This window comes from Ictidomys tridecemlineatus, chromosome 10 (genome assembly GCF_052094955.1).
Source record: "Ictidomys tridecemlineatus isolate mIctTri1 chromosome 10, mIctTri1.hap1, whole genome shotgun sequence".
NCBI lineage: Eukaryota > Metazoa > Chordata > Mammalia > Rodentia > Sciuridae > Ictidomys > Ictidomys tridecemlineatus.
In genome coordinates, this window is record NC_135486.1 from 95093085 (window position 1) to 95165173 (window position 72089).

The 72089-nt window shown below is 37.8% G+C and overlaps 1 long non-coding RNA gene across 1 annotated transcript; it reads left to right on the forward strand.

Moving 5' to 3' along the window:
* Positions 1–12349: 12349 nt before the first annotated feature.
* Positions 12350–33473, forward strand: LOC120887608 (uncharacterized). Its single transcript, XR_013426251.1, has 3 exons — positions 12350–12706; positions 16000–16630; positions 33038–33473. It is a non-coding gene; the product is annotated as an uncharacterized LOC120887608 (long non-coding RNA).
* The last annotated feature ends 38616 nt before the right edge of the window (positions 33474–72089 follow it).

The following is a 72089-nucleotide window of genomic DNA, read 5'->3' on the forward strand; positions in this document are numbered from 1 at the left end:
TATCACTGAGGCACATACTCAGCCCTAGATCTGTATATATTTATTTCATCAATTTCAAGAGAACCTGCCCAGAAAGGCAATTATACTTTTCTCAAAGATGCAAATGTTTGGGGTTACTTTAAAAAAAATATTTCAAAAGTTAGGTATTTCCTTCCTTTCCTTTCGTTTTAGACATATTATGAAGGCATAAAAACATTCAGATCATTAGATTTTTTTATCCAACATTGGATATTTATATTCAATTTAAGAAAATTACCTAGATTCTGCCACTGATTTTTGGAGAAGCACCTTTGTTGAGATACAATGGGCATATCATACAGTCCACTCATTTACAGTGTAAAATTTAGTGTCTTAATTATTCAGTTGCATAAGCACAACTTTAACTGATTTTAGAACATTTCGTGACCTTGAAAAAAACCCCAGAATCTCTTAGCTGTAAACATCTTAGTTCCTCCTTTATCCTCAGTCCTAGGAAATCAACAATCTTTTTTTTTTTTTGTCTCTGTAATGTCCCTTTTTTGGACATTTCATATATATACAGTAAAAAATGTTTAGTCTTTTTTGGCTGGCTTCTTTCTCTTAGCATGTTTTCAGAGTTCATCTGTGTTGTAGCAAGGGCTCGTGCTTCACTTCTGTTCACAACAATATTCTATCACAGGGCTCTTCCGCTTACCCTTTGGCCATTTAATGGACCTCAGTTTACTTCCACTTTTCTACTCTTATGGTGCTGCTGTGAACACTGATTTACAAATTATTGCATGAACGTGTTTTTATTGCCCTGCCACTGGATTTTATCCTGAGTGAATCCTCAATTCCCCCTGGGCTGATTTCATCACCTTTGTGTCTTCCTCATGCTGTTCTATCTCCAGTTTTTATTCATTTGACCTCATTTATAAAGAATTGGTTGAAAGTTTGCTCTTTTTCATGACTATTCCTTTGTTCCCTCATTGACTTTACTCTTTAAAACTAGTCTTTACAGAAAAACTTAGCCTTAAATTTTACATTGCTTTTTTTTTGTTGTTTTGGCAGGTTTTTTTGTTGTTGTTTGTTTTTTGCGTGAGAGATTATCCTTTTGCATGAGAGATTACCCTATCTGTTTAAATTTACCTAAGGGGCATAATATCTGATATGCATCTGATATGCATGTCACCTACTGAGAATAAATTGAAAATATTTTGCTTAACAGTTTCTAGAGTAAAATTATACCATATCAATAATTTGTACTTTGAGACATTGGTATTATAAGGCTTTTATTCTAAATATATTTAAAGCAGTTAAATATAAAATTGAAAGCACTCAATCTAATAGGTAGAAATGTTCTATCAAATACTTATATTTTTCTCATGAAGGGAAAAACATAAAACTAGATTTGCCTTCCTTCATTATATAGCCAAAAGAGGGATTTATGGATTTAAAACACTTGACCAGCTGAAAACCTCTGGCTACAGTGTTACCTTAATCTGCTCATCAGAGTGCTTGCAAAGAAGCCCAGCACAAACAGGTGCCAGGAATAAATTGATTTGGGAAACTTCATTTAAGAGAGCCCAGTATTTTTAGGACAGTGACTTTATCATGCTTCTGATGGTCATGTCAATAGCATACTACTTCCTCTAGGAGGTGCTGTTTGCATTGTATTCCATGATTATTGCCCACCGTTGTACTGAGACGAAGTAAACTAGAATTTATTATAAGTGGGTTGGCTAGTGGAATTGGTGAAAGCTTTATGAAGTACTGAGATGTATTCTAGGCCTCTTGCTTCCCATTTTTGTTGCCACTTTCAATAGTGTGAAATTCAGTGCAATTTGTGTAGAAGATCTCTTAGCACGGAAAATACAATATTACTAATGCTAATTACAAATATATGTCAGGTATGCTTATAAATACTTTTATGTGTTTTCCCTAATTTAATTGTCCTAATAATCCAGTAAGGTACTGTCTCCATTTAACAGATGAAGAAACCCAGAACAAAGTTAACTTGCTTAACAACATGACAATTAGTTAGCTGGGCCCAGGCAATTTTGGCTTCGCTTGGAATGCAAAAGTAGAAAATGAGAGAGTAGTGCCTTTCCCCCTATTTAACCAATTTTGTCATTTTGAGAATCTGATAATATAATTTAAAAACAAGAATAATGTGTTTTCAGCTGGGTGCTGTGGCGCACACCTGTAATCCCAGTGGCTTAGAAAGCTGAGGCAGGAAGATAACAACTTCAAATCCAGTCTCAGCAATTTATTTAGGCCCTAAGGAACTCGGTGAGATCCTATCCCTAAATAAATACAAATAGGGCTGGGGATGTGGCTCAGTGGTGGAGTGCCTCTGAGTTCAATCCCCACACCCTCCGCCCCTGAAAAAAAAAAAAAAAAGAATGTGGTTTCATTTATACCTGTGACTGGAGAAGGGTGTCAATAAACTTTTCTGAAAGAGGCCTGATAGTATTATTTTAGGCTTTTGTGGACCATAAGATCCTGTTGCAAAAACTCAGTTAACTCGGCGGTTACAGAGTTTTAAAGTTGGAGGCAAAGTTTAGAACAGCTTCTTCATATTATATACACAGGCCTTCCACAAATGGCCATAAATCTTCTCAAAAGATGGAGGACATTTCCAATTGGCCAAATGTAGTGTGTTACTTGGGTTTCTGTCTTTGGAAGAATGAAGTGCAGCCCCCACCCCTATCCCTACCCCATGACCCGCTAAGGATTCCACCTGCCAATCAGCTAACCTCTCCATCTGCATTCAGCTAACGGGCCCACCCGTCATTCAGTTAACCGTTCCACCTGTCATTCCAGATTGCCTTCCAGGACAGTTAAATTCTTTGTTCCTTGTGGTGGTGGGGACAAGGCTCCTAGAGACTGCGGCCTGCAGCAGGTCATTGCAGAGTTGCGGGGAGAGGAGCAAGGTCCTTCCGGGCCTGGGCCCCGCCCCTGGGGCCAGAACCCAGGCTCAATTTTTACCTCCTTCTTCCAGAGCTAACATTTATACACCTTAATGATTTCAAAATCAATAACGACAATGTCTTCTGCATATAATGTTTTCAAACCTATCTTGAATTTATTAAGGTATTTTTTGTTCACTTCTCTCTTTTAGGTAATGTCCTTCAACATTGCAACATTTGAATATCTAAAAGCTTACCTTCTTAGGGCACTTCTATTTTGATTTTTTAATGAACTTCCATACTTCTTTGCACTATGGCTCTACTAATTTCTGATGCTTTGAGCAGTGAAATGAGGGTTTTAAAAAAATTTGTAAATTTGATATTTGAAAATTCTATCATTTTTCTAGTAAAAGGGCATTACGTTGATTCTCTTACCTCTTGAATCCTGGCTGATGATCTAAAACCAGGCAATACACCATTATATGACCCCACATTATGAATATCAAATCAGTTTTGGGGGGTTATAGTCTTATGAGGTAGAATTAATGTACCATGTATTTCAGTCATTTAAAGCACACAAATAGGTAGCTTTTACTACATTAAAGTTATGCAATCAATCACACCACAAGTTTAGAACATTTTTATCATCCTAAACAGAAACCCCATACCCTTTAGTCTTTCCCTTCCTGCTCAGCCTTAGAAAACTACTTGATCTTTATAGATTTGCCTATTCTGGGCATTTCATACCAGTGGAATTTCACAACATGTGGTCTGGCTTCTTAGCATCATGATTTCAAGTTTCTGTCATAGCAGGTATCTGTGCTTAATTTCTTATTGCTGAGTAATATTCTATTATATGGATGTTTGATACTTTTTTCATCCATCTATATTAATGAACCTTTGGGTTATTTCCATGGAGCTATTATTAATAATGCCTCTATGGCTTATGCATGTATAAGTTTGTATATTTGCATATGTTTTTATTTCATTTGGCTGGATACTAATGATAGATTGGCTGAGTCCTCTGGTAACTCTGCCAGTGTCAGTCTATTTCAAGTAACCACACCATTGTAGATTTCATCAGCGCTGTGCAAAGGTTATAATTTTTCTAACTCCTTGCCAATACCTATTTCTCATCTTTTTGATTGAAGAGGGTTCCAAATTGGTGATGCGGAGTGGTACCTCATGGTGGTTTTCATTTGCGTTTCCCTAATGACAAAGGGGATGGTGTTGAGCACATGTCTTTTATGTGCTTATTAGCCATTTTTATGTCTTCTTGAGAAAAATATCTACTTAAATCCTTTATCCATTTTAAAATTGGGATATCATTTTATTTTTTAATTTAAGAGTTCTAAATATGCTCTAGATATAAATATCTTTATCAGATACATGATTTTCAAATATTTTCTGCTTCTCAGGCTTGCCTTTTCACTTTGCTTTTTTGGGGGGGTGAGGGTGGGGGTAGGGGTGGTGAGCGGTTACCCAGGATTGAACTCAGGAGCACTCAGCCCACTAAGCTACATCCACCAGCCCTATTTTGTATTTTATTTAGAAACAGCGTGTCAAAGAGTTGCTTAGGACCTCGCTTTTGCTGATGCTGCCTTTGAACTCTCTATCCTCCTGCCTCAACCTCCTGAGCCATTGGAATTACAGGCATGTGCCACCATGCCAGCTGCCTCTTCACTTTCTTAATGCTCTCTTTCAAGCTCAGTTGTATTTATTTTTGATGTTATCTGGGTTTTTTTTTTCATTTTATTTTGTTTTGGGGGGTGTTGTTTCAAAGAAACAATGGCCAAATCCAGTCATGAAGGTTTGTGTCTACATTTTTCTTCTAGGAGTTGTATAGTTTTTACATGTAGCTGTTACAATTTGAGTTAATTTTTATATGTGGTATTTGATGGGAGTTCAACTTTATTCTATTTTTTCATATTGATAAAAAAGTTGTCCCAGCACCATTTTTTGTTGAAAAGTCTATTTTTCCCCCACTTAACTCTTTTGTCACACTTGTTGTGCAGTTTTTGTTTTGGGACTTTGCTCTCTAATATGACAATCTGCATGTCCATCCCTATGCCAGTGCCAAATGAAATTGAGTTCTTTTTTCCAGTGGTATTGCTCATCGCCAGTTGTCTTATGTGATAATAAAAAGTCAGTGTAGTGGGATGGTTAACTTCAGTCCTGTGGACAATTTTGCTGATTGAAGGAGCCTGTGATGGAGTTTCTGGCTGTTTTCAAAACATGGTCGGAAGTCAGGCTTGTAAAGACAGTCATTCCCTTTTATCTTTCAAATCTTTAATCTCTCACCCAGTGCTTCCCTCCTCACTTCCATTTCCACAAATCATGGAAATTGTTTACTGCATTATGGTGGTTAACTCATAATAATTCATAGAACCTTCTGTAAATTTTTACCAACTAGAAAGGAGAAAATCATGTCTGAACTGTCACCATTCCTCTTTGGAAATCAAGCTAATTTTTTCATCTTAGCTTGCAGTAAGACCTGGGATCTGGTACTTGTGCATAATCCTGGAGTTGGTCTTTTTCTTGGCACTGATTGTACCTTCCCAGAAGTCCTGGTTTCCTTGTATTCACCTCCTTTTCCTTCAACACATAGAGATGCATAGTTGTGCTTTACAGATCAATTACAGGATTCATTGGGCAAATATTTCAGCCCATCCAGACAAAAATATTTCAAGAGTACAGCCCTTAAAAATCAGGCATTTTTTGGAAAGCAGTATGGAGATTCCTTGGAAAGGTGGGAATGGAACTACCACTTGACCCAGCTATTCCCTTTTTTGGACTATTCCCTAAAGACCTTAAAAGAGCATACTATAGGGATACTGCTACAACGATTGCAGCACAATTCACAATAGCTAGACTGTGGAACCAACCTAGATGCCCTTCAATAGATGAATGTATAAAAAAAAAATGTGGCATCTATACACAATGGAGTGTACTACTCAGCACTAAAAAATGACAAAATCATGGCATTTGCAGGGAAATGGATGGCACTAGAACAAATCATGCTAAGTGAAGCTAGCCAATCCCTAAAAAACAAATGCCAAATGTCTTTGATATAAGGAGAGAGCAACTAAAAACAGAACAGGGAGGAAGAGCATGAGAAGAAGATCACCATTAAACAGGGACGAGACAGGGGAGGGAAAGAGAGAGAGAAGGGAAATTGCATGGAAATGGAGGGAGACCCTCATTGTTATACAAAATTACATATAAGAGGAAGTGAGGGGAAAGGGGAAAAAAACAAGAGAGAGAAATAAATTACAGTAGATGGGGTAGAGAGAGAAGATGGGAGGAGAGGGGAGGGGGGATAGTAGAGGATGGGAAAGGCAGCAGAATACAATATGTAAAAAAGTGGATGTGTAACCGATGTGAATCTGCAATATGTATACGGAGTAAAAATGGGAGTTCATAATCCGCTTGAATCAAATGTATGAAATATGATTTGTCAAGAGCTTTGTAATGTTTTGAACAACTAATAATAAATATTTTTTTTAAAAAAATCAGGCATTGTTCAGGCAATTTATCAAAGACAAATAATAGAGTAGTCATTTAAATTTCAAATGTGAAAGCCATTTGCATGATATGGAGAGGCTTTGTGGAGAAGCTTAAAACTGAGGACCAGCATGAAGAAATTGTTTTCAGTTTCTTCACTTTTTTTGAAGGTCACTACCTTTCTTTTACTACTGAGAAGTTTAGATAGAGATCATTCCATAGTGTTCCCCTCACTGAGGAAAGTGAACATTTAATACTTGGTTGTTGAACAGATACTCAAAAGTTGCCTCCCATCTTTAGCTTCAGCTAGTTGAAATCAGGTAAAACATCCAATTAGACGTCAAATTGTATATTTCCTTGCTTCTCGTTTTTTTTTCCATATTCCCTAACTTGAGGGAATAGTGACACAGTGTAGAACCAGCACAGTTTGTCCCCTTCCCTCTGGGAAAAAAAAAAAAAACCCAAACTCATTCCCATTCACCTGCCTCAAGTGGCAGTTATTAGGGCGTGATGCTCGGGCCTGAAGTGCAATGTCCTACTACCTTTATCAGATCCAGATGGGGATGAGGTACCTGGAATGTGGCTTTCTCTCAATATAGACTTCAAACTCAAGAGGCAAGGCATCTCCAACTCACACACCCAGCATTCTGCTAAACTGCTGAAACCCCTCCCCTTCAACAGAGGGGAAGGCAGCTCTGGTGCACGGCTGCCTCTTCTAGGATTAGAATTTGGGCTAAGAAGGGGATGCCTCTCCCATATGTTATCTGGGTTCTGTGTCCTATTCTTGTCACAAGCAACAGCTTGTATTTGCATCTGAGTAGTTTTCTCAGCTGGCAGGATTCCTCCCTGTAGAACTTCCCAAGATTCAAAAGCTCCTTTCATTTTTATCTCTTGGATTTTTTTTTTAATCCAACCAAGTAGTGTTTTTGCTACTATGTTTCTCTTTAAGAAGTCTGAGTCTTTTGTGAATTTTATTGGGGTTCATGCAAAAAAAAAATCACTTTCACAAAACTTTTTTGAGATCAGATCTTTAACTCATTCTTGCAAAGCTCTACTAGGACAATGATTTTAAGATTTTTGTACTCTTAAAATCCTTAAGGAAATTTAAGGCCCCACTGTAGATCTTTCTAAAGTCTTAGCAAAGGGTTTTATAGTTAGGATCTTGACTTCTTTAGAGTGTTCCCAGCAGCAACCTGAATTTGATTTTATCCTAGAAGTCATGTATTTTAGCATTGTCAATTTTGCATGTGGGACCTCTAAAGAAGGGAAACAGATATTTGAACCCAGTTAAGTCCTGGGTTTTTTTGTTTTTGTTTTTGTGAGCTTCTTCTGTGTGTTTAGTAGTCTTTGTTTAGCTTAGCTCTCATGTCAGTTTTACTTTTAGTTACTGTATGCCAAAAGGCCCCTTTCCTCTGGGGCCTTTCATGTGTGCCTTGAAGGTCCTTTCTGTAAAATCTCTTTAAGGGTCACATGGCTTCCTCTTACAGCCCCTTTGAAATCTTTTTGGCTTTCCTTGTTCTTAAGTCCTTCCTGCTTCCTCTTACTTCTGGGTCCAAAGGCATTCTACATTTTTTTTAATGACAACTAATATTTAGTATCAGTATCAGTGTTCGTAATTGATGTCTAATAAACCACCTCAAACAATGAACATTTCAAGGCAACATGTATTCTGTTCATATCAGTAGTTTTGGCAAGACTCGGTGAGACCAGCTCAGTTCTCCCCATTGGCATCAGCTGGGGTGACTAGAACTGGGAACCAGAATCACCTGAAGTCTCATTTATTCACATGTCAGATAGTTGAAACTGACTTTGGACTGAGCCGTTAGCAGAACCCGCAAGTAGACTATTGAGCAGGAAGACTCATCATGTGGCTTGGGCTTCCACACCAAAAGGTGACTGAATTCTAAGGGCAAGCTTCCCTAGAGAAAGTTGGGTGGCAGCTATATCCCATTTGCTAGTTAACCTTCAAATCACACAGCAGTTGCATGACCTTCTATTCACTAGAAAACATCCACTAAAGCCAGAATACAGGAGAGAGGGGAAAAAGTCAATGTGTAGACAGGTCTTCAAACCACCAGTCTACATAATCATTATATCTAGAGGACAGTAGTTCTTCCCAACTCAGTACCAGTGAAATCCCACCATATTTTTAATGGTATTATTGTTGTTTAGCATGTTTCTTTATTTTGTGGAAAGAATAAGAATAAGAAGACAATGCTCTTGAACTCTTTTGTTCAAAAAGATGTATTCATCACACCACTAAATTTTTATACTGGGAGATGTCATCAGTCCTTATGAAGAATCATTACTTCTTGGATTGCAATTCCAATTAACACAAAACATTTGCAGTTCAGAAAAGGGTTTAGGATATTGAATTTCTTAACTAGAATCTTATTTTCAAAGTCTCATTCTGGGAGCCATTTTTGACACAGGCCTAAATAACTCAATATGACATCCCTAAAACATCTTTAAAAATTAAGGAGAGAAAATATGACAGGAAGGGCAAAAAGACCTTCTACTACTAAGAGGTGACTCTTTTTAAGAGGAAAGTCATGAGGCAGTCATAGAAAAATAAAAGTCTAAGATCAAGTAAAAATGTTTTGTGACAAAGATGATAAATGTAAGGAATATGTTTTGCTGACTAATGGATGTTTTAACTTCTGTTGATTTTCTGAGAAATTCAAGGGAACACATTCTCAGAATCTACTAAAGATATTTTATTGCAACTGAATTTAACTCAGATTTGTTACTGGTTTTGTGTTAGTCTATTCTTAGTCTCCTTCCTTCATTACCAAACTATATTATGCTTATTCAGACAGACTGATGACATTACAGCAAAACTGGAAACTATCTTCAAAATGTCTACATTTGGAGGGGGGAAAAACCTGTTTATTCAGCAGGAGTTATAATCTACATTTGGAGGGGAAAAAAAACCATGTTTATTCAGCAGGAGTTATCTGTATAACCTTTACAAAAGAATGAGATGGGAAGGATATAGCATCATTAAAACAACATTAAAACAACTCTATTTTAACAGGTTAATTTATCTGCAATATACTTTAATACTACACTGCTAATACACACTACACTGCTAAATATATTTTGGATGTATACATTGTCTTTTCTCTACCTTCCAATTTGTTTTGTAGATATCTAGAAGATGACATCTGATTCTCCCTTGAAATAATTTCAGTGTTCACCATCATTATAACTAATTGATGTTTCATGGAAACAATTTCCATTCAAGAACCAATTGAGTTTTCAGACTAGTTGGCATAAAATAAGACTTAGGAGGAAAAGGAAAAAAAAATGTGATGTAGAAATATAACAACTCTTGAATAGTTTGAATTGATTCTATTATTTTTTTAATCAACTGAACCATTCATAGCTGAGGAATGGAGCTCAGTGGTAAAGCACTTGCCTAACATGAACAAGGACCCGAGGTTGATCCCAAGCATCGCACAATAACTAAAACAAAAAGACAACACAAGAATGATTTAAAACATTTTATTGCACACATTTAATGCATTTGATATGAATGACAAATGTTTTAAACTTCAGCATCTTTTTCCCATATTTAAAATTGCAGTCTGAATGATGGACTCAAAACTAAAGAAGACCAACAGCATAACAATTGTGTTACGATTATTTTTAACATATATCATTTAAATTTGCTTGACACAAGTTGGAGCTAAGGAAAGTTTAGAGAAGTTAACAGAGAATCACAATCCTTCAATAAAAAGTCAGACAGAACTCAGAATTTAAGATCTGGAATCTGAACTCTGTAAAACAAACACTCAAGAAAATGATAAACAGAACTGAAAAAATACAAGCAAATCTACTATCTAGGAGAATTCAGAATTAGAAAATCATTGTCAGATGTACTAAAACAAGTAATGGAAAGATAAGATCAGAAGATAAATTAAGGTCTGTGGGGTTTATTCCATCTCCACAAATTAGAAGAGTTATCATTGGCCATAAAGGAAAGGAATGGTGACTCTTCTTTTTTATTGAAATCTCTCATAACTTCAGGTTAACAGAATTGATCGGATCATAATCTGTGTTTCTAAAGAATAATATTTAGTGAGATAAGTCCATGGTATCACTGGGAAACAAAAGGTAACTGTTAGGTCAGTGGTGGTGACTTGGTGGTGGTGATGGTGGGGAGGGAGGAAGGAACATCAATCAGATGCCGGCGGAAACCCCTGTCAATCAGTGAGATCTCCTGACTAACGCCTGTCAATCAGCAGGACCCCCTGGCCAATCCTGGAGTTCAGTCAACTCCCCTGACCAACTCCAAAAAGGGACAAGGGACCCTAAAATCACCTTTTTCTGTCCCAAGTCCTTCCCTTCCTGCTATAAGCCCCATAAAAGTCCAATCCGGTTGAGCTTCCACATGGTTTTCCCTCAGACCCTGCTCCTGACCCCTTTGTGGGTCTGATCAAGTTCTGCCCGGGAGTGATATCTCAATAAAGCCTGTTCAGCGGCCCTTTTAAATCTGCCTCCTTTAGTCGCTGCCCGCCTTGCCCGATCTCACAGTAACTAGATAAGAAAATTTTGGAAAACAATGTAAATGAATAAACTTGACTTCAAAATATTAATACTTCTTACCTTGTTTTATGGTTTTATGAGTTCCCCTCTCTTAATATTCTTATTTAGCTTAACTGATCTATTAGGGTTACAGCTAAGTACTTCAGCTTTATAATTAAGACAGTGATATTGTTACCCAATTGCTCATCAACATTCCCTCAAATAAATGTATCAACAAGTGTGACCACTTGTGAAAGATTATAACTGAAACCCGAGTTGGGTTCTAATAACCTCCTCTGGGTGCATTCGGGCACGTGGTCAGTTAATTTTCCTTGTTGGCCATCTTTCGTGTTCTCCCTAGAGGGTCCCTGGAGACACTCTGTCCTTTAGAGCTGTTGGAGTCTACATAAAGGCATACCTGTGACGTAGGGGATGGTTAACACAGGACAAAGGGGAGAAAAATTCACAAATGTGGTTTAAACATATCCCTTGGCCAGTGCGAGGGTCCGAGTGGAAGAAACAAAGGGGCGGTCCCACTTTTGATGCCTTGCTAAGGATGTTAGAGCTAATTGCCTTCCAGGCTGCTTCAATTGTTCAGTTCTTCTGGTCACCAGCTCAGTTACCTGGTTCTCCCTTAGAGGGCGCTGCTCTGAAGTATCCTGAGGACCAAATGCTGGCTCAATTTCCCCCAGCTAAAGTGTGGCATGTGCAGATGGTGAGAGCACATGCTTGTCAATGCCTTTGAGGGATGTTTCATAAAATCCTTGTTTTTATAAGTACAAATATTCCTAGATTTTTTTCAGTTTTATTTTAATTGCATATTGTGGGAGGCCATCATCGCAGGTGATTTGAGTTACCTCCCTGGCTGGATGAGAGGCACTTAGGCACATCTTTTTTGTCCAGAGCTTTCCCCAACCTTCTCAGGTCTGAGGGCTTGTCTGCATGGAAGCCTGTCTTGGCCACTACCCGGAAGACCCAACTGTCGCACCTGACCTTGGGACCCTGCCCCCCTTCATCTTCATTGGAGGGGATTTTCTTCAGAATTTTTTGTTCCCCAATAAAAGTCCACTCCCTGGTGTGTTCTCTCTTTCGATGATCTCTTCAGTAAACCTCACTACTCTAATAGGTGGCTGAAGGCTGGAGCTAGGAGAAGCCGTCCTGGAGCTGGTTTAAAGGTAATTAGAGTCTTGTCTCTTTAATTCAAAACTCCCTAGAGATTTCTCAGGTACTGAACCTTCATTAATGAAGCCTGTGCTGGCCACCGGGCTAAAGCATATATTAAAAAAGTACATTTTAATATATTTATACAAAGTGACATGGCCACTGTAGTGACACTAACAAACCTTTCATCTCATAGTTACCCTTTCTAATGGCATCAATATCTCTTACTTTGAGTGACTAGGAATTAACCTAGAAAAGAATGGACTTATTTAGAACAATTTTAAACATATAATTGTGTCTAGTAGGTATGTTCTGACATTTTCAGTGTGAAGGCACTGCTTGATGGGAATTTCCATCTTCTCTTTGGAGAAGTTTTGTTTTGTTTAATGCAAATCATTTAGATGTAATTGAAGGGAAAATGAGAAACTTTCTCTTTTCCAATCTTCACAGGTCTAAGTAGAAACTAAAGGACTTCGATACCAATGTTGCATAGAGAAATTGCAGAATAAATCTTTAGGACAGACCTAGAGTGCCCTTGTGTTGGAAATCTTAATAATGGTTTGGACTCAACAAGAGTTTTATTCCACAAGAAAACATACTCATAGCCTTGAAATGACAGTGTGCAGAACTATCTAACCAAGGTAGGCTTTTTCCTTTGATTTTCACATTTATGATATAATTCTTTTTTTTGATTTGGTGATATAATGAACTGTTTAGTTGATTTATGTATGTTAAACAAAGGTCACAATAATCTGTATTCAGAAGAAAAACAAATCTTAACAATTTTTTTTAAAGTCCAGGAAGTTCTCATTCTCAAGAGATATTCATCAGTTAACTTGATTCAATAAATGTAACTATAAACTGATACACTTTTTTAAAAAGCTGAATTTAAATTAGATTTTAGAAAATGGTTATCCACTGTATCTAAAGGTATACTTTGAGATGCTTTGGCTTACTTTATAATTGATGTTAGTTGGGTGGTGTTCATAACATTTTTTAACAAGTTTGCCATCACTAATGATAAGAGAAAGATCCAAACACTGAATAACATGTGGATGTTTTTACTTTAAAGGAATTTCAGATAAATACCATTTTTATTATTATTATTATTTTTTTTTTGGCAATACTTGGGATTGAACTTAGGGGCACTTAACTGCTGAGCTACATCTCCAGCCCTTTTTATCTTTTATTTTGAGAGAGGGTCTCACTAAGTTGCTGAGGCTGGCCTTGAACTTGTGATCCTCCTGTCTCAGTTTTCTGAGTCACTAGAATTATGGGAATGCACCACTATGACCAGATGAGATAAATACTATTATGAATGAAATAAATTCATAACACTAAAAATATTAATTTAAAAAACTGCCATTTTCTTAAATAAGATTATATCCTTAATTGCTATTTCACTTACAAAATCTTTTGTCTCAATTATTGTAAAATGCTTATTGCTATTATAATTGTTTTAAGTAGTTATTTAAGATATATTTAAATTTTAGATCTTCTTGTGAAGATCTAAGATTTAGAAAATTTTAGAATGAAATTCACTCATGTCTACTCTGCTTCACTAGAATGACTGAAGGCTAAGATCGTAGTGATTTCAACAGTCTTTTAAAGCAACTACCATCAAACAGTCAATTAATTCTTCCTATCCAGAATCTCATGTAAAATTGCACAGTGTCCTTGCCTCCTCTGGAGATGTAACCAGAACCTTCCAATCCAACCTTGTGATCTCATTCATAGTAAAAATCCATTTTGGGGAATCTAAATATGGTTCCAAAAATGAAAAGCTGTATCAATTTCAAAATCGGAAAAAAAGTGTCAATTATATTTGACCTACTTTAATACATAAGCCTAAATTTAAGCACTTATTGACCAGGGGGAAATTATAATCTTTTGAATCAAATATAAATAAATAGCAGTTTTCATTTTGTATCATTGTTATTAAAATATTCATTTTCAGTGAGGCTGCATTGGTTTACTTTGATGGAGTTTTCGTGAGGTAGCATCAGCCTGTCACATAAGGCCTTAACCTCCTGTCTTCACTTGGCTTCATGTCCTAGCCAAATTATAGAAGACTGTGTCTGATATTTCTTAGATAGCATTGCAGTCAACTAACTGAAAAGGAAACTATGACTGTTTTAATATTGAAAATTTTAAGATCTTACCTAGCTGAAATTTTGTCATCTTTTGTTAGCCGTTTAATCTTTTTCTGAAAACATGAGAGGCTCAGTGTCATAAAATTGGACAACTGTGTACAAAATGAGATGGAATGTCAAGCAGTAGCTGTGAATTGTTAGGAATAGTACAGGTACAAAATGTTCTCCTTGGTGCTTACCAGAAAAATCAGGCAATATGTCAGTTCACAAAAGAATGAGGGATGAGTGTGTGAATACAGATACCATGCAAGGAAGATTTGGGGAAAAATATTTGCCCTATTTTTTTTCCAGGAGGAAGTAATGAGTATTTTTAGTATTTCTAGATTAAAGAATGTTTTGCTTATTTTTAACTTGATCTTGTTGTTCGTAGGTGTCCACGGTTTCCTTGTGGGCATTAGTTTGCCAAATGATGCTAGACTTAATAAGAAAGATCAGAAAGTGCTTTTCCTATGAAAATACAAATGCTTGTCTCGATAATCACAGCTGAACACCTTGAAAGAGTTTTTTTGCAATTGTGATTCACAAAGTTCTCAAGAGTTAAAGAAAGTGCTTTATAGAGTTGGTAGGAATTTGATTATTTCTGCTAGGAAAACAATAACTTAAGATGTGATAATATACTGTCTAAAATAATAGGAAAGGGTGAGATTGGAGATGAGGTGTTACAAAATGCCATAATTGTAAAGATTTTTAGCCATGATTCCAGAGAGTGAAGTGTTCAAACTAGCATTAATAGTGAATTTGTTAACCATCTCTTTTTTATTTGTGAGGTTTTAACATTTGGGGGGCTGTTTCTGTTGTAAACTTCTATCTTACTGTCATTTTTTTCTAACTTTAAGGATGATAATTATAATAAATTATTGCTCTAGTCTGTGATTCAGTTCTCCCAGTGGTTGAAGCAAATTTTCTCCATTTTCATAGCATTAAACATTTATGGCATCTCTCACCATTACATGACATTCAGCCTTTCCCTGCAGCACACTGTAGTGATAATAGACTACTCTATACATATGTTTTGACCACTTCTACTCTCATATTCTAGTTTAAATCTTGGATGCTTTGTTGTTCTAAATACCAGAAGTGATTACATAGTTTTATTGGTTCCTTTTTTTATTTTTTCTTTTAAAATACAAAAGCTAAAATTATCCTGGATGGTTACATCAGTACTTTGATTTTTTCAAAGTAAATTTTTTCATATAAAATTCTTTTGATATCTGAAATCTTTTTTGGGAGTTGGGAATTGAACTGAAAGCGTCTGGCTTGCTAAGCATATGCTTTACCTTTGAGCTTCAGCCCCTCTCCTGATAATTGAAATCTTAAAAATGTGTGTGAATTTTATAAAAGATAAAACTTAACTGGTTTGAATTTTAGGTTTAATTGTTGCTTAATGCTTGTATGTCTAACACAATGTGTGACAAACCAAGAGTCACTCTACAAATGTCATAAATACTTTTTCCTTTTCTTGCCATGCTGGGGATAGAACCCAGGCCTCCTGCATGCTAGTCCACGGTGGCTCATGTCTGTCATCTCAGCTACTTGGGAAGTTGATGCAGAAGGATCACAAGTTCGAATTCAGCATTGGCAATTTAGAAAGATCCTTTCTCCAAGAAATAAACCAGACTAGGCATGTTGCTCAGTGGCCGAAAGCCCCTGGGTTCATTCTCCCATATGGGGGGAAAAAAAGCATTTCAAACTATACTTAGGGAAGCACTGGTCCTAATAATCTAGTTTACCATTTCCAGAAAAGGATTTACTGAGTTTATCTCATTCTGTTGCCTTTTTAGATCTTCTGAACCCCAAGTGTTGTTGCAAAACATCGTGTTTGTACAGTACTGGAATCTAGCGTCTGAGTAAATAAAAGAATCCTGGTGATTAAGAAGTCTCTCCACCCCTCTGTATTTCAGAAAATGGCATATGCATGATATCACCTCTACTTAAATGAAAGTCTGTTCCTTGTGGCTCTCAGAAGACTCAGTTTTAGGCTCCTGACACCTGACAGGCCAGGGCTACTTTTTCAGTTTTCATTCTCAGCATGAGGAAACTCTGGACGCAGAAAAGCAGTTATCAGGAAGTTGCTTTTAATTCTAATGGGGCTCCGTTTCTGTAGCAGAAACTTACCAGGTAGCAGAATGGTTTTTCATTATTATCTTTCAAGAATGCATGTCTTTAGGAAGAGACTGAAGTGAGAAGTTAAAAACATGAGAACTGCAAAAGTACTCAAGAACATAGAAATTTTATTAGGATAATAAATCAACATGTGAAGAGCCAGATCAAAAAAGGAACTTTGTATTTTTCAACACAATGGATTACAAGATAAGAATATTTAACTGCAGATGTGCCTTAAAACAAGAATATGAGAAGAAATGTCGTATGGCTTTATGAAAAATTAAGGGACAGGTAACAAAGAAGAGCAAGGTAAGGAATTTGAAGTAAAATGATGACTTAAAATCTGTTTTAAGACATTGTAAATGGATTTAAGCCAGACATTATTTAATCATGGGTTAAAAAATTTCACATATCTAAATTTGTCATCAATATTATAATAACCCTTTGATTTGATATATAATTAATGTGTGATTATGGTGATGTGATCTGAGAAACGTGTTGACAGTCTCATCCTTGTGTAAACATTATGTGTACTTACACAAACTACACTTAATATCACATCAGGAGGCAATATAATCTCATACGACCGCCATTATATATACAGTTCATTGTTGACCAAACATTGCTAAGTGGTACATGATTGTATTATTTTGATTGAAATAAAATGTTATTTCAACAGGGCATGGTGGCACATGCCTGTAAACCCAGACGCTGGAGAGGCTGAGACAGGAGGATTTCAGGTTCAAATCTAGGCAACTTGGTGAGAACCCTGTCTCAAATATAAAATTAAAAGGTACTTCATGGAAGAGTGCCCCTGGGTTCAATCCCCAGTGTCTGTCAGTCTGTCTGTCTGTCTCTGTCTGTTTCTCTCTCTCTCTCTCTCTCTCTCTCTCTCTCTCTCTCTCTCTCTCTCTCTCTCACACACACACACACACACACACACACACACACACACACACACACGTTATCTCACCCTAAAAATAAATTACACTATCTATAGCTAAAATTATTTATTGTAAGTCTTGGCATCTAATTGATGGTCAGTATATGTTTTCTGGAATAAGGGAATGGAAGGTAAGTTGAATTGAATCACTAATGTTTTAATTTAGGCATATTTATGTTAAAATATAGGTAACTAGCTTTGAAACTATATGGCTTGTTTTCTTTTATTAGTGCATTGCAGTAATACATAAGAGTTGGGTTCATTTTGACATAATCATACATGCATGGAATTTTTTTATTGGTTGTTCACAACATTGAAAAGCTCTTGACATATCATATTTCATACATTAGATTGAAGTGATTATGAACTCCCAATTTTACTCCAAATGCAGATTGCAGAATCACGTCGGTTACACATCCACAATTTTACATAATGCCCTATTAGTAACTGTTGTATTCTGCTACCTTTCCTATCCCCTACTATCCCCCCTCCCCTTCCCTCACATCTTCTCTCTCTACCCCATCTACTGTAATTCATTTCTCTCCTTGTTTATTTTCCCATTCACCTCACAACCTCTTATATGTAATTTTGTATAGCAATGAGGGTCTCCCTTCATTTCCATCATGCATGGAATTTAATTGGCTCCATTTCAGTCCCTGTTTTCCCCCCCACACACTGGACTTTCCTTCCTCCTTCCTTCCCCCTTTTCCTCCACTCTACTAGTCTTCCTTCCAACTCACTTATTTAAATGGTGGTTTATAGATATACTTAAAGGTGAAATTCATTGTGGTGTATTTAAACATGCACGTAGCATATTTTTGTCCAATTCATTCTGTATTTCCTCCCCTTTCCTGACCCATCAATCTCCTACTTCACTAATCTTCCCTCTGTCTTTATAATATCCACTCCCATTTTTCCCCCTTACTTTACTCCTCCTTCCTCATCTGAGAGAAAACATTCTACCTTTAATTTTCTGAGCCTGGCTTATTTCACTTAGCATGATGTTCTCCAGTTTTATATATTTATTGCAAATGCCATAATTTTATTCATTGATGGCTGAGTAAAATTCCATTGCGTATAAAGATCACATTTTCTTTTTTTTTTTTTTGTGGAGGTGGGGGAGAGGTTACTGGGGATTGAACTCAGGGGGCACTCAACCACTGAGCCACGTCCCCACCCCTATTTTGTATTTTCTTTAGAAACAGGGTTTCACTGAGTTGCTTAGCACCTCGCAGTTGCTGAGACTGGTTTTGAACTTGCGATCCTCCTATCTCAGCCTCCTGAGCCTCTGGGATTACAGATGTATGCCATCACATTTGGTGGTGCACCACATTTTCTTTATCCATTCATTTGTTAACAGGCACCTGGGCTGGTTCCATAATTTGGCTATTGTGATTTGAGCTGCTATAAATATTGACATACTTATATCACTATAGTATGCTGACTTTAGTTCTTTTGGATAAATACCAAGAAGAGGGATAGCTGGGTCATATGGTAGTTCAATTCTTAGATATTTAAGGAATCCCCATTCATTTTTTTTAGGTTGAAAGAGTCATCTTTATTACAAAATATGTATTTAACACATTTTGCCACATTAAAAGATTTGAAAAGGGACTCAGGGGGTACATCTCATAAAGTAAACAAGGGTATTATTTTAAACATTTTCATCAACTGCAATCAGTTGGCTTCAGGTAGTAACATTTCTGAACCCTTCCATGTCCCTCCTACCCACCACCTCAGGTCCATGCTACTGTCTACACCCACCTCTCTCTTAAGGAATCTCCATTCTGCTTTCCAGAGTGGTTGTACAACTTTTCAGCCCCATCAACAATGATGGAGTATATTTCCCACACATCCTCAGAAGCAATTTGTTATTTTATTCTTCTTTTTATCTTTTTAATTTTAATTATATATGACAGCAGAATTCATTATAATTTGTGTTACACATAGATCACAATTTTTCATATTTCTGGTTGTACACAAACTAGAGTCACACCATTCATGTCTTCAAACATGTACTTAGAGTAATGATGTCCATCTCATTCCACCACCTTTCCTACCCCTACGTCCCTTCCCTTTCCCTCCTTCCCCTTTTCCCCTTTGCCCTATCTAGAATTCATCTAATTCTCCCATGCCACCCATTATGAATCAGCAGCCTTAAATCAGAGAAAACATTGGGCATTTGTTTTTTTGGGATTGGCTAACCACCCTTTAGCCAATGAAGTTACAACTCCACCCATTGACCTGCAAATGCCATGATTTTATTCTCTTTTAATGCTGAGTAGTATTCCATTGTGTATATAACCACATTTTCTTTATCCATTCATCTACTGAAGGACATCCACAGTTTAGCTTATTTTTATTCTTGATAATTACTATTCTGACTGGAGAGAGGTGAAATCTTAGTGTAGTTTTAATTCTCATTTTCCCGAATACTAGGGATGTTGAACAGTTTTTCATATTTTTGCTTAGTCCTTTTGCCAATTTATTGATTGGGTTATTTGGATTTTGTTTTTGGTGTTAAGCTCTTTGAGTTCCTTTTATATTCTGGACATAATTCTCTCTCAGAGGAGTAGCTGGTAAAGATTTTCTCCTATTCTATAGGCTGTATGTTCATACTCTTAATCATTTCCTTTTCTGTGTAGAAGCTTTTAAATTAGGATCCATCCCACTTATTTCTTTCTTGGTTTTATTTCTTGAGTTCCCCAGTGTGTTAACTCTAATGATCCACTTTGTCTTTGAGTTTGGTACAGGTTGAGATAAAGAAACAGTTTCATTGTTCTACATATGGTTATCCAGTTTCCCAGCACCATTTGTTTAAAAGGCTATCTTTTCTCCAACATATATTTTTGTCACCCTTGTCAAGTATCAGATGATTGTAAGTATGCAGGTTTCTCTTTTGTCTTCTATTTCATTGGTTTTCATGTCTGTTTTGATTCCAATACCCTGCTGTTTTTGTTACTATAGCTCTGCAGTATAATTTGAGATCAGGTATTGTGATACCTCCAGTCTCACTCTTCTTGCTCAGGATTTCTTTGCTATTCTGTGTCTTTTGTTGTTCCAAATCAATTTTGGGACAGTTGTTTCTAGTTCTGTGGATATTGTCATTGGTATTTTGATGAGGATTGCAGTGAATCTGTATATTGGTTTTGGTAGTATGGGTATTTTGACAATATTAATTCTGCCTGTGCAAGAGAACGAAGAGGTCTTTCCATCTCTTGAAGACTTCTTTAGTTTCTTTAGTGTTGTGTGACATTCATTGTAGATGTCTTTCTCCTCCTTGGTTAGATTAATGTCCAATTTTTTTTTAAATTATTGTGAATGGGATGGTTTTCCTAATTTCTTTCTCAGAATAATCACTGTTGGAGTATAGGAAAGCTATTGATTTATGATGCTGATATTGTATCCTGCTATTTTGCTGAATTTATCAAATTAACTCTGAATTTATCAGTTTTCTGGTGGTGTTTGGAGTCTTCTAGATACAGGATCTTGTTATCAGCAAACAGAAAATTTGATGTCTTTTTTCATGTTTGTATTTCTTTAATTTTCTTCTCTTGCCTGATTACTCTGGCAGAGTTCAAGAGCTTTATTGAATAGGAGTGGTAAGAGACATTTTCCTTGTCTTGTTCTTGATTTTAGAGGAAATGCTTTCAGTTTTTCTCTATTCAGTATGATATTGACTTTGGATTTGTCTTATATAGCCTTTATGATGCTGAGGTAAGTTCCTTCTATCTATATTTTCTCCAGCATTTTTAACATGAATGTATGCTGGATTTTATCCAAGGCCATTTCTGCTTCTTCAAAATTATCCTGGATCCTTATCCTTAATTATATTTATGTGGTGAATTATATGCATGGATTTGTATATGTTGAAGCAACCTGCATCCCTGGGATGAAAACCACTTGATCATGGTGTATTATCACCTTGATATTTTTTTGAATGTGGTTTGCTAATATTAAGGATTTTTGTATCTATGTTCATCAGGGATGTTGGTCTGTAGTTTTCTTTGTCTGATGTGTCTTTGGTTTTGGTATCTGTTGTAGTCAGTTTGTGTGTTTTGGGTTTAGGTTTGTTGTTGTTGTTTTGCTGCTTTGACCAAGATTTGACAAAAACAATCTTAGAGGGGGAAATCTCATGGTTTCAGAGGTCTCAGTTGCCAGCTCCATTGCTCTGGGCCCAAGATGAGACACAAAATCACAGCAGATTGGTGCAGCAGAGGAAAAAAATTCAGAGCATGGGACCAGGAAGCGCGAACGCACGCGAACACACACACACACACACACACACACACACACACACACACACACACACAGAGGGGGAGAGAGAGAGACAGAGAGACAGAGAGACAGACATAGACTTCTTCACCAAGGACAAAATATACTCCAAAGGTACACCCCCCAATGACCCAACTCCTCTTGTCACACCCTACCTGCCTACAGTTACCACCCAGTTAATCTTTATCAGGGGATTAATTCATTAATTAGATTAAGGCTCTCATAACCCAATCATTTCACCTCTAAACTTTCTTGTATTATCTTGCATGTGAGCTTTTGAGAGATACCTCATATCTAAACTATAACAGTTATCAGAGTTATACTGACTTCATAGAATATAGATATTTTTGAATGTCCCCTCCCTTTCAATTTCATTGAATAATTTGAGAAAGACTGGTGCTAGTTCTTCTTCAAAGGTTTGAGAGAACTCAGCCAAGAATCCATTTTGTTCTGGTTCTTCTTTGTTGGAAGTTTTGCAATTGCTGTTTCAATTTTATTGTTTGATTGGTATGTTTAGATTTTATATATATTCCTACTTCAATCTGGGTAGGTCATATTTGTTTAGAAATTTGTCAATGTCTTCTAGATTTTCCAAGTTATTGAAGTATAAATTTTCAAAATAGTTTCTCTAGACTTCAGAAATATGTGGTGATATTTCCTTTTTGACCTCTATTTTGGTTAATTTGGCTCTTCTCTGTCTTTTGGCTAGTTGGCTAAGAGTTTATCAATCTTGTTTATCTTTTCAAAGAATCAACTCTTTGTTGTTTTGATCCTTTGTATTTTTTTATCCTCAATTTTGTTAATTTTTGTTGTGATCTTAATTATTTTCTCTATTCTACTGATGTTGGCATTAGTGTGTTCTTCCCTTTTTAAGGCCTTGAAGTATAGCATTAATTATTTACTTGGAATCTTCTTTCTTTTAATATAGGCACTCAATGCTATAAACTTACCTCTTAAAACTTCCTTTAAACTGATGGAGATTTTGATATGTTATGTTTCTCTGTTCCTGCTTGTTTCTAAGAATTTTTTTCCGTCATTTCTTCTATGATTCTTTCCTCATTTAAAAGAGTATTGTTCAGGGACTGGAGTTGTGGCCAGTGGCAGAGCACTTGCCTGAAATGTATGAGGCCCTGGGTTCAATCCTCAGCACTGCATTTAAATAAATAAAATATACATTTACAACCAAAAATATTTTTAAAAAGAGCATTGTTCAATCTCTATGTGTTTATATCATTTCTATTATTTTTCTTTCTGTTGATTTCTAGTTTAATTCCATTATGATCTGATAGGATGCATAGGATTATATCCATATTTTTTTTGTACTTGCTAAGACTTACATTGTGACCTAGAATATGTTGGAAAAGATTCTATCAGCTCCTGAAAAGAAAGTGAACTCAGCTGTTTTGGGGGTACAATCTTCTGTAAATGTCTGTTAAGTCAATTTGTTTTATAGTGTTGTTTAGATCAGAAATATCTTTATGGGTTTTATGTATAGGTAACTTGTATATAGGTGACAGGGGTGTATTAATCACCCAATATTATATTGGGGTCTTTCTGGGACTTAATGTCTTCAAGTTGTTATTTTTTAATGTAGGTAGGTGCACTGACAATTTTGGGGGGGCATATTTATTATTGGTATGTCATTTTGCTGAATTGTTTCCTTTGTCAGTATGTAGTGGACTTCTTTCTCTCTTCTGATTAATTTTGCTTGAAATCTGCTTTTTAAGATAAGGGGATAGCTACTCCTGCTTGTTTTCCAGACTCCATTTGCATGAAATATTTTTTTCTGTCCTTTCACTTTCATGCTGTGAATGTCTTTGCCTAAGAGATAAATCTCTTGCAAATGTCATTTATTTGAATCTTATTTTTAAGTCTATTCTGCCAATCTGTCTTTTAATTGGGGAGTTGAGACCATTTGCATTTATTGTTATTATGGAGAAATGTTTGTTATTTCCAGCCATTTTGGATTGTCTATATATTTAATTCAGTCTTGATTTTCATTTAGTTATTTGCTAGTAAGTTTCATATATTTGGGAGCTTTAGAGTTTGTTTTTGAGTTCTTTTGTGTGCTGTATATCTTTAAGTGTTCTTTGGAGTACTGGCTTAGTGGGTCATGGATTTTAGTAGTCATGGATTCTTTTATTTTGTACTTATCATGGAAAGTTTTCATTTCTGCCTCAATTCTGAAAGATAGCTTTCTGGGATATGTCAATTTTGTTTGGCAATTGTTTTCTTTTAGAGCTTGGAATTTCTCATTTCAGGCCTTGTTGATTTTAGCTTCTAAGATGAAAAGTGAGCCTCATTAATTTGCCTGTAAATGTGGCTTGATATTTTTCTCTTGTAGTTTTTAAAGATTTTTTTCCATATTTTCTGTTAGGCATTTTGATTATGATACGTCTTGGAGAGGGGTTTTTTTTTGTTGTTTTTTGGGTTTTTTGTTTTGTTTTGTTTTTTAAAATCTTGTTTATTTGGGATTCTGCATGCATCCTGAATTGTTAGAGTCTGTAAACAAGTCAGGATGGCCCCTGGTATTTTGCCAGGGGGAGTGGTTTGTGAGGTGGCACCAGCGAGCCATTAAGTGTGGAGATTTCTTATTGGTTGACTGATGTATCTAGTTTATGTTAATTAAGATAAGCTGTGTGGAATGTATAAATACCTCTGTTGTCATACAATAAATGGCTCCCACTCCTGCTGTATCAATCTACACAAGTTGTTCGTCACCCCCCTGGTTATTTTGCCCAGCCAGCCTGGCTGCAGCACTGAATGTGGATGTTTATTTCATGTCCAAGATTAGGAAAAGTCACTGTATTTCCATGTTCTTTTTCTATCCCAAGGACTCTCAGGTTTGGATTCTTGATTTTTGTCTCAGAGTTCTTGTATATTTTGATCATGGTCTTCCCCCCCTCCATTGCATATTGAGTATTCAATGTCAATATACCCTGTCTTCAAGGCCTGAAGTTCTGTCTTCAAGCTATAATATTCAATTTTCTGTGAAATTCAATCAATTGGTCTTAATTTCAGGTGAGTTTTTAATTGAGTTCATGTGTCTTTTATTTTTAGAAGTTTTTGAGTGGTTTATTTTCAATCTCTATTTTTTTTTACCATCTTTCACCTCCTATATTTTGTCTCTTAATTCATTCATTAGATCTTCTTTTAGTTCACTGAATATTTTAATAGTCAAGTTTTAAAGCCTTTCTCTAGAATTTTATCCACCTTCATATTTGAGAGTTCTTTGTTGAGGGATTGTTAATTTGGAGAGGAAACTTGTTTGTCTGTTTCCTCATATTTTCAGAGGTCTTGATTATGTTCATCTGTTGAGATGGATTCCTATTCCTTTTTTAATGCATGTTTCCTTTGGTGTTATCTTTTTTGTTCTATGGGCTTCTCTCTGTTTTTTTATTTATTTGGGTTTTTTGTTTATTTGTTTGATGTTGGGGATTGAACCCAGGGCTTTGTGCATGTGAGGCAAGCTCTCTGTTTTTGATGTATAAGTAGAAGTCCATGAGTGGGGGCCTGATGTCCCCCTCTAGTTGTTTCTACATGGAGCCTAGTCATTGGTGTGAAGTTTTTTCTTTCCCCATTATATGTGTTGAAGTATTATAGAGGTTCAAGTAGGCTGGTTCATGTATGGAGTGAGGTTCACTGTTACTTGGCTGAGTTGTGAGTGTTGCTCAGCATCAGAATCTCTACTCTGTGAACTTAAATTGTCCCAATCACTTCCCACCCTCTCTTAAAGAAAACCGGAAACAGCAATAATGTTAGCAATTAATGTATCCTTCAAATAATGTCTGGAGTCTACTTTGATATCCATAACACTAATTATTGTCCCCTGTAGAGGATGATAGAGGTCAGAATTTAACATTACCACCAACAATAAACAACCATTAACAAGATAAGATGTCAAATAGCAGGTGTCTATTATATTGTCCACTATATTAATAATCAGAACATGGAGTAGGCATTACATAAACTATATAATTCTATCAGATAGTGGACTTAGTTTCTTAAGTGATGAGAAAATGAGGTAGGAAGGTTAAAAGTGAACAGAGGATAGGAGGCAGGAGATAGGTAGCAGATGACAGCTGTAAAGAAGGTGGAATAAAAAAGAGGCAAAGGAAACAGGAAAATTTGGCTATGAATGGGGAAAGAGTGAAAAAGGGTTAATGAGAGGAACAGAAACCAAGATATGAATAAATAAAAGATCAAAACAATTCAAACCCACATAAAATGTTATGCCAGCAAAGTCAAACCAAGGCTAAATAATTAACAGGTGGAGCTGGGCATAGAGGTGCACGCCTGTAAACAGGTGGAAAAGAAGCAATTGAAAGAAAAAAAATTATATTACTATACATATATACTTATATTATATATATATATATATGCATATGCACACCACAGAGAATCATGCAGAATGGACAAATGTAAATAGAATCTTAAATTCAAAATACAAGAAAAAGGGGAAAATAGGAAAAAAATTCTTTTTTGTATGTATGGGTGGTGCTAGGAATTGAACCCAGGGCCTTGTGCATAAGAGGCAAACACTCTACCAATTGAGTTATATCCCAACCTGGAAAAAATTCTTAATGAGAAATAAAGGTGTGTTTCTTCTAAGTTGGTCAAAATTTTGGGCAATGATGGATTTTCATTTCTTATGTTGTTGTTCCATTCTTTGTATTTGTCTTTGGGCTCTGGAACCCTTGGATCAAGAGATGGGGGTTATTAAATACTAAGAGTGTGTTTCTCACTTAGCTGCCCGCCCTAGTGGCCAGGATCAAAGCTGGTTGTAGTAAGCACTCAGCTTCCTGTCTCCCAGTATCATGTGGGATGGCCTAGGGAGTACTGGTCTGGTGCAGTTCTATACTGGAATTGGTATTTAGTCTTGGCTGGCCTTTGGAACTCTGTGTTTGGGGATTTGTGATTTGATCCACACCCCTTATTGCTGGGGAGATGCCAATTTCTGCTAGATGCCTGGACCTCAGGGGATTTCTGGAAATTTCACTTTCAGGGTGAGGGTCTAAATCTCCACATGCTTCACATATTCCACCATCATGGATGTGATCAGAACTAGAGGGCAGATGTACCTGTCTGATGGAGTTACTGGCATCCTCCCAATAGCATGGAGGGGAAGGCCAGCAACAAAAGGTGCTCTCTCTCTTGGTTTCCCCAGAGCATATCACCCTAGGCACAGTCCTCTTTGTGCCCGTTACAATCACGCTGGGCTAAGCATACACTGGACCTCATAATAGGCAACTACTGGGTCAGTCTGGCAGCTTCCTTTATGAGTTCCCAATCTCATACCTCTGTTTACTGCCATGTGGCCATTTAAAATTGGTTCCTACCACCATCACTCTGGATCCTGCCACTCTCCAAACAGTGGCTAAGCAATTTTAATACTTTTAACCCAACAACTTCCTCCACCGTCTCTGGATCAGTTAAGATTAGCCTCCCTCTCTATTCCACTCCACAGGCTCCCCAAACCCAACAGTATTCACTGTGCTTTCTTCTTTTTCTGCCTGTGCTCCCCCTTCCCTCAGCAGTGGGCTAGTCATGCTAACACTGTTAATGTCACCATCACCAGCCAAGCTGGTGTGTCACTCACATTATTTCTTATGTTCAAAGTTTCCAACTTTGTGTCTCCATGATTTATTTTTATTTTTATTTTATTTTTGCTGCCAAGTGTTGAATTTCAGTGATCTTCCTTAGTTGCCCACCTCACTGAGAACCAGGTTTTTAAATATCGAGCCGAAGAACTGATGGGGAGAGCACCCTTCCTCTAATGTGCCATATTCCCTCCCTGAAAATGACACTCTGTAAGGAAATTTTATTTCACAATACTTTCTTTGTATTTCAGAACAGTTCATGCCTCTTTGATAAATTTGGCAATTAAACTTTGAGTAATTCACATAGGATAAAGGTTTTTGTGCTTTAATAGTTTTTTGTTTTGTTTTGTTTGCTTTTGAAGGTTCTGCTCTTGATTAAGCTTTTAGACGTGTTTTCCACTCAATAGCATGAGACCAAAACTTAATAATATTTATCTCTTAGGTTTTGGAGGAAAGAAATGATGTTCAGAGACAATTTTCTTTTTAAAATTTTTTTATTTGTTCTTTTTAGTTATACATGACAGTAAAATGTATTTTGACATTATACAGACATGGAGTATAACTTCCCAGTCTTGTGGTTGTAAATGATGTGGTCATGTATTCATATGTGAACACAGGAAAGTAATGTCCAATTCTTCCTACTATCTTTCCTATTTACATTCCCCCACTTCCCTTCATTCCCCTTTGTCTAATCCAAAGTGCTTCTATTCTTTCCTCCCTCTTATTGTTTGTTAGCATCCACTTATCAAAAAGAACATTTGACCTTTGGTTTGGGGGGATTGGCTTATTTCACATGATAGCCTCCAGTTCCATCTATTTACTGGCAAATATCATAATTTTCTTCATTTTATGACTCAGTAAAATTCCATTATGGATATATACAACATTTTCTTTACCCACTCATCTGTTGAAGGGTACCTAGGTTGGTTTCATAGTTTAGCTATTGTAAATTGAGCTGCTGTAGATATTGATGTGGCAGCATCACTATAGTATGCTGATTTTAAGTCCTTTGGTATATACCAAGGAGTTGAATAACTGGGTAAAATGGTGGTTCCATTCCAAGTTTTTGGAGGAATCTCCATACTGCTTTTCTGAGTGGTTGCACCAATTTGCAGTCTGTCCCACCAACAATGTATAAGTGTACATTTTTCCCCACATCCTCACCAACATTTATTGTTACTTATAATCTTGATAATTGCTATTTTGACTAGAATTAGATGAGATATGTGTAGTTTTAATTTGCATTTCACAATTGGTAGAGATGTTGAACATTTTTTTATATATTTGTTGATCAATTGTGTTTCTTCTGTGAATTGTCTGTTCAGTTCCTTTGCCCATTTATTGATTGGGTTATTTGTTTTTCTGGTGTTAAGTTTTTTGAGTTCTTTATATATCCTAGAGATTAATGCTCTCACAAGAGTGAGAGTTAGGGGTTAAATTTCATTTTGCTATATATGGATTTCCCTCCCAGAGCCATTTGTTGAAGAGGCTCTCTTTTCTCCAATGTTTGATTTTGGTGCCTTTGTCTAGTATGAGATAACTGTATTTATGTGGGTTTGTCTCTGTGTCTTTCATTCTGTACTATCAGTTTACTTATCTTTTTTGGTGCGATTACCATGCCATTTTTATTACTATGGCTCTATAGTATAATTTAAGGTCTGTTATTCGGATGCCTCCTACTTCACTTTTCTCACTGAGGATTGTTTTGGCTATTCTGGGCCTCCTATTTTTCCAAATGAATTTTATCACTGCTTTTTCTATTTCTATGAAGAACATCACTGTAATTTTACTAGGAATTGCATTAAATCTGTGTGATGCTTTTGGTAGTATGGCCATTTTTACAATATTAATTTCTGCCTATCCAAGAACATGGGAGATCTTTCCATTTTCTAAGGTCTTTAATTTTTTATTTGGTGTTCTGTACTTCTCAATGCAGAGGTTTTTCACCTCTTTTGTTAGATTTAATCCCAAATATTTTGTTTTTTTCAAGGTTATTATGGATGAGGTAGTTTTCCTAATTTCTTTTTCAGTTGATTCATCACTGATGTATAAGAACACAATTGCTTTATGGGTGCTAATTTTATATCCTGCTACTTTGCTGAATTTGAGTTCTAGAAATTTTCTGTGAATTTTTTGGGTTTTCTAAATATAGAAACATGTCATCAGTAATTAGAAATAGTTTGAGTTCTTCTTTTCCTATCCTTATAACTTTAATTTTTTTGTCTAATTTTGCTCTGGCTCAAGTTTCAAGAACTATATTGAATAGAAGTGGTGAAAGAGGGCATCCTTGTCTTGTTCCAGTTTTTAGAGAGAATGCTTTCAATTTTTCTCCATTTAGAAAGGAGTTTGTACAATGTTGAGGTTTATTCCTACTATCCCTAGTTTTTCTAGTGTTTTGAACATAAATGGATTTTTGTCTTTACTTTCTTGAGAACAGAATGCCAGATTATTACAAGATGAAATTCTGGCAAATCAACATTTGCAAACAAAGGGAGATAGAATTGTGAGAGAGAAAGTGAGTTTTGAAGTATTTAGTCATTTTCAAATGCATGCATTTATACAAATATTTTAAAAATGAAGTATATGCATCATTAAAAGTATAGAAGATTTTAAAATTATCTTAGCATATACATAATATACATATTTGGGGGTTGGCAGTGGCATTTTTGACCCTTTGGTTCTTAATTTGACTACATTTGTCTCCAACAATCAAATAATGACATTCACAATGGCTTCATCCAAAGAAAGGGTTTTTAACATGTTCTACTAAGAGGTGACTGTCTTCAAGAGTAAATATATGAAATAACCATAGGAAGATAAAAGTCTAAGATCAAGTGAAGATATTTATGACAAAGATGATGAATGTAAAGAATATGTTTTGGTGATTCCTGATCAGTTTTACTTTGTTGATTTTCTGAGTAATTTGAATGAACACATTCTCAGAATCTAGTGTGTATGATATTTTATTGCAACTGAATTTATCTCAAAATATTTTAGTGGTTTGTGTTAGACTTCCCATCTTACTTTCTTATTTGTCAAACTGTTTATTCATGCAGATTAATGACATTATAGCAAAACTGGAAACTGCATCTTCAAAATGTCTATATCTGAAGGAAAAATAACCTGTTTCTTCAGTGGGAGTTAGTTGCTACAAGAAGTAATAAACCTCAAAGATCATACAGAAAAGAATATGGTAGGATGTGGTTAAGAAAGAATGAGGTGGGAAGGATACAGCAGAAGCACTAAAACAACTCAATCTATTTTTGCAGGTTAATTTACTTATGTAAAATGTGTTTTAATTAACCTCACTGAAAAATATATTTTGTATGTACACATTGTATGTCTTTCTTCTGCCTTCCTTATAGCAATTTGTGGATTTCTAGAAGAAAAATAACATCTATTCTTCCTTCAAGTATTTCAGTGTCCATTTTAATTATAACTAAATTGATCTGACCTAGTAATAATTTTCATTCAGGAAAGATTAATTTTTCAGACTAGTTGTAATAAGACTAGGTGAATAGATTTAAAAAATGTGGTATATAGACAACAATGGAATCTTACTCAACCATAAGGAATAAAATTATGGCATTTGCTGGCACAAGGCAAAAACTGGAGAGCATTATGCTAAGTGAAATAAGCCAGACTCAGAAAGTCAAGTCACATGTTTTCTCTCATATGTGGAAGCTAGAACAAAATAAGGAAAAAAGAAAAGCAGTAGCAAGGGAAATCATATGAAAATAGAGGAAAAAGATATCAGTAGAGTAGAAGAATAAAATTGAGGGTAGAGGGAGGAAGGATGGAAAAAAGGAGACATAGTAGAATAAACTGACTAAACTCCTGTATGTATATATATATGACTATACCATAGAGATTTCATCTTTATGTATCTCTATAATGCACTAATTTAAAAAATTATAAATGAAGATACAAAATTAAAAATAATAAAAAATTTTCCCTGAATAAAACACTGTTAGAAGGAAAGAAAAAATTGTGACGTAGAAATCTTAAAAGACATAGTTGTTATTTTTGATTCATCTGATTACATGAGTCCTAAGAATCATGCACAGCTGAGAACAGACCTCAGTGGTACAGCATTTGCCTAGCATTAGCAAGGACCTGAGTTTGGTCCCAGGCAACACAAAGCAAAACAACCAAAAGACAACAGAAGAATCATTTAAAACATTTTATTACACATATTTAATGCAGTTGATATGGATGATAAGTGTTTGAATTCCACCATATTTTTTCACATATTTAAAATTGCTGTGTGAGTCACTGACTCAAAACTAGAGGGGATAACTATACAATAATTATGCTATAATTATTTTAATATATCATTTTATTTTGCTTTAGAAACAAGCAGCATAGAGCAATTAAGAGTGAATCATATTCCTTCAATAAGAAGTCAGGGGGAACTCAGAATTGGGATCTGGAATATGAACTCTCTAAAATGAAAACTAAAAGTCCCAATAAAATAGACCTTTAAAAATACATAAGTAACTATCTTGGAGAATTAAGAATTAAAAAAAATTATTGTCAGATGAATAAAACAAAACATAAAATCAGAACATACAGTAAGATCATTAACTGTCTCTAAAAGAATTTTTAGTGAGACAGGTGCATGCCATTCATGGGAAGTAGAGGGTAACTAATTTTGGAAAATAATGTTAATAATGTTAATAAACAAACTTGACTTCAAAATATGAATGTTTATATGACTTCCCCCATTAACATTTTTATTTAATTTAACTGATCTTATTTAGTTTAACTGATTAGGGTTACAGCTAAGTACTTTTGAAGCTTTATTGTTACCAAATGGCTCATGAACATTCCCTCAAATAGATGTTATCAACAAGTGTGACCACTTGTGAAAGATTATAACTGAAACCCGAGTTGGATTCTAATAATCCTCCTCCTCTGGGTGCATTTGGGCACGTGGTCAGTTAATTTTCCTTGTTGGCCACCTTTCGTGTTCTCCCTAGAGGGTCCCTGGAGACACTCTGTCCTTTAGAGCTGTTGGAGTCTACATAAAGGCATACCTGTGATGTAGGGAACGGTTAACACAGGACAAAGGGGAGAAAAATTCACAAATGTGGTTTAAACAAATCCCTTGGCCAGCGCGAGGGTCCAAGTGGAACAAACAAAGGGGGCGGTCCCACTTTTGATGCCTTGCTAAGGATGTTAGAGCTAATTGCCTTCCAGGCTGCTTCAGTTGGTCAGTTCTTCTGGTCACCAACTCAGTTACCTGGTTCTCCCCTAGAGGGCGCTGCTCTGAAGTATCCTGAGGACCAAATGCTGGCTCAATTTCCCCCAGCTAAAGTGTGGCATGTTCAGATGGTGAGAGCAAATGCTTGACAAAGCCTTTGAGGATTGCTTTTTGAAATACCTAAACAGTTTCACTAAAGACAAGTATCACTGCCTTGACTTTTTGAGTCTTATTTTTCATTGTGTATATGTAGGAAGAGTTAAGTAAGGCTCTAATGTATTTATATAGAACAACATTGCCACAACAGCCAAGCAAATTAGCACATCCATCATCTCTCATGGTTGCCCTTAAAATACAAGTCTCTCTATTGGCATCCTCCAGAACCTTATATACAAGGAGAGCCCTTCCAGGGGGCAGAGCCTGTTAAGTCACTCATCACTGGTACCATTTCTCTCTCTTACTTTGTTGGAATGATTAGTTTATTTGGGAATTAAACTAAAAATCAATGTACTTCTTCAGAACAATTTAAACCTATAATTACTCCAGTAGTTATGTTCGGACACATTTTCAGTGTGAAGACACTGCTTAATGGGAAATTTCATTTACTCTTATGGTAGTTATTTTAAAAATTTAAATCATTCAGAAGTCATTTAGATAAAAATGAGAAACTTTTTCTTTTCTAATCTTCACAGGATTGAGAGGCTAGAAGACATCATTATCAACATCACAAAGAGAAATCTGCAGAATAAATCTTTATTTAGCACTCATTACACGGCCATTCCTAGATGCCCTTGTGTCGGAAATCTTAATAATGGAACTCAACAGGTGTTTTTTTGGTTCTTTTCCCTCCAGTATTTCCTCTTTCCTTCCCCTCCTCCTCCTAGCTACTCCTCTTCCTCTGCTTACTGGTCTTCCTCCTATGTATTTATAATATTTTAAAATTATTCTTTATAAACATAAAGTTGAAATTCATTGTGGTATATTCATATATATGCAGATAGCATAATTCAGCCAATTTCTGCTCTTTTCCTGTCCCTCCTGTCTTCCTCCTCAATGCTCTTCCTCTGTTCCACTGATCTCCCTTCTATTTTCATGGGATTCTCGCCACCCTACCCCCCCCACCCCCCACCCCCCCCCCCACCCCCCACCCCCCCCACCCCCGCCCACCCAGACACACTTCCCCCTCTTTGTTTTTTCTAGTTTCTGCATCTAAGAGGAAGCATTCCAACTTTGATTTTCTGAGCCAGGTGTATTTCACTCAGCATGATAATCTCCAGTTCCATTCATTTACCGGCAATTGACATAATTTCATTCTTCTTTATGGTCGAGTAAAACTCCATTGTGTATATAGAAGATCTTTATCCATTCATCTGTTGATGGATGGGTATCTGGGCTGGTTCCATAAGGTGGCTACTCTGAATTGTGCTACTATAAACATAGATGTATCTATCACTATAGTCTGCCAATTTTATGGGGGGGGGTTGTTTTTGTTTTTTTGTTTTTGATAAATTACATCAAGTGGGATAGCTGGGTCATATGGTGGTTCCATTTCTAGTCTTTTAAGGAACCTCCATACTGCTTTCCAGAGTGGTTGTTAATTTACCTTCCCACCAACAATGTATAAGTGTACCTTTTCATACATTTTCAACAGATTTATTCGACAAAAGAAAACTTTGTGGTTCCTCCCTCACACCCACAGCCTTCAAATGAGAGCACACAGAACTACCTAACCAAACAATTTCAGATATAATTATTTTGTAATTTGGTAAATGATTGAGTTGCTTAGTTCATTTATATGTGTTAAGCAAAAGTCACAATAATCTGTGTTAATACAGAAGGAATACAAATTCTACAATTTTTTTAGAAGTCCAGGAAGAAGCTCTCATTTTCAAAGGATATTTCTTAGTTGACTCAATAAATGGAACTACTGCATTTTAAAATTTCTTTAAAAGCTGCATTTAAATTAGATTTTAGAAAATTAGTGTTACTGTCTATAACTAAAGGTATACTTTGAGATGCTTTGGCTAACATTCTAAGTGATGTTATCTGGGCTGTGCTTCATAACACTTTTAAGAATTTTCCGGCAACAACTCAAAAGTTTGCTTACTAATTGTAAGTGAATGATTGACATTCAAACACTGAATCACATGTGGATGTTTATATTTTAAAGGAATTTGAGTCAAAATTGTTATTGTTTTGAGGTTGATGTGTTAGGGATTGAACCCATGGCCACTTTACCACTGAGCTACATTCCAACAATTTTTATTTTTTATTTCAAGACAGGGTCTTGGTGAGTTGTTGAGGCTGGTCTCGAATTTATGATTTTCCTGCCTCAGCCTCCCAAGTAGCTGGGATTACAGACATGTGTCACTATGCCCAATTGAGATAAATACTTTTATTATTAAATAAATCCATAAAACTAAAAAAATTTTTTGCCATTTTCTTATCCTTAATTGCTATTTGACATATAGCATCTTTATCTCAATTTTTGTAAAAATGTTTATTGCTATTGTAATAGTGTTTAAATAGTTAAATTTAGCAAATATTTGAAAATTTTAAAATGAAATTTTGTCTATCTTGCTTCATTTGAATGATTGAAGGCTAAGATGGCAGTGATACCAACAGTCTTTAAATAACAAATACCATCAAACACAATCATATTTTTCTATCCAGGATCTCACATAAAACTGCTTTTTGATCACATCTTTTCTGGAGATGTAACCGGAACCTTCCCATCCAACAATGTGATCTCATTCATAGTAAAAATTCATTTCTCGGGATCTAAATATAGTTCCAATAAGGAGAAGCTTAATCAGTTTCAAAATTCAAAATTAAAAAAAATATTCAATTGTACTTGACCCATTTTGAGATGTGTCCAAATCTGACCATTTATTGACTATAACAACAAAGTATCTGTTTGAACCAAATACAAAGAGCATCTCATTTTTGTTGTATATCATTATTATTAAAATATCCATTTCAGTCAAGCTGTGTTGGTTTACAGCTTTGATGGAGTTCTCACAATGTCAGGATATGCCTGTCACATGAGGCCTCCACCTCCCATCTCCACTGGGCTTCGTGTTGTAGCTAAATCATAGAAGAGCATATCTAAGGTTTCTTAGACAACATCACAGTCAAATAACTGACCAGAAAACAAATTGTGAATTGTAAGGTTCTAGCTAGTTGAAACTTTGTCATCTTTTGTTAGCTAAGTTTCATTCTTTTTCTGAAAAGATGAGAGGGTCAGTGTCTGACCCAGTCGTGAAATTGGACTATCGCGTACAAAAAGAGATGGAATGTCAAATAGTGCTGTGAGTTGTCAAGAATGGTTCAGGTACCTTCTCCTTGGTGCTCACCAGAAAAATCAAGCAAAGTATCATTTCACAAGAGAATGAGGGATGAGTGTGTAAATGCAAAAACTATGTAAAAGAAAATTTGGGGGCGGGGAATATTTGCCCTGTTTGTTTGTTTTTAGGAAGAAGAGACAAGTAGTTTTTGTGTTTCTAGACTGAAGAATGATTTCCTTATTTTAAAGTTGATCTGGTAATTCTGGGTATCCATGCCAAATGATGTTAGACTTGATAAGAGAGATGGGAAAGTGCTCCTCCTATGAAGATGCAAATACGTCTCTATGATCATAACTGAATGCCTTGAAAGAGTTTTTGTGCAATTGTGATTCACAAAAGAGTTAAAGGAAGTACTTTGTAGAGTTGCTAGAAATTTCATAATTTCTAACTAGAAAACAGTACTACAAGATGTGGTGACATACTGTCCACAAAAGATAGAAAAAGATGGGTTTTAAGAGAGGTGTTACAAAACGACAGGTTTGTAAAGATTTTTAGCCATGATTCTAGAGAGTCAAGTGTTCAAACTAACATTAATAGTGAATTTGTTGATCATCTCTTTTATTTACAACATTTTAACATTTGGACCATTTCTATTGTAAAGTTCTGTCTTACCATAATTTTTTCTAACTTTAAGGAAAATGATTATAATAAATTATTGCTCTAGTCTGTGATTCAGTTCTTCTGGTAGTTGAAGCAAGTTTTCTCCATTTTCATAGCATTAAGCATTTATGGCATCTCTTATTATATAACATTCTGCCTTGCCCTTCAGCATACTGTGGTGATGATAGACTACTATATACATATGTTTTGCTAACTTTTACTTACTAGAAGTGATTACATAGTTTCACTGGTTCCTTTTTTTATTTTTATTCTTTTAAAATAAAAAAGCTAAAATTAATTCTGAATAGTTACATCAGTACTTTGATTTTCTTTTTTGCACATAAAATTCTTTTGATATCTGAAATTGTTTTTTGGAGCTGGGAATTGAAGTGAGCTTCTGGCATGCTGAGCACAAGCTTTACCATTGAGCCCTTCTTCTAATAACTAAAATCTCAAAAATGTCAATTTTATAAAGGAAAACTTAATTGGTTTGAATTTTAGGTTTAATTGTTGCTTAGTGCTTGTGTGTCTAACAGAATGTGTGACAAACAAGAGTCACTCTACAAATGTCATAAATCTTTTTTCCTTTTCTTGCCATGCTGAGGATAGAACCCAGGGCCTCCTGCATGCTAGTCCACAGTGGCTCATGCCTGTCATCCCAGCTACTTGGGAAGTTGAGGCAGGAGGATCACAAGTTCAAAGGCAGCATTGGCAATTTAGCAAGACCCTTTCTCTAAGAAATAAACCAGACTAGGCATGTTGCTCAGTGGTCAAAAGCCTCTGGTTCATCCTCCCATATTAAAAAAAAAAAAAAAAAAAGTACCATTGAGCTATATCCCCAGCATCTCCCAATGGGATTTTGCCGCAGTCTGGCTGGGCACAAATCACGAGCCACTGAAGCAGGAACACACTTTATTTCTGAACTCCACCAGCACACTCCACACATGCTCCCCGGGAATTCTCCCGAACCCACGCGGCTCCTCCAGGAATCAGCAACTGGAAATCCCGCCTCCGGCACTTCCCCAACCAATGGGAACTCTCCGGGGAACTCCAAAGTAGCAGGCTGAGTCAGACAGCAGGGGTCTAATATACACAGCTTAACATAACCATTATCATCTCAATGGCTTGCTGGCCACCTCTCAACCACTCCATTCTGGCAAAAATGCCATGCTTCATTGCGACTGGGCTATGGCTCTCAGCAGGATTTTTATTGGCAACTTATCAGCTCTTGTTAGTATGCTATATAATTTAGCATTTCAAACTATATTTAGGGAAGCACTGTCCTAATAATCTAATTTACCATTTCTAGAAAAGCACTTCCTGAGTGTCTCATTCTGTTGCATTTGAGATCTTCTGAACCCTAAGTGTCGTAAAATATTGTATTTGTTACACTAGTTGTAATCCAGTATCTGAGTAAATAATAGAATCATGTCTTTTGAAAAAGCCTCCCTTCTTTCCATGACAGTGTTGGACCTTGCCAGAGCCCTATGCTCCTGGCAAACAGTGATAGTTAAAACTTGTTCCACCCTTTTATTTCAGAAAATGACATTTATATTAAACACTTCTACTTATATGAAAGTCTGTTCCTTGTAGCTTCCAGAAGACTCAAAGATGACTTCCTGTGACAAGGCCAAACCCAGGCCTTTCCCCTTTGACCTTCTGACAAGGTCAGATACAGACCCACCAACTCGTGTTATTTTTTTGTCCCATGAATGGTTAGCTGAACTATTGTCCCCTGAAATTGGCTAGGCACAGAGATAAACGTGCATTGCTCAGTTGACTGAGGCTTTGACTGCAAAAACACAATCTAAGCTATAAATCACCCTATGTTTACTCCTTCCTGTGAAAAATAAGGCAAAACCATATTCCCAGATACTCTGATCTTCAGATCTGGGTCATTGTCCTATAGCCCAAATAAAATAAATATCCTAATGTTTGAGTTTTATCTTGGACACCCACCACAACCAGTAAGGCTGTCAACTAGAGTAATTTTCGAGATGTACTAGCTCTATATAAAACAAAATATAACAAAGAAATACATAAGTCATTGCAGATAATATGAAAATGAAGACCTAACCATGGGAAATTTTATATGTAAACAACCAGTAGTTAACATTTTCAAATAATCTTCCTAGTCTCCATTGAAAGTAGGAGATCTTAGTAAGAACCTAATGATTACTTTGTATAAAAAGTATTTTCTATGTTTCCAGAGTTGGGGGCTGTCTAGTATGTCTTTATCACTTTCAGAATGAATGTCTCTCACCTCTTGTCTGACTTGAAACTAGACTTGAGACCTCTGCTTGTATTCGGCTCCCCTGCACCCACTGGAGTCAAGTGAGTAGTGCATAACTTGGGAATGAGCACTATTAGCAAGAAAGCACGGTGAACCTTGTCTGCAAGCTTTAATGCTCCACTGGTATTTTACATGGAGGAAGACCAGGAGCAGAATGTATTTGGCCATGGAGATACATACCTTTGCTGTATTGAGGTGCATAGCCACACCTTCATTCAGCTGGAGCCATGGTTCCCAGTTATAGGCTGGACTCGAGTTACTGTTGTTGGACCACTTAGAAGAAGGCAGTGATCCAGAGCGTGGGGAGCCAGAGCTCTTGCAGTCAGACCCAAGGCCTGGAGATGTTGCAGTGTGTCAGGAGCCAGGCTCGGACCAAGCACAACCTGGCTGTCCCTATCAATGTGCTACCAGACACCTGGGACCTATCCCTGGCTACCAGGACCAATGGGGACCATCACTCTTGGGGTTCCTTAGGCTTCCTCTTACTGATTGCTTGGTTGTTTTGGATTCCACTGGAGTTCTCCAGATCAATAATAAAGGACTAACCTCCCTTGGGAAGATGAGAAGTCTTGGCTTAACCTTGGGAGAAAGACATGAAAGATACTGATGGAAGTTTGAATTTGTGGCCCATCTCATCTCAGTTCTTCTAGTCATGTATCTGAAGCAAGTCTAAGTGTAAGAAAGCCTTCCACTGGCAAGCTACTTAATATGTTAAAAAAATAATGATGACACCATTTCCCCCAGAGCCCTAACAAACAGAAGAAATTTATTTTCTCACAGTTGGAGGTGATTGGGTCTAGAGGAAGTCCTCATGTTCTGGTTGACTATTGCCTTCAATTTCATCATTGTCCTATTAGACTTTAGGAGCTACAATTATTTCTTACTGGCATCCTATCTGCCCATTTCTGTACTTTCAGTGTATGTGCTTGGCTAAGCTCCAACTATATAGACAGACTTAGTGTCCTTTTTCCCTTTATCTTCTTTCAAGCATCTAAGTGCTGCTACAAAAGCTCAACAATGCCTGGAGACTCTACTACCTCTCCTGAGTTGATCTGAATCCCTTTGTTCACAGGAATGATTTCAAATCTCCTTCTTCAAAACGAACTTCACCCTATTTATTCTCTCATACCAGGTAGTCTTAGCAAATGAAAGATTTGCTATCTCCTTGCTGGCAATTTATCTCCACCCACTTCCCAAGACTCTGAAAGCCACTTATGGCTTCTGTGCTGCTGAATCAAAGTGATGCTTCTTGCTCCTTGTCTAACTTCTTATTTCTTGGTGGCATATGATAGTTAACCTCCTTTTGGGGACACTTTCTCCTTTGCACTGTGTTGGGCTTTGAATATTATTAATTGCATCCTGAATGTACACACAAGGTGTTCTTATCAGAGACAAATTATCTTATTAAATACTTCACGGTAAAGAAGGGTGAGTCTCCCACCCCCATCATCAGTGTTACCCGTAGTTTGACACACTGAGAACAGGCCAGTTGTCCTACATGGGTGTGCAAGAAAAGACAAAAATTATTTTTCTTTGGTGCATATGAAGGGGCAGGAGGCAGCCAATCTCACCCCTGGAAGTCTCCTCATCACTCTAGCCCTCTGGTGTGGAAATAAAATCTTTCTAGATGCTAGCCTCTCCCAAGTTTTCAGGACTCTTTTTTTTCTAGGGAGATAAATTACTTTGGGGGGGCCTCATCTATACACCCACTCTGGGCTGTAACTCTTTGATCTTCTTGCAGATAAAATCTTTTCAAGAAATCAGAGCAATTAACTGAATAAATGGTCATAGACTCAATCTCACATTGCACAGTTCCCATCCCTTAATCCAAAAATAGTGTGAGCCCCCAGAGAATTCTCCCAAGTCTGTTATACAATCAGCCACTCTAATGAACTGAGCTGAAATTGGCACTGCTGTGAACCTACTTTTTGATTTGCTTAGGCAACATTTAATTTGAGCTATGATTAGCAGGACCTGAACAATAGGATGAGATGAACCTGTATTGTGTGAGAGGAGGAGCTAGAAACATGATAGACAGACATGGCTGTAATGAGTTCCTACATGAAGTATCTGATGGGGTCAGAGGGTAGGAACATATGAACAGCACATGATTAACATACTGATTGGAGTGGGGGCATCATCACTGTCTCACTTTTATTGGATTGAAAAACTCCCCTTAAATTCTTCAGCCAATAACTTTAAAAGTCACCTTCAGCAACACCATATAAACCCCTAGACAGCACTGCTTCCCGGCTACCCATTCCAGACCCCACCCTTGTGGGAACTGCACTTCCTCTGTTTAAAGAAATGCTGTCACTTTACTCTACCTTCCATAGAGAACCTACATCTCACTGCTATGCATCTCAGCTGGTCTTCCCCATATACTACAAGGTATCAGTCTCGGTTAAATAAATCCCATAAGCTATTAGGTCCTCTGATGATGTGAGGGCAAAAAGCATGTTTTGCAGGCTGGGTCTGTGGCTCAGTGGTAGAGTGCTTGCCTCACATGCATGAGGCACTGGGTTCGATCCTCAGCACCACATAAATAAAGGTATTGTGTTCATCTACAACTAAAAATTTAAAAATATTTAATCTCCAATGGAACAGTGTTGAGAGCCACAGCCGAAGGGGCCCCAGCAAACTTCCAGCTGCCGGCTGATGATTGGCTCACAGCGGCCCCAGCAACATCTAGCTGATTGGCTCCTCTGCAGTGATGCTCACTGGGCTGTTTCCCTGCCCTTTCAAACCACGGAGCTGCTCACTGGGGGACTTTTTTGGCTCTGCCCACGTGACTCAGCCAATCGGCCTCAAGAGCAGGAGGATTGTGGGAGGTGGAGAGAGGCTGGTGTTGGGGTGAGAGGCTTGTGGGAAGCCGGTGGTGGCAGTTGGGCTCTGAGGGTTTTTCCTGAGGAGCTGTTTTGTTTGGCCTGTGTGGTTCTAAAAATAAAGTTAGTTTCTTTTGACAAGTGGCTCCTGAATTGTGCCCAGCCAGACTGCGGCAGAACAGTTTGGGGTGGGGACTAATGGAAGGTGTTCAGGTCATGGGGGCTCTACCTTCGGGAAGATATTAATACTGATTATCAAAGGGCTAGAGAATGAGTGTTCCACCCCTTCTCCTCTTATATAATGCTTGTCATTATGTTCTGATGCAGAGAAAAGGCCCTCACCAGATATGGGAGCCTTGGTCTCTGACTTCCTAGCCTCCAGGACTGTGAGCCAAAAAAAAATTTTTAACCTTTTTTTTTTTTCAAAAATTCTGTTTTTTATAAATTACTCAATCTCAAGTTTAGTGTTATGGTAGCATAAAACTAAGAAATGGCTTATCTTGGAAAGCTAGGTAACTCAAGTTTCTGTATTGACATTTTCTGCACGGCCTAAACTATATACCCAGATACAGCAGGATAAGTTAATTTGCACAGACACTGTCTTGGCCTGCATGGAAGGAACACGGGAAACTGATTCATACTCCACGAGCTGGTGAGTTGAATCTCACCTAATGTCCATATGGGGACATTTCAGCAGAAATCAGGGCAGTTTAAATAATATCTTTCTAATGGGATAACTTTCATTGTAGACAAAATTGCTGCACAGTGAATGTGTAGAGAATATATGCAGATAAAGACATCTTCCCTTCAACACTGAAATATTTGTGTAACTGCCCATAGGTATAAATCACAGCACTTTCATTAGACAAGTTTTTGCCTTCCTTTCCCATAAACAACCCAGAGGGCCACACAACACCCTGGAAAAGAGCGTTTTGGTTGTTAGGGACTTCAGGCTAGACCTAGGTTAGTCACAGCACAGTGGACAGTGGACCTCAGCTTGGGTTCCCTGCCTCATCCCCTACCGGTTAAGTCCAAATACTTGAGGTCAGTTCAGCCCTTGTTTTCAGAGAAAGTTTCCAGCATCCCTGCTGGCTTTTGGACCCGCCACCCCAGTTCATCTGTTCCCCGTGGTAGGATGACATCTGCAGATGTCTAGTGTGGCAAAGGCAAGAGCTGGGCCATCCCCTCCTCTCTGTAAGAATTTCAACTGGAATTCATAGCTCTTTCAGCAGCTTAGAAAAGCAATTTGGGGCAGGTGGAGTGAACAGAGTAGGGTGTTGTCTTTGGGGGAACAGTGCTCCCTGAGTGGTTTCTCCCATCCCTGGGAGTCCAAAGTGCTCCCTCCCCAGGCAACTGTGATTTCTGCCATTTCTCCATTGCAGCAGAACATATGTCCCATTTCAGCAACGATAACTTGACATTTTCCCTAGTCATTCTTGACTCTCACCCAGACCTTTCATCCTGAAGGCTAGTGCTATGGCTTTAATATCCCCACCGAGGAGCACGCTGAAACTTAACCCCCACTGAAAGGTTTTAAGAGTGTAGAAGCTTCATCCAAATAAGGTACTTGAAGGTGGGTCCTTTGAGAAGCAATCTAGGGTATATAAGGCCATAAAGGTGGGGCCTTAATCCAATGGGACTGTGGCATAAGAAGGAGAGCCCTTGGGATAGGATGTTCCATCTTGCCATATGATGTCCTGCTCACCTTTTTCCCAACAGTGGGAAAGACCCTACCACATGTAACCACCAGATCTTAAACTTTTCAAACTCATTAGCCAAATTAGCCTTTGGGCTGTGGTATTCAGTTATAACGAAATGGACTTAAGAAAGATAAATGAACAGAAGTCTTTTTCATAAAAGAATATTCATATTCAGCCAGGCTGACCTGGGATTATTGTCAGTGAAACACCAGCCTCTACCTCAGAGCAAAGCCTGTCCAAGGAAGGGAGATGACCTTTGTCCTTGGAAAGACCCACAGAGCACTCCTAGGCACATTCCCACCCTGCTAAGTTGTTATCTACAAATAACAGGAGAGATCTGCTGCCCCAGGTGTCCCTGACTCAGTCAGGCTAGGTGGGGATCCATAGCAACCCCCTAGCAGCCATCAATCAGCATGAGACAGGGAAATACCTGGGATGCCAGATGACCCTCCCAGTAGTTTAGGGTGGTTGATAACGTGTTGGGAAACTATGTAGTTCAGCATGTACACCTTTCTTGGCTTAAACCAATCAGTTCAAACGAAACCCCCTCTTGTAGTAACCAATCACCCCTACCCAACTTGTTCCCGCCAGTGAATGTGCTAATCATGTTTTAGAGTTGTTGTTTGATTTTCCCACGTTGTGTGATGATTTTCTAAGAGATGCTATGATGTATGTGAAGTCCCTGCCTTCTCCAAAGAATGTATAAAACTGCTGCAAACCCTGGGCTTGGGGCCTCTCAGCGTCACCAGTTGTTGTGTGCGCAGAGGACTGAGCTAGCTCGCAATAAACACCTCTTTGCTGCTTACATCAATCTTGGTCTCTGGTGGTCTTTTGGGGGTCCCGAATTCGAGCATAACATCAGAAGAGACACATCAGCCCAGGGAAATGGTTAGGGTGAAGTCCTGCACTTTCAAAAACTTTCAAAATAGATAATACATCTCCTACTCATGATTTATTAAAAAGCCAACAGATCAGCCCTTTTTGAGACAGCCACATTGAATGGTCAGATTTCCCTGCTAAAGTATGTGTACTAGGAAGAGGGAGGGAGGTAGAGTCAAGGGATCAGCTTGCTGTTGATGTTTCTAACATAAAGGGCCCAAAATGTCTGAATGTAAAGGCTAATCACAAAAGGGCAACCATAGTGAGGTAGATACTACCCATCAGGGAGCTGAAAGTCTGATCTGATTCAGTGTCCTGAGCATGTGCTCTGAGCATGGGCACCTGCTCCATACAAACTTCTTTCCTCCAGGCCCATGAAGACAGAGGCCCCTTTCTCTTGCAAAGTGGCAGTACTGCTGGGTCACGCAAGCAGTGTTCCAGATCCGAGTTGATCTACCAAAAATGGTACACCTATTTCCACAAGAACTCATTTGCAAGTTTAAAAGCTGCCTTTAAAAAGATGCAACTGGTCACCATCTCAGTACCTCCCAAAGATACTTCAATCTGGAGTTTGTCTTCCAGTAGGCAAAAATCTTAGAATTCATTATGAAGACTCATTTTGTCTCCTATACTCAAGAGTCTAATCCTCTCTTCTCTCCCTCCTCTTTTTCTGTTATTCTCTCCCTTACTTTCTCTCTTTAAAAAACAAATTACTACCATGGCTAGAACTTCCAGGACAACTGGGAATAGAAGTGGTAAGAGCTGACATCCATATCTTGTTCCTGATCTGAAGGGGAAGCTGCCAATCGTTCACCATTACATAGGATGTTAGCTGTAGAGTTTTGTTTTATTGTTGTTTTCTTTCTTTTTTGTCATTTGTAAGTTTATTTTTAAAATAAAGACAAGTTATTAGAAGGAAAACTGGGCTTGGAGATGAGGGGTAAAAAAGGAAACAAAGTTTTATTCTCTTAACAAAAGGCTGAGAAAATTTTACAGAGCTTGAAGAGATTGCCTTGTGAAAAAAAAATTATATAGACCCCAATACTCATTACCTTCCCTTATCAAGGTAGAATGCATAACCTGCACAAATAAAATCACAAAATAGTGTTGCCACTATTTTCAAGAAAATGGAACAAAAATTAGTGTTTTTTTCCCTTTATTTAAAAAGTCACACAAACATGGTCAGAATGCTACTGCTTCATGCAAATGGCAAGGGCACTAACTTTCAAACAATGGAACAATTTTGCAAAGAATTATTTCAACAAAATAAATTTTATCCTTTAAATAAATCAGCATCAATTTCTTGGAGGGAACATTTTTCACTTGTAGGACAGGCACAAAGTTCATTTTATGACAAAAATCAAATCCTCAGTTCAACCTTTCCTGCTGTTAACCTGCAAAGGATTGCTGGAAGCTGATGGGCAGGAAACTGCTGTTATCTGGAAGCTCTATCCTCTCAGGCTGAAGTCAATTGTAAATGTCTTCCCCAGGAGCCAGAAAATCCAGTTCATGCTTGAATGGGCTTCTGATCCACCTTGGGCTGTAGTCACTCCACCCATCACCACCACCATTAAATAACACCAACTTACCTTTGAAAATAAAATTCTATATTTATACAACACTCGCAAGCTCCCCATCCCTCCCCTTCTTGGAATTTCGAGAGTCTACATTTACAAGGGATGGCAAGCATTGGCTGGTGATGGGCAAACATTTTGTGGGGTACAGGCCACACTACAGTCGGTAGAGTGCCCCTGGGGACCGGAGGCGAGGATAGGGTGAAAATAGAGCTGAGGAGTCAAACACACATAGAGCCACACCTTGCTGCAGTGGATGGATGGTTCTTGGGGTCCTAGGGCTTCTGCAGCGCTGTGCACACACCGGCCTCCCAAAACCTTGCATACAATTTCCTTGATCTTGGCCCAGCATTCCAGGTAGTCGTGGGCCTGGGATGCGCAGGGACAGGGTATGGCCCTCATCCGTGTGCACATTGCAGGGCACTTTGGGGGCAAAAGTGCTTCACCTCCCCCACCCACTCTTGCGGATGTTCTTCAATGAGTCCTTCCACTGAAAAGCGCAGGAACATGATGTAGGTGTCCCGGTAGGAGAGTGGCAGTTCCACCTGCTTGCCATCCACTTTTGGATGTTGGCCGCATAGTTCTGGAAGATGTTGGTCAAGTACACCTAAGGGAACTTGTGTATGCTGTCGACTCCACCAGTTACTTGTCGATGATCACTATGAACCCACCCGGCTGGGCAGCAGGAGGGACCCCCGAGTGCTTCGCTGGAGTCCCGCCAGCCCCTCACTGCTTACTTCCTGCTGAGTGCTAGGGGCAAGTGTCGCAAGCTGCACCTTAGTCTGCTGGTGGCGTGCTCTCTCAGTGTACGGTGGCGGTGGAAACTGTGCAGACACCGGGACTAAAAGGAACCCTGAAGCTCACCACGGCAGCTCTGGGTTGGTGGTCACTCTTCTCTCCTGGGCTGCCTTGGGGTCAGCAGAGCTGTGCGCAGTGGTGGCTAGAGCTACCTACCTCCCTCCGATGTCTCTCTATGCTTTGCGTACAGGGACGCTGATGATTACAGCCTGGAGAGGCAAATGCGAGAATTAATCCGATACAGAGCATCTATAAAATCTTGCAGCAAAATCATAACTGAAGATGAAATATTGAAAGTTTCTCCACTTCTGTTCAACAGGAATAGAAATGAAAGATTTGCAAAGGCAAGAAAATAAAAGTTATAAAATTTTTGAAAAGAATACAAAATGTGCCATTATGGATGCATGAAAAATCAAAAAGAATCCACAAATAAACTATTAAAATTGATAACTAATCTGACAAGATTGCTAGAAACAAGGTTGAAATGCAAAAGTCAACTATATTCACACAGAATATATCATGTGTGATGGCCCAATATTTGTAAAAATGTTTTACTCAAATTGAACCACAGATTTCATGCAATCTCAACAAAACCCCCAACTTTTTTGTTTTATTGTAGAAATTTCAGAGTTGACCTAAATTTATATGGATCTTCAAAGGACTAAAAATAACCAATGCAATCTTGAGGAGAACAAAATTGAAAGACTCATACTATCAGATATTAAGATCTATTATAAAGCTGTGGTAATTAAGATGATGTAAGATTAGTCAAATAGACCAATAACAATAAACAGAATATCTGGACACATACCCAGTAAATGCAGTCCCACTCTTGATTGGTGATAAAGATGATGTTACAGTGCACTGAGGGAACCTATGATCTTATCAGAAAATGGTGCTGGAATTTCTGGGAAAATGTCAGCCAGCATCTCTTTGCCAGGTTCTTTCTGCCCAGGGGAATCCAAGCCACCCTAAAACTTACAATCTCAGATAATTAATAAGTAACAAAACACAAATACTCAGAAATATATTTACATAATGCAAAGTCCCTGGTACATCAAAGGCAGGGATAAGGTTTCAAGGGCAGTCTTGCTTTCTGATTTCTTGTAGTAAGCAGGTTGATTGACATCTTGGCAGGTCACACCCATCTCAGGTGCTGTATGGGCTGTGGCAGAGCAGGAAAGAGATTCACATTGTCTCTGGACAGTTGTCTAGAGAAAATATTCACTGACCATTATCAGACACCAGATGTCTCTGTCCACTAGGCTTCCATGCGTGGTGACCCACATGCAAACCACAGACGGCCTGTGACACTGGATGTCTTTAGGGGCAAAAATGTATCTTGAACCCTTCCCTCACATGATTCACAACATTCCATTTTTAGACAGACTATAGAACCAAATGTTGAAGGCAAAACAATAAAGCTTCTAGGAAATAACTTCATAAGAAATGTACTTTCATGAACATGGGGTAAACGAAAATTTCTTAAGCAGAACATAACAAGCACTAGCCATAAAGAAACATATTATTAAAATAGTTAATTAAAATTCAGAATTTTCATTCATTAAAGATAGCATTCAGAGAGTGAAAATACAGGCTACGAAGTGGGAGACAATATTTACATAATTCTAACCAAAAAAAAAAAAGTTGATCCCAAATACTGTAATCCCAGCAAGTTTGGAAACTGAGGCAAAGGGATTGCAAGTTCTATTCCAACATGGCGGTGGGTGTGGAGAGATCAAGTCTCTGACCTCTTCAGCTGTGCGGGCATAGGGAGTCATAAAAAATCTAAATTCTGTTTGCTCAGGATCACTAGGCAATGCTGAGCTGACGTGGATCTGGGACGAACAGTCTGGGCCTCTCAGAACACATACTGAGCCTGGATCGGCTGAATTCAAGCTCCCAGCTGTGACTCAGCACTAATCCATCCTGCTGAAACAACCGGTCAGCCCTTCTGATCCTACGGAGGTAAATGCCAACCGAGCCTTCATAGGTAGTGGCCACAGGTTTGAAACGGGGCTTGGGAGAGACAGTAAGGACCCACCCGTTGCATTGGTCACCCAGCAAAGGGAAACAAACTGTCGCCATTTGCAGGAGATACCACCATGGCAGAGAACTGACGTCACCAGACTGTGGCAGAGGAGATAACTTCATTGAAACCTGCGGCTACAGGTGTGTAATCCCCTAGCCGTCCCTCTCCACACATCGGGGAAACCTTAAAGGCCCCTCCCAGCTCTCCCATAAGGGCCCCTCCCAGCTCTCCCGTGAGCATGATAGCCAGACCGAGGGAATCAGACGTTCCGCGGCTCGGAACTCCTGGCTACGCTCCCACCAGTGCTGACACCTGAGGTCTCTTGCACCAGCTACTGGGGGCGTGGCTACCGGAGGGCAAGTAAAATTCGCTGAGGGTTCTCAGCCCCAAGCTCTACAAACTTAGGGTCTGAGGGAATGGCAAACAGGGAGAGTGTGTCCAGTAGTTCAAGAAAACAGGGCTCCCAGGAGCAGCAGACCTGGCGTGTAGCCAGTATTGTGGTGAGCGGCACCTGTGAGAGGGGCCTGGCTAGAGGAAAAGTGGGGAAGTGACTAGACACAAGAGGAGGCCCTAGGCACTCAGGATTGGAGACTTGCCCAGTCTGGGAGGAGAAGCTGCTACACAGTGATTGGTTCCCCATATTGACAGGAGAAACTTGGCCTGATGGGCACAGCGCCACCTACTGGAAGAGAAGTTAATCAAACTCTAAGACTGCATTTATTAGTTGGCTTTTTTTTTTTTTTTTTGATTTGGGTTTTTTCTTTCATTTTCATTTTTCGTTCTTGTTGTTTTTTAAATTTTTTTTCAATTTTTTTATTTTTTTCTTCTAATTTTAATTTTAATTTTTTTATTATTTTTTTTAATTTTTTTCTTTTTTTATTTCCTATTTTTTCTTTTGTCTTTTCATTTCTTTTCAATTTTCTTATTCCCCCTTCCTTGAATTCTATCTGCTTACTCTCATTCTCTTTAGTGACTTCTTCCCTTCCCTTCTAATACCTTTCCTCCCAAGCATCAAATAAATTTATAGGAGTAAACAGTAACTCAGCAGTCAAACAGAACAAGAAGTAACATGAGCAGTTTGAAAAAGCAAGGAAGAAGAGGAGTACAAACAATGCAGGACAGCCTAAATATTCAGGAGGACCTAGAGTCATCAGAAAAATGGTCATATAAAGAACTCAAGGAATACCTTAGACAGATGGAATGGAACCTTAAAGTTAATCAAAAGGGATAAGGAAGGACATTATATACTGTTAAAAGGAACCATTCACCAACAAGACATAACAATTATCAATATTTATGCACCAAATAATGGTGCTGCGACATTCATAAAACAAACTCTCCTCAAGTACAAGAATCAAATAGACCACAACACAATAAGTATGGGTGACTTCAACACACCGCTCTCACCATTGGACAGATCCTCCAAACAAAAGTTGAATAAAGAAACAATAGAACTCAATACCACAATCAATAAACTAGACTTAACTGACATATATAGAATATATCAACCATCATCAAATGGATATACTTTTTTCTCAGTAGCACATGGATCCTTCTCAAAAATAGACCATATATTATGCCACAGGGCAACCCTCAGTAAATATAAAGGGGTGGAGATAATACCATGCATTTTATCTGATCATAATGGAATGAAACTGAAAATCAATGATAAAAGAAGGAAGGAAAAATCTTACATCACATGGAAAATGAACAATATGTTACTGAATGATCAATGGGTTACAGAAGACATAAAGGAGGAAATCAAAAAATTCTTAGAGATAAATGAAAATACAGACACAACATATCGGAATCTATGGGACACAATGAAAGCAGTTTTAAGAGGGAAATTCATTGCCTGGAGGTCATTCCTCAAAAAAAGAAAAAACCAACAAATAAATGAGCTCACACTTCATCTCAAAGCCCTAGAAAAGGAAGAGCAAAACAACAGCAAATGTAGCAGAAGGCAAGAAATAATTAAAATCAGAGTGGAAATCAATGAAATTGAAACAAAAGAAACTATTGAAAAAATTAACAAAACTAAAAGTTGATTCTTTGAAAAAATAAATAAGATCGACAGACCTTTAACCATGCTAACAAAGAAAAGAAGAGAGAGAACTCAAATTACTAACATACTTGATGAAAAAGGCAATGTCACAACAGATGCTACAGAAATACAGAAGACAATTAGAAATTATTTTGAAAACCTATATTCCAATAAAATAGAAGATAGTGAAGACATCGATAAATTTCTTAAGTCATATGATTTGCCCAGACTGAGTCAGGAGGATACACATAATTTGAACAGACCAATATCAATGGATGAAATTGAAGAAGCAATCAAAAGACTACCAACCAAGAAAAGCCCAGGACCGGATGGGTATACAGCGGAGTTTTACAAAACCTTTAAAGAAGAATTAATACCAATACTTTTCAAGTTATTTCAGGAAATAGAAAAAGAGGGAGCTCTTCCAAATTCATTCTATGAGGCCAACATCACCCTGATTCCGAAACCAGACAAAGACACCTCAAAGAAAGAAAACTACAGACCAATATCTCTGATGAACCTAGATGCAAAAATCCTCAATAAAATTCTGGTGAATCGAATTCAAAAACACATCAAAAAAATTGTGCACCATGATCAAGTAGGATTCATCCCTGGGATGCAAGGATGGTTCAATATACGGAAATCAATAAATGTTATTCACCACATCAATAGACTTAAAGATAAGAACCATATGATCATCTCGATAGACGCAGAGAAAGCATTCGACAAAGTACAGCATCCCTTTATGTTCAAAACATTAGAAAAACTAGGGATAACAGGAACATACCTCAACATTGTAAAAGCTATCTATGCTAAGCCTCAGGCTAGCATCATTCTGAATGGAGAAAAGTTGAAGGCATTCCCTCTAAAATCTGGAACAAGACAGGGATGCCCTCTATCACCACTTCTATTTAATTTAGTCCTTGAAATACTAGCCAGAGCAATTAGACAAAAGAAATTAAAGGCATAAAAGTAGGAAAAGAAGAACTTAAATTATCACTATTTGCAGGTGACATGATTCTATACCTAGAAGACCCAAAAGGGTCTACAAAGAAACTACTAGAACTAATAAATGAATTCAGCAAAGTGGCAGGATATAAAATCAACACACATAAATCAAAGGCATTCCTGTATATCAGTGACAAATCCTCTGAAATGGAAATGAGGAAAAACACTCCATTCACAATATCCTCAAAAAAAATAAAATACTTGGGAATCAACCTAACAAAAGAGGTGAAAGACTTATACAATGAAAACTACAGAACCCTAAAGAGAAAAATAGAAGAAGATCTTAGAAGATGAAAAAATATACCCTGTTCATGGATAGGCAGAACTAACATTATCAAAATGGCGATATTACCAAAAGTTCTCTATAGGTTTAATGCAATGCCAATCAAAATCCCAATGGCATTTCTTGTAGAAATAGATAAAGCAATCATGAAATTCATATGGAAAAATAAAAGACCCAGAATAGCAAAAGCAATTTTAAGCAGGAAGTGTGAATCAGGCGGTATAGCGATACCAGATTTCAAACTATATTACAGAGCAATAGTGACAAAAACAGCATGGTACTGGTACCAAAACAGGCGGGTGGACCAATGGTATAGAATAGAGGACACAGAGACTAATCCACAAAGTTACAACTATCTTATATTTGATAAAGGGGCTAAAAGCATGCAATGGAGGAAGGATAGCATCTTCAACAAATGGTGTTGGGAAAACTGGAAATCCATATGCAACAAAATGAAACTGAATCCCTTCCTCTCGCCATGCACAAAAGTTAACACTAAATGGATCAAGGAGCTTGATATCAAATCAGAGACTCTGCGTCTGACAGAAGAAAAAGTTGGCTCCCATCTACATATTGTGGGGTCGGGCTCCAAATTCCTTAATAGGACACCCATAGCACAAGAGTTAATAACAAGAATCAACAAATGGGACTTACTTAAACTAAAAAGTTTTTTCTCAGCAAGAGAAACAATAAGAGAGGTAAATAGGGAGCCTACATCATGGGAACAAATCTTTACTCCTCACACTTCAGATAGAGCCCTAATATCCAGAGTATACAAAGAACTCAAAAAATTAGACAATAAGATAACAAATAACCCAATCAACAAATGGACCAAGGATCTGAACAGACACTTCTCAGAGGAGGACATACAATCAATCAACAAGTACATGAAAAAATGCTCACCATCTCTAGCAGTCAGAGAAATGCAAATCAAAACCACCCTAAGATACCATCTCACTCCAGTAAGATTGGCAGCCACTATGAAGTCAAACAACAACAAGTGCTGGCGAGGATGTGGAGAAAAGGGTACTCTTGTACATTGCTGGTGGGACTGCAAATTGGTGCGGCCAATTTGGAAAGCAGTTTGGAGATTCCTGGGAAATCTGGGAATGGAACCACCATTTGACCCTGCTATTGCCCTTTTCGGACTATTCCCTGAAGACCTTAAAAGAGCATGCTACAGGGATGCTTCTATATCGATGTTCATAGCAGCACAATTCACAATAGCTAGACTGTGGAACCAACCCAGATGCCCTTCAATAGATGAATGGATTAAAAAAAAATGTGGCATCTATACACAATGGAGTACTATGCAGCAATAAAAAATGACAAAATCATAGAATTTGCAGGAAAATGGATGGCACTAGAGCAGATTATGCTTAGTGAAGCTAGTCAATCCCTAAAAAACAAATACCAAATGTCTTCTTTGATATAATGAGAGCAACTATGAACAGAGCAAGGAGGAAGAGCAGGAAGAAAAGACTAACATTAAACAGAGTCATGAGATGGGAGGGAAAGGAAGAGTAAAGGGAAATTGCATGGAAATGAAGGGAGACCCTCATTGCTATACAAAATTACATATAAGAGGTTGTGAGGGGAATGGGAAAATAAACAAGGAGAGTAATGAATTACAGTAGATGGGGTAGAGAGAGAAGATGTGAGGGGAGGGGAGGGGGGATAGTAGGGGATAGGAAAGGTAGCAGAATACAACAATTACTAATTGGGCATTATGTAAAATTGTGGATGTGTAACCGACGTGATTCTGCAATCTGCATTTGGGGTAAAATTGGGAGTTCATAATCCACTTCAATCTAGTGTATGAAATATGATATGTCAAGAGCTTTGTAATGTTGTGAACAACCAATAAAAAAAATAAAAAATTAAAAAAAAAAGAAAACTACAGAACCCTAAAGAGAGAAGTAGAAGAAGATCTTACAAGATGGAAAAATATACCCTGTTCATGGATAGGCAGAACTAACATTATCAAAATGGCGATATTACCAAAAGTTCTCTATAGGTTTAATGCAATGCCAATCAAAATCCCAACAACATTTCTTGTAGAAATAGGTAAAGCAATCATGAAATTCATATGGAAAAATAAAAGACCCAGAATAGCAAAAGCAATTCTAAGCAGGAAGTGTGAATCAGGCGGTATAGCCATACCAGATTTCAAACTATATTACAGAGCAATAGTGACAAAAACAGCATGGTACTGGTACCAAAACAGGCGGGTGGACCAATGGTATAGAATAGAGGGCACAGAGGCTAATCCACAAAGTTACAACTATCTTATATTTGATAAAGGGGCTAAAAGCATGCAATGGAGGAAGGATAGCATCTTCAACAAATGGTGTTGGGAAAACTGGAAATCCATATGCAAAAAAATGAAACTGAATCCCCTCCTCTCGCCATGCACAAAAGTTAACTCAAAATGGATCAAGGAGCTTGATATCAAATCAGAGACTCTGCGTCTGATAGAAGAAAAAGTTGGCTCCGATCTACATATTGTGGGGTCGGGCTCCAAATTTCTTAATAGGACACCCATAGCACAAGAGTTAATAACAAGAATCAACAAATGGGACTTACTTAAACTAAAAAGTTTTTTCTCAGCAAAAGAAACAATAAGAGAGGTAAATAGGGAGCCTACATCATGGGAACAAATCTTTACTCCTCACACTTCAGATAGAGCCCTAATATCCAGAGTATACAAAGAACTCAAAAAATTAGACAATAAGATAACAAATAACCCAATCAACAAATGGGCCAAGGACCTGAACAGACACTTCTCAGAGGAGGATATACAATCAATCAACAAGTACATGAAAAAATGCTCACCATCTCTAGCAGTCAGAGAAATGCAAATCAAAACCACCCTAAGATACCATCTCACTCCAGTAAGATTGGCAGCCACTATGAAGTCAAACAACAACAAGTGTTGGCGAGGATGTGGAGAAAAGGGTACACTTGTACATTGCTGGTGAGACTGCAAATTGGTGCGGCCAATTTGGAAAGTAGTATGGATATTTCTGGGAAAGCTGGGAATGGAACCACCATTTGACCCTGCTATTGCCCTTCTCGGACTATTCTCTGAAGACCTTAAAAGAGCGTACTACAGGAATACTGCCACATCAATGTTCATAGCAGCACAATTCACAATAGCTAGACTGTGGAACCAACCCAGATGCCCTTCAATAGATGAATGGATAAAAAAAAAATGTTGCATTTATACACCATGGAATATTACACAGCACTAAAAATGACAAAATCATAGAATTTGCAGGGAAATGGATGGCACTAGAGCAGATTATGCTTAGTGAAGCTAGCCAATCCCTAAAAAACAATTACCAAATGTCTTCTTTGATATAATGAGAGCAACTATGAACAGAGCAGGGAGGAAGAGCAGGAAAAAAAGATTAACATTAAACAGAGACATGAGATGGGAGGGAAAGGGAGAGAAAAGGGAAATTGCATGGAAATGAAGGGAGACCCTCATTGCTATACAAAATTACACATAAGAGGTTATGAGGGGAATGGGAAAATAAACAAGGAGAGAAATGAATTTCAGTAGATGGGGTAGAGAGAGAAGATGTGAGGGAAGGGGAGGGGGGATAGTAGGGGATAGGAAAGGTAGCAGAATATAACAATTACTAACAGGGCATTATGTAAAAATGTGGATGTGTAACCGGTGTGATTCTGCAATCTGCATTTGGGGTAAAATTGGGAGTTCATAACCCACTTCAATCTAATGTATGAAATATGATATGTCAAGAGCTTTGTAATCTTGTGAACAACCAATAAATAAATAAATAAATAAATAAATAAGGATTACAAGTTCAAGGCCTGTCTCCGCAAATTAGTGAGGCTCTAAGCAACTTAACCAGATTCTGTCTCTAAATAAAAATAAGAAGGGCTGGGGATATAACTCAGTGGTTAAGTATCCCTGGGTTCAATCCCCAGTAAAAAGAAAAAAAGATTTGATCCAAAATAGATAAAAAACTATAAACATCAAGGAAAAGGTTGACAACCCAATTTAATTTTTTTAAAAGCATCAAAAGATTTGCATAGGTACTTTACAAAAAAATACCTAAATGGTAGTAAACATAATAAAAGGTTCAACCTCAAGAACCCCCAGGGAAATACAAAATAAGAATATCATATCTATCAAAAGGATAAAAAATTTAAAAAAGCAATTGAGGACAAAAAGTCTGAGTAGGCTGTGGAGCAACTGAAACAGTTCTATAATGCACATAACTTAATAGTTGCACATTTTAAATCACATAAAAGCAATACTTCTTGAATTCTCAGGGAATGGTTAAAAAAAGAGTCAACTTTAGAAGTGGAACTATAGTATACGAAAATTTTCCTCTTAATGGATTATATTTTATATAAGAATTACGTGTTCTAAAAAATACTGAAATGAAGAGCAAAGAAATTAAGGAAATTGTGCTACAGCCTAATTGAATAATACTCAACTTCAAAGCGTAATAAAATATTTTATCATTACCTGTTATTGTTTAGATATGAGGTGTCCCCCAAAGGCTCATGTGTGAGACAATGCAAAATGGAATACTTAGGAATTTGTTTACGGTTTGGATGTGAGATGTCTCCCAAAAGCTCACATATGAGACAATGCAAGAAGGTTTGGAGGTGAAATGATTGGGTCATAGCCTTAATCTCATCAGTGAATTAATCCCCAATGGGATTAACTGGGTGGTAACTGGAGGCAGGAGGAATGTGGCTGAAGGAAGTGGTTTATTGGGGGCATGGCTATGGGGTATATATTTTGTATCTGGAAAATGGAGACTCTCTCTCTGCTTTCTGATAAACATGTGAGCTGGTTCCCTCTACCATACTCTTTGGTCATGATGTTCAGCCTCACCTTGAGCCCTGAGGAATGGAGCTAGCTGTCTTTGAATTGAGACCCTCTGAAACTGTGAGCCCTCAAATAAATATTTCCTCCTCTACAATTGTGCTGGTCTGACCTTTTAGTCACAGTAGTGAAAAAGCCCAGAAACCTTGGAAATGCTAGAAACAAAACATAGGGTTAACACTCTATCATATTGGTACAGGCACTAATTTCCTCAACAAGACCCCTAAAGCACAAGAGATAAAACTAAGAATCAGTAAGTAGGATGCCATCAACTTAAAAAGCTTTTGCACAGCAAAGGAAATGAGTAAGCATGAAGAGACAGCCTATAGAATAGGAAAAAAAAAGTCTTTGCCAGCTACTCCTCTGACAAGGGGTTAATATCCAGAATATATGAAGAATTGAAAAAACTCAATGCCCAAAAAACAATAGCCCAATCAATAAATGAGTGATGAACTAAACAGAAAATTAGCAAAAGAAGAAATACAAATAGCCAAGAAATACATGAAAAATATTCAACATCTCTAACAATTATGGAAATGAAAATCAAAACTAGGCTAAGATTTCATCTCACTTCAGTCAGAGCATCAATTATCAAGAACACAAATAATAATAAATACAAGTGTGGGTGGGTGGGAGGGGAAGGTACTCTGACACATGTTAGTGGGACTTCAAATTAGTGCAACCAGATATGGAAAGCAGTATGGAGATTCCTCAAAAAACTAGGAATGGAACCACCATTTGACCCAGCTATGCCACTCTTCAATATTTAGGTAAAAGCACTAAAATCAACATACTCTAGAGATACAACCACTTCAATGTTTATAGCAGCACAATCACAATAGCCAAATTATGAAATCAGCCCAGATGTTTGTCCTTAGATGAGTGAATCAAGAACACACGGTGGAGTTTTACTCAACCATAAAGAAGAATGCAATAATGGCATTTGCCAGTAAATGAATGGAACTGGAGGACATTATGCTAAGTGAAAATAAACCAGACTCAGACAATCAAGGGTCAAATTCTTGCCCTCATATGTGGAAGTCAGAGCAAAATAAGGTGGGGGAAAGGCAGTGGCCAGGGGATAGGATATCATAAATATATAAGAAAGATCAGTGGAGTAGAAGAAGAAGAATGAGAAGGAAGGACAGAGAAAGGAAAGGGGGAAGAAATATGGAATGAATCCAACAAAACCATGTTATGTGCATATACAAATGTACCAAAGGGAATTTCACCTTTATATATAAATAGAAAGTACCAATCAAAACTAAATAAATAAAGAAGCAAAAGGAAGATCAGTAGAGTAGGGAAGGAAGAATGGAAAGTAGGGGTGGAAAAGGGGGAGGAATGGGAATTGAAATCAAATTCCTTGCCAGTTTGATTTTGTCAAAACGAACCCAACTTTACTATTATAACACTCTAATTTAAAAAAAATGTTCATAATTCCCAAACTGTAATTCCCACTCTGTGTAGTCACTGGAGTAAAAGTCATATCCTAGTGGGACCAAGAGAACTTTAGTATGGAAACATTTTGCCTTCTACCTTTACTATCTAGAACCAAATAAGGTCTGCTCTGGACATTTTCAAGATATTGATTCTGGGAGGAATCCACAGGGACAAAGAAATCTGCCTTCAGGAAGCCATTTAAAATCAAACTGGCAGCATATTTTAGGATCAGATCCACAAGTATGAGAAATGTCATAGCTGTAAAAAGGCCTCATGTGGCAATAAATACATGTGACAGATCGCAGATGGTTCCAGGCATTGAGTTAAGGGTTGGCCAATTCCATAGCTCTAAGGTGAGGCAGAACTTCATGGTGGCAAAGCAGCACAGGACATGACAACCAGGAAGCAGAGAGCTAGCTTCAAGTGTTTTAAAGATGCCTTTCAAAATATAAATTCTCATTTTGCCTGTTATCATGCAATATAATTTTAAATGCAACTGCTGAACTATACGGTATCTGTGAGAGTCATAAAGGTGTGTGCTTCCTTAATGTGTTCCTTTGTGTTGAGGTCTACTTTTGTATTTTATGGATGCACTACAAATTGTTTATTTCAACACTCAAGAACATTTGAGTTATTTCTTATTTTGGACCATTAGGAATACTGGGCCTATCAATATTCTTTAACAAATAATACTCCACTCAGTTTATTCTTTCCCTGTATTTCTTTTTTTTTGTCTTGGAAGGGGTGGTACTAAACAGTGTGACTGAACTCAGGGGCACTCTGTCACTGAACCACATCCCCAGCCCTATTTTGTATTTTATTTAGAGACAGGGTCTCACTCAGTTGCTTAGTGCCTCACCATTGCTGAGGCTGGCTTTGAACTTAATTCTCCTGTCTCAGCCTGCTAAGCTGCTGGGATTACAGGCATGTGCCACCTTATGGAGCTCTTTCCTAATATTTCAATGACACAGTATTTCATATTTTTTGGTTGCTATGAGGATTATAATTTCCATCTTAACCTTTCAATTTAATTAGAGTCAATATTATATGACTTCACTAAATACAAACTATTTTCTTGTATTCTTTGTGCAACTACTATAAATGTTTATCTAGATGCCAAAATATACTGTATAATTTTTGTTCATAGATTATTAAAAAATGAAGAGGAAAAATTATTAATCATAAGATTGCTAATATTCTCCAGGCACGGTGGCACACACCTATAATCCCAGTGACTCAGGAGGATGATCCTGGAGGATCACAAGAACAAACTCTGCCTCAGCAACTTAGCAAGTCTCTAAACCATTCAGCAAAACCCTGGGGAGGATGTGGCTCAGTGCTTAAGGGTCCCTGGGTTCAATCAATCGTATAAAAAAAATTTGTTAATATATAAAAAAACTTAGGCAGTGAGGTAAAACTGCGACAATGAACATTTTTAATTTGATGAGTGTTTTTAATGAAGAATGGATGTTGAATATTGCCAAACACTTTTTTTCTGTACCTACTAAGTAATCATATTTTCTTTTTTTGTTGTTTTATTTTGTTTTCTTTTTTTTTCTATTCTTTCTTTTCTTTTCTTTTTCTTTTTTATTGATTGTTCAAAACATTACAGAGCTCATGATTTATCATCTTTCATACATTTGACTCAATTGGGTTTTGAACTCCCATTTTTACCCCAAATACAGATTGCAGAATCACATCTGTTACATACTCACATTTTTACATAATGGCATATTAGTGACTGTTGTATTCTGCTGCCTTTCCTATCCCCTACTATCCCCACTCCCCTCCCCTCCCCTCCCATCTTCCCTCTCTACCTCCTCTGCTGTTGTTCAATTCTCTCCCTTTTTTCCCTCCCCCTTGCCACTCATAACCTCTTATAATTTTGTGTATCATTGAAGGTCTCCTACCATTTCCATATGCTTTCCCTTCTCTCTCCCTTTTTCTCCCCCATTCGTCTTTGTTTACTGTTAGTCTTTTCCTCATGCTCTTCCCTCCTGTTCTGTTCTTAGTTGCTCTCTTTATATCAAAGAAGACATTTGGCATTTGTTTTTTAGGGCTTGGCTAGCTTCACTAAGCATAATCTGCTCTAATGCCATCCATTTCCCTGCAAATGCTATGATTTTGTCATTTCTTAGTGCTGCATAATACTCCATTGTGTATAGATGCCACATTTTTTTTTATCCATTCATCTACTGAAGGGCATCTAGGTTGGTTCCACAGTCTAGCTATTGTGAATTGTGCCGCTATAATCATTGATGTGGCCATATCCCTATAGTGCGCCCTTTTAAGGTCCTCAGGGAATAGTCCGAGAAGGGCAATAGCAGGGTCAAATGGTGGATCCATTCCCAGCTTTCCCAGGAATCTCCATACTGCTTTCCAAATTGGCCTCACCATTTTGCAGTCCCACCAGCAGTGTACAAGTGTACCCTTTTCCCCACATCCTCGCCAACACTTACTGTTTTATGACTTCATAATGGCTGCCAATCTTACTGGAGTGAGATGGTATCTTTGGGTGGTTTTGATTTGCATTTCTCTGATTGCTAGAGATGGTGAGCATTTTTTCATGTACTTGTTGATTGATTGTATATCCTCCTCTGAGAAGTGTCTGTTCAGGTCCTTGGCCCATTTGTTGATTGGGTTATTTGTTATCTTATTGTCTAATTTTTTGAGTTCTTTGTATACTCTGGATATTAGGGCTCTATCTGAAGTGTGAGGAGTAAAGATTTGTTCCCATGATGTAGGCTCCCTATTTACCTCTCTTATTGTTTCTTTTGCTGAGAAAAAACTTTTTAGTTTGAGTAAGTCCCATTTGTTGATTCTAGATGTTAACTCTTGTGCTATGTGTGTCCTATTGAGGAATTTGGAGCCCGACCCCACAGTATGTAGGTCATAGCCAACTTTTTCTTCTATCAGATGCCGTGTCTCTGATTTGATATCAAGCTCCTTGATCCACTTTGAGTTAACTTTTGTGCATGGTGAGAGAAAGGGATTCAGTTTCATTTTGTTGCATATGGATTTCCAGTTTTCCCAGCACCATTTGTTGAAGATGCTATCCTTCCTCCATTGCATGCTTTTAGCCCCTTTATCAAATATAAGAAAGTTGTAGTTTTGTGGGTTGGTTTCTGTGTCCTCTATTCTGTACCATTGGTCCACCCGCCTGTTTTGGTACCAGTACCATGCTGTTTTTGTTACTATTGCTCTGTAGTATAGTTTGAAGTCTGGTATCGTTATACCACCTGATTCACACTTTCTGCTTAGCATTGTTTTTGCTATTCTGGGTCTTTTATTTTTCCATGTTAATTTCATGATTGCTTTATCTATTTCTACAAGAAATGCCATTGGGATTTTGATTGGCATTGCATTAAACCTATAGAAAACTTTTGGTAATATCGCCATTTTGATAATGTTAGTTCTGCCTATCCATGAACAGGGTATATTTTTCCATCTTCTAAGATCTTCTTCAATTTCTCTCTTTAGAGTTCTGTAGATTTCATTGTATAAGTCTTTCACCTCTTTTGTTAGGTTGATTCCCAAGTATTTTATTATTTTTGAGGATATTGTGAATGGAGTGGTTGTCCTCATTTGCATTTCAGAGGATTTGTTGCTGATATACAGGAATGCCTTTGATTTATGCATGTTGATTTTATATCCTGCCACTTTGCTGAATTCATTTATTAGCTCTAATAGTTTCTTTGTAGACCCTTTTGGGTCTGCTAGGTATAGAATCCTGTCACTTGCAAATAGTGATAATTTAAGTTCTTCTTTTCTATTTTTATGCCTTTAATTTCTTTCATCTGTCTAATTGCTCTGGCCACTGTTTCGAGAACTATGTTGAACAGAAGTGGTGATAGAGGGCATCCCTGTCTTGCTCCAGATTTTAGAGGTAATGCCTTCAGTTTTTCTCCATTCAGAATGATGCTAGCCTGAGGCTTAGCATAGATAGCTTTTACAATGTCGAGGTAAGTTCCTGTTATCCCTAGTTTTTTGAGAGTTTTGAACATAAAGGGATGCTGTACTTTGTCGAATGCTTTTTCCACATCTATCAAGATGATCATATGGTTCTTATTTTTAAGTCTATTGATGTGGTGAATAACATTTATTGATTTCCGTATATTGAACCAGCCTTGCATCCCAGGGATGAATCCTACTTGATCATGGTGCACAATTTTTTTATATGTTTTTGAATTCAATTCGCCAGAATTTTATTGAGGATTTTTGCATCTAGGTTCATTAGAGATATTGGTCTGTAGTTTTCTTTCTTTGAAGTGTCTTTGTCTGGTTTCGGAACCAGGGTGATGTTGGCCTCGTAGAATGAATTTGGAAGTTCTCCCTCTTTTTCTATTTCCTGAAATAGCTTGACAAGTATTGATATTAGTTCCTCTTTAAAGGTTTTGTAAAACTCTGCTGTATACCCATCCAGTCCTGGGCTTTTCTTAGATGGTAATCTTTTGATGGTTTCTTCTATTTCCTCAATTGATATTGGTCTGTTTAGATTGTCTATATCCTCCTGACTCAATCTGGGCAGATTACATGACTTAAGGAATTTATCAATTCCTTCACTATCTTCTATTTTATTGGAGTATAAGCATTCAAAATAATTTCTAATTATCTTCTGTATTTCTGAAGTGTCTGTTGTGATATTGCCTTTTTCATCCCGTATGCTAGTAATTTGAGTTCTCTCCCTTCTTCTCTTCGTTAGCATGGCTAAGGGTCTGTCGATTTTATTTATTTTTTCAAAGAACCAACTTTTAGTTTTCTCAATTTTTTCAATTGTTTCTTTTGTTTCGATTTCATTAATTTCAGCTCTGATTTTAATTATTTCTTGCCTTCTACTTCTTTTGCTGTTGTTTTGCTCTTCTTTTTCTAGGATTTTGAGATGAAGTATGAGATCATTTATTTGTTGGTTTTTTCTTTTTTTAAGGAATGAACTCTAAGCAATGAATTTTCCTCTTAGAACTGCTTTCAATGTGTCCCATATATTCCGATATGTTGTGTCTGTGTTTTCATTTAACTCTAAGAATTTTTTAATTTCCTCCTTGATGTCTTCTAAAACCCATTGATCATTCATTCTCCAAGTGATGCATGATTTTTCCTTCCTTCTTTTATCATTGATTTTCAGTTTCATTCCATTATGATCAGATAAGATGCACGGTATTATCTCTACTCCTTTATATTGTCTAAGAGTTGCCCTGTGACATAATATATGATCTATTTTTGAGAAGGATCCATGTGCTGCTGAGAAAAAATTGTAACTGCTTGATGTTGGGTGGTATATTTTATATAGGTCAATTTAGTCTAGGTTTTTAATTGTGTTATTGAGTTCTATAGTTTCCTTATTCAACTTTTGTTTGGAAGATCTGTCCAATGGTGAGAGAGGTGTGTTGAAGTCTCCCATGATTATTGTATGGTGGTCTATTAGACTCTTGAACTTGAGAAGAGTTTGCTTGAGGAACATAGCTGCACCGTTGTTTGGGGCATATATATTTATGATTGTTATATCTTGTTGGTGTATGGTTCCCTTGAGCAGTATGTAGTGTCCCTCTTTATCCCTTTTGATTAACTTTGGCTTGAAATCTATTTTATTTGATATGAGTATGGACACTCCTGCTTGTTTCCGCAGTCCATATGAGTGATATGATTTTTCCCAAACTTTCACCTTCAGTCTATGTATATCTTTTCCTATCAAATGCGTCTCCTGTAGGCAGCATATTGTTGGGTCTTGTTTTGTGATCCATTCAACTAGCCTGTGTCTCTTAATTGGTGAGTTTAAGCCATTAACATTTAGGGTTATTATTGAGATATGGTTTGTTCTTCCAGCCATATTTGTTTATTAATGTTACTAAACCTGATTTGTTTTCCTCTTTGATTACTTTCCCCCCTTTACTGTCCTACCTCCCACTGTTGGTTTTCATTGTTATTTTCCATTTCCTCTTCCTGTAATGTTTTGCCAAGGATTTTTTGAAGAGATGGTTTTCTAACTGCAAATTCTTTTAACTTTTGTTTATCGTGGAAGGTTTTAATTTCATCTTCCATCCTGAAGCTTAATTTTGCCGGATACACGATTCTTGGTTGGAACCCATTTTCTTTCAGTGTTTGAAATATGTTATTCCAGGATCTTCTAGGTTTCAGAGTCTGTGTTGAAAGATCAGCTGTTATCCTGATTGGTTTACCCCTAAATGTAATCTACTTCCTTTCTCTTGTAGCTTTTAAAATTCTCTCCTTATTCTGTATGTTGGGCATCTTTATTATAATGTTTCTAGGTGTGGATCTCTTATGATTTTGCACATTCGGCGTCCTGTAGGCTTCTAGGATTTGGGATTCTGTCTCATTCTTCAAGTCTGGGAAGTTTTCTCATATTATTTCATTGAATAGATTGTTTATTCCTTTGGTTTGGATCTCTATGCCTTCCTGTATCCCAATGACTCTTAAGTTTGGTCTCTTTATGTTATCCCATATTTCTTGGATGTTCTGCTCATGGTTTCTTAACAGTCTTGCTGAGCTGTCTATGTTCTTTTCAAGTTGAAATACTTTGTCTTCATTGTCTGATGTTCTATCTTCTAAGTGTTCTACTCTGCTGGTAGTATTCTCAATTGAGTTTTTAAGTTGGTTTATTGCTTCCTGCATTTCTAGGATTTCTATTTGTTTGTTTTTTATTACCTCTATCTCCCTGTGTAATTGATCTTTTGCTTCTTGGATTTGTTTATGTAATTCATTGTCAAAATGATCTTTCATTGTCTGATTTTGCTGTCTCATGTCTTCCTTGAGACTCCAGATCATCTGAAGCATGTATATCCTGAATTCTTTATCTGACATTCCATCTGTTGCAGCTATTACCTCTTTTAGAGTTGAGTTGACCTGCATTGCTTGTGGTCCTTTCTTTCCTTGTCTTTTCATACTGCTCGCGTTTTTTTCTGCTTGGTGAAACTGTTGTGTTTTTAAAATTTTTCCTCTATTCATTTATATTGCTCTTGTATAGTTGAAAAATCTCCCTTGCAAGGCAGGTAGTGGCTGTGATCCTCCTCCAATTGGGGAGATCTGTCTACCACGCTGGCGGGCCGCTAGGTCTGCTCTGCTGGTCGGTCGCAGGTCAGCTCACCCTGCGGGCGCAGGTGGCGGCTCTGCTCTGCCCCTACTCCAATTGTGGTGACGTGTCTACCACGCTGGCAGGCCTGTGGGCCTGTTCCACAGATGGGTTGCCGGTCCGCCTACCTTGCAGGTGTGGGGGGGGGCGGCTCCGCCCCTCAGCAGGCCGCTGGGCCTGATCTGCCGGTGGTCCCAGTTCCTCCTACCTTGCAGGCACTGGGGGAGGGGGCGGGCCTGCCCCTCAGCAGGCCACTGGACCTGTTCTGTTGGTGAGTTGCAGGTCCACCTACCCTGCAGGCGCATGGAACAGCTATGCCACTCCGCAGGTTGCTGGGCCTGACCTGCCTGTGGGTCGCAGGTCTGCCTGCCTTGTAGGTGCGGGGGGAGGGGGCGGCTCCGACCCTCAACAGGCCGCTGGGCCTGATCTGCTGGTGGTCACAGTCTCACCTACCTTGCAGGCACAGGGGGAGGGGGCGGGCCTGCCCCTCAGCAGGCCGCTGGACCTGTCCTGCTGGTGGGTCGCAGGTCCGCCTGCCTTGTAGGTGCGGGGGGAGGGGGTGGCTCCGCCCCTTAGCAGGCCGCTGGGCCTGATCTGCTGGTGGTCACAGTCTCACCTACCTTGCAGGCACAGGGGGAGGGGGCGGGCCTGCCTCTCAGCAGGCCGCTGGACCTTTTCTGCTGGTGGGTTGCAGGTCCGCCTACCCTGCAGGCGCGTGGGGCAGCTCTTCATATTTTCTTTATTAGTTTGTAATATGGTGATAGCATTAATTGTTTGGAGTACTAATTTAATATTTATTAAAATAAAAGTTAAAATGTATAGTAGTTCTTTCTTGAATTTTTAGTTTACAAATCTTGTATCCTATTTAAAATTCTCTAAACCTTGTCAATTATTTCTTTAAAATTCTAGCAAAATATTCATAACATAAAAATTTACCATAGTAATGATTTTAAGTTAAGTGTACAATTGAGTGGTATTAAGTACATTCACAGTGTTGTCTAATCATCACTATTCATAACTTTTAAATCATGCCAAACAGAAACTCTGAACCTGTTAAGTAACTCTTCATTATCCCTTCATTTTAGTTTCTATCTGTATGAATGTGCCTGTCCTACATACCTCATATAAGAGGGATCATATGTGTCTTTTTGTGTCTGACTCTTTCACTTAGCAAATTATTTGGAAGGTTCTTCCATATTGTGACATGTTTCATATTTCTTCTTGTTGCCCCAAAATACTCCATTGTAGAAATAAACCACAGTTTCTTTATTGGTTGATTACCATTTTGGTTGTTTCCAGTTTTTATTGTGACTCAAATTGCTATGAACATTTCCATACAAGTTCTGTGTGGACGTATGCTGGGTCATATGATAAATGTGTTTAGTTTTTTGAGGAACTGCCAGGCTGGGTGTGAAGTTTCTGATTTCTCCACATTCATTGCCAATACTTATTTTTCATCTTTTTAATTAGAAGCACCATAGTGGTGTGAAGTGACATCTCATTGTATTCTGATTTGCATTTCCTTAATGGCTAATGATGCTGTACATCTTTTCATGTAGTTAATGGCCATTGGTCTGTCTCCTGGAGCAAAATATTTAATCAATCCTTTAACCAATGAGTATTTATTTTTGTTGTTTTTGAGTTATAAGAGTTGTTTACATATTTTGGATGAAATGTGTTTTTATTACTGTTTTATCATACAATTTATTCTAAATCTGAATTTTTTTAGTGTTTCTATATTTTAAACTTTTGTTTCGTCAATCTCTTTCCCTTATCACAATAATTTACTAATAGTAGCACTATAATTCTTTTTTTAAATCTTGTTTTCATGATTCACTCTCCGGCCCAAAATTCAAAAATAAACATATTTTTGTTACTCCGGTAATCCCCCTATTCCTACATGCATACCCACTATTTTCTTATAATCCATATCCTCTCCTGGAGCAAGGGATTGAGAAAACTAAACTTGCTCTTGCAGAGGAAACTTACTTTATATTTTTCAGGAATTGTTTTAATGAAATTTAATGAGTTAGAGCAACCAAGCAAAATCAAGGATTTTTTTTCTCCATTTTTTAGAAACATTCATTCGCTTGACTTCAAGAGGATTTTATTAAATTCTCAACAGATGGATAAGATACTGACAGCTACCTTCTCATTAATTGTTAGAGTTCTTTTGAAAAAATTACAATTTACAGTTCAAAAAATCTTCTACTACAAAGCGGCGAATGTTTGCTATAAAACTCTAATGCTTATTCCAGATGCCAAAAGTATAATCTAATTCTTGCCTTTCTTATATTATTTTTCCTCCCTTTTCTTCCACATTTTAATGTTTTATTTGAAAATTTTCTGTTTTCCCTTCGTACACCCTTCCAGGTGTCACTCAGAATTGCAGAGGTCACTGAGGACACTCATCTCAAGAATGAGGACATTCAGACAATATGAACAGATGAGAATGGAAAGAGTGAGGAGGAGAGAGCAACTCTATCTACCTTCCTTCCTGAAATTCTCTGTTATGTCTACATATACTGTGAATACCACAAATCAGCATCAGCTCTTCAACCACAAAATAAAATTCCAGCATAAAGTAATTAGGAGGAGAATCATCTTTCCAAAAGTTATTCTAGGTGCAGCCTTCAGCACATACTAGGGCAATTCAATGATGTTGATGATGAGAGAACCTTCTTTTCCTTCTCATCACATCCTACCTACACACAGACAAGAAGGTCTCAGTTTCCTTATTTGGGGTCAAGTGCTCCATATTGAGTACAAACACTGCCGGTTCTTCACCTGGACCTGGTTTGTCCTCACAGTAGAAAGAGGAGTGACTTTGTGTAGTGGATGACAGAAGTCTTCCCTCCATTGGTCCTCCCTTGCCTGCCAGTGAGGTCTAGGGATCAGTATGGACACCTGATCTCCCTTTTTTGTCCTAGACTGTGCACAGGAAAGGTGGAAAGCAGTTGAAGACTCCCCATACATCATCTGGGGACCAACCTTTTATATGTTCAGGTTTCAAAATCAAGACTAGGAGAAAATATTAGAAAAGTCTTTTTTTGGGGGGGTCATACAGTCAAGCCATACTTTCCAAATCAGCTTCACTGGAAATAATATCTATGGACATTCATCTAATCTCCGTTTTATTTCTGAGTTGCTTTACAAGTGAAAGAGGAGAGGTTTGTTATCGATTTACACACCCCTAAAGCTCCAATACTTATGAATATATTTCAATATCATCTTCCTCTAAGAAGCAGACATAAAATGTTATTTCTGTTCAGCAGTGACTACTCTATTTCCAACTCTAATGGTGACCAGAAGAGTCTTTAAGCCTTTAGCCGATATTCATATTCCCAGGGCTCAGAGCATTATATTTCCATCAGAGCATGGATCCCAAAGATACCAGAGAAGTGGTCAGGCAGAGGATGAAACAGGAAATGACCTTCATGTCCTTCAGGGACAATGGACAAACATCTTGGCTAGTGCTTGCAATCAGGAAAACCAGAAAGGAACAACCAGGTATAGAGCTCCAAACCTGGTCCACAGCAAATTTCTCTAATCCAAATCTTTTAAACTCTTGCCCACCTAAGTAGAATTACTCTAGGTTTAATTGCAACAATGACAAGAAGGCAGAGGAAGAATAGTTGCTAAAATAATTATAGTTCTTATCCCAATGTACAGAGAACTGCAGGGACAGATTTGTAAAGCCAAAAGGAGCATTTAAAATCTTTATTCCTAGAGAGTTTTTGTGCCTGCTTGGTTTGTTTGTTTCTTCTCCATTAGCTGTAATATCTGCTTATGCAACATGGGTCATGTTAGAGCATTTAGAAGTAGAACAAACACTTTACACACTAGTGGTCTTGCTTTTTTGTCCTAACAGTGTGGCTTTGCCAAGGTCTTTCTGCAACCAACAGGAGAAGATAACCTACTGCAGAGGAAGATGCTGTATTAAATCAGGACTTTGTGTTTGTTTATTTGTTGGTTTTCTTTCTTTCTTTCTTTCTTTCTTTCTTTCTTTCTTTCTTTCTTTCTTTCTTTCTTTCTTTCTTTCTTTCTTTCTTTCTTTTTCATTGCTGAAGATTGAACCCAGGGCTTCACACCTGCTAGGTAAGTGCTCTACTACTGAACTACATTCCCAGTTCTTTTTATTTTGAGACAGGTCTTGCTAAATTTCCCAGACTGGCCTTGAACTTGCAATCCTCCTTTCTTAGCCTCCTGAGTTGTTGGGATTACAGGCATGTGCTGCTGTGACTGGAAAATTAGGAATGTAAAGAGAGAAGACCCAAACAAACTCTGTATCTCTGTCTCCATTTAATCTTCCAAAGAATATAAGGCAACATATTTTTAATTTACTAGCCTAAGTTGTCAATGAGAGGATATTATAAACTTGCATTAGTACTTTTCATTTTAATTATGCAAGATTTATATGTTAATCTGTATTTTATTTCTCTGTGGGTACTATAAAGTGTAACAAAAGTGTCATGGTATGCTGAAGAAAAGAATATCCTTTTATTTTCCTCATCTCTGGTCCACAGAACCCTGAGAAGCAGATATGGCAATGTGTATCTCTGTCCATGACCCGAAATACTTTTTATTTGCTCAGATAAAAGTTATAATTTACTGGTTGTCTCAAAGCACTGTTTTGAGACCTCAATATAATTTTAGAGTTGTGGATTAAAAAAAAATTCACTAGGACTTTCCCCCACCTGGCTCACCCAGCTCTTAGGAAATACACAGGTAGTAGGGTGATGGGGTGGAATTTGTTTTCTGTAAGTTGTACAAAAAAGTGATGCTCTTGAGTAAGGACTCAAGGGGTATTTATGGGAATATTGACATATACCTTCAAAGTAAAAGTACTACAAACTCATAATGACAAAATGGATATCAAATAAGTTTTAAATCTAAGGCTTGTTGTCATCGGGGTTCCTGTGGGTAACGAGGGTTTGTTAAACGTCAAACTGTCAAGACCAGTGAAGGATCTGAGCTCCCCCTACTTGTAATGTGTGAGAGGATATTATAAACATGCATAATATTTTGCCTTTTAATTGTGCAAAATGCATATGGTAACCTGTATTTTTGTTGCTCTGACCATGTTGGGTTAAACCCTCATCAGTGCCTAGAAAGCTTGCAGTGAGATGAGGACTTTAAAGAATGTGATAACAAAGGAAATGGAGACGAGATGCTGGTCACTTCCTTCATCTCCAGTCTTGAGGTGAGAATCTAAACAGAGTGATGCTGGTTACAAAGAAAAAGAATATACTCATAAAACATCTGAAGAAATCCACCTGTACAGTGGGCACACAACTCGTCCCATGTATCCCTGTGCAGTGAGGCGGTCCCTTGTACCCCAGCCTGCCACTGCCAAGGAGCACATGAGTCATAATATGCCCAAAACCTCTCCATTAGGTCCTTCAACTTCTTTCTCCGTGTTCAGTAAACAGTACACTGCAGCATTTGCAGCCCTGATGCTGAACAATTGGTGTCTTCAGCAGGATCCCAAAGGGTGATGTGTGGATTGAGTCAGAGTCGAGAAAGGACAGGGAGTCTGTGGGGAAAGTCCTGGGCTGGCCAGAAGCCTCAATGTGGTTGAAACGGCATCCCTATTGGAGGGGTGGATGCAGGGGTGCTCCAAAGAGGGGTGCTACAAGTGTTAAAAGCAGCATCTGAAGTAGTTGCAGGAAAGCAAGAGGAATCCAAAATAGCTATGGGAAAGCAAAACGAAACAGTGGTGGCAGGTACCCTATGGTGGCAGGGACCCTGCCATATGCACAAAAGCTAGTAACAGACCAGAAGCTAGAGTACAGGAAGAGTTAAAACTAGAAAAAGATGGCCTTTTATCACAGATTGACACAAAGGATGCACTATCTGCAGTGCTTAGAACTTGCAGATGAGCATCTGAAGGTCATAGCATGCTATTATGCTAAACTGAAGGGGCATCACAGACCTAGAGCCATATTAGGGTTTTGGTGACTAGTGAAAACTGGAACCCTCAAATGTGGGATTCACTCAGGGACTCCCACAAGTCACTAGTTCCAGTAACTCAGAAGTTGAGATGGGAGATGACTATGTCATGGAAGTTAGACCTGAGGAGGTGGATCCAGATCTGATCTGTGCTTCAGAGGGATATTTACATATGCCCTGGCACTGCTTAGCTCCATGGAGCTTGTGGAACTAGGGTCCAACTCAGGCAAAAAAAGAAAGAAATGAAAGAAAGTGTTACCTGCATGGCTGCTCTGCTTGTGGGACACCGGAGCAGATGGGATTGTGTTGAATGGTATAGAATTGTCTAACATGGCTTCAATAACTGCTCACCCTGATTTGTGTCAATGACTTTACACCAGTGTCACTGATGAAAATGTGGAGTCATTATTAACCTGGCTGCTTCTTGCCATTCATAATATGTGGCCAAATTCAGGAGACACTTCTATGCAAAGAGGCACCTGGGCCTCTGTGGAAGAATTATAGAGCTATTTGTGGGATCTGGAAATGAAACATGGTATTTAAGTGCAGCCTTTCCCAGGACCATACAGTTTGACCTTTACTGCTGGGATGAGGGATGTCACCTTACATGTGGCCCCACCATCCATTTATGGTGCCCTTATATTAATATTATCCCTGTAAGTAATAACCTCACAGCACAACCCCATCAGCACAACTGATGGCAGATCTAAGGGGAGACAGAAGGATTGCAGCAGAAAATGGGAGTCTATAAAACCCAGGCAAAACCAAAAGGGCTTCTCCAAGTCTGTAAACAGTTGTGGGTGGACTTAGTAGCAGCAGGAGTGGATGAAAGGAAAACAGATGAAAAACCTGATGTTACTTTACTACAGTTAAGGAAGCAATTGCCAAAAGTCAAGAGGTTTTAGCCATTACCTCTTAGTAAGGAAAAAATGTGCGAGAGGCAATCCGAAAGGTGGAATGGATTCTTACTCCAAGAAAAGACAAAGACAAGCCTCTCCTGTTAGGAGATAAC